Source organism: Ranitomeya variabilis, chromosome 6 (assembly GCF_051348905.1).
Source record: "Ranitomeya variabilis isolate aRanVar5 chromosome 6, aRanVar5.hap1, whole genome shotgun sequence".
Classification (NCBI taxonomy): Eukaryota; Metazoa; Chordata; class Amphibia; order Anura; family Dendrobatidae; genus Ranitomeya; species Ranitomeya variabilis.
Window position 1 is genome coordinate 228816727 of NC_135237.1, and position 72089 is coordinate 228888815.

Here is a 72089-nt window from a genome sequence, read left to right on the forward strand (position 1 = left end):
AGGGTGTAGCGTGTAGGGTGTAGAGTGTAGCGTGTAGGGTGTAGCGTGTAGCGTGCAGGGTGTAGAGTATAGCGTATAGCGTGTAGGGTGTAGAGTGTAGGGTGTAGCATGTAGGGTGTAGAGTGTAGGGTGTAGCGTGTAGGGTGTAGAGTGTAGCGTGTAGGGTGTAGGGTGTAGCGTGTAGGGTGTAGAGTGTAGTGTGTAGCGTGTAGGGTGTAGGGTGTAGGGTGTAGCGTGTAGTGTGTAGCGTGTAGCGTGTAGGGTGTAGCGTGTAGCATGTAGCGTGTAGCTTGTAGCATGTAGAGTGTAGGGTGTAGGGTGTAGGGTGTAGCATGTAGAGTGTAAGGTGTAGGGTGTAGCGTGTAGAGTGTAGGGTATAGAGTGTAGCGTCTAGGGTGTAGAGTGTAGCGTGTAGCGTGTAGGGTGTAGAGTGTAGCGTGTAGGGTGTAGAATATAGCGTGTAGAGAGTAGGGTGTAGGGTGTAGAGTGTAGGGTGTAGGGTGTAGAGTGTAGGGTGTAGCGTGTAGGGTGTAGCGTGTAGCGTGTAGCGTGTAGGGTGTAGGGTGTAGAGTGTAGGGTGTAGTGTGTAGGGTGTAGCGTGTATCATGTAGCGTGTAGAGTGTAGCGTCTAGCGTATAGGGTGTAGCGTGTAGCGTGTAGATTGTAGCGTGTAGGGTGTAGGGTGTAGGGTGTAGCGTGTAGCTAGGTATGCGGGTACACCAATCTTAGTCAAATCTACATATAAGAAGCCTATTGTTTACTGCCAACTGTGACCCCCTGAGTACTATGACAGGAAACATATACTCCAGCCTAGTATCTGGAAGAAATACATCATGGATCCTATTTTGTTCAACACAGCATGCGTGCGCACAGTTGGTAAGCAAATGAAAGCAGACCCCTATAGAAAGGTAATCGGGGAAAGAGATATGCTGCAGTACTACAAAATCCTAGTTATTTGGATAAATGTATGCATACAGACGCCTTGTGGAAATACAAAGAATCAGGATCCATTGTCCTAAGGCTTGGAAAAATGCCAGGCCATGCATGAAGTAAATAGGTGTAATTCCATAGCAGTTGTAAAGATAAGTTACCCAAGTCCTGTCCCTCGGGAAAAAAACAAAGGAAGCCCTGAATCCCACGCGTATCGACGCTACTCAAGCGTCTTCATCAGAGGAAAAAGTGACACCCTACACGCTACACGCTACAATCTACACGCTACACGCTACACACTATACGCTACTTGCTAGACGCTACACTCTACACGCTACACGATACACGCTACACCCTACACGCTACACCCTACACTCTACACCCTACACCCTACACACTACACGCTACACGCTACACACTACATCCTACACGCTACACCCTACACTCTACACCCTACACCCTACACGCTACACGCTACACGCTACACCCTACACGCTACACCCTACACTCTACACCCTACACGCTACACCCTACACGCTACACGTTACACTCTACACCCTACACTCTACACCCTACACGCTACACGCTACACGCTACACGCTACACTCTACACGCTAAACGCTACAGCTTATACCCTACACTCTACACCGTACACCCTACACGCTACACTCTAAACCCTACACGCTACACCCTACACCCTACACCCTACATGCTACACCCTACACTCTACACCCTACACCCTACACGCTACACCCTACACCCTACACCCTACATGCTACACGCTACACGCTACATGCTACACCCTACACTCTACACCCTACACGCTATACGCTACTCTCTACACCCTGCACGCTACACGCTACACGCTACACCCTACACGCTACACTCTACACCCTACACGCTACACTCTACATGCTACACGCTACACGCTACACCCTACACGCTACACTCTACACGCTACACGCTACACTCTACACCATACACGCTACACCCTACACTCTACACCCTACACCCTACACGCTATACCCGACACCCTACACCCTACATGCTTCACCCTACACGCTACACTCTACATCCTACACCCTACACGCTATACGCTACACTCTACACCCTGCACGCTACACGCTACACTCTACACCCTACACGCTACACTCTACACCCTACACGCTACACCCTACACTCTACACCCTCCACCCTACACGCTACACGCTACACTCTACACGCTACACCCTACACGCTACACGCTACACTCTACACCCTACACGCAACACCCTACACTCTACACCCTACACCCTAAACCCTACACGCTACACCCTACACGCTACACTCTACACCCTACACTCTACACCCTACACGCTACACGCTACACTCTACACCCTACACCCTACACACGCTACACGCTACACGCTACACTCTACACCCTACACGCTACACTCTACACCCTACACGCTACACTCTACACCCTACACGCTACACCCTACACTCTACACGCTACATGCTACACTCTACACCCTACACCCTACACGATACATGCTACACCCTACACGCTACAGCCTACACGCTACACGCTACACTCTACACCCTACAAGCTACACGCTACACGCTACACCCTACACTCTACACCCTACACCGTACACGCTACACGCTACACTCTACACGCTACACCCTTCACTCTACACCCTACACCCTACATGCTACACTCTACACCCTACACGGTACACCCAACAATCTACACGCTACATGCTACACTCTACACTCTACACCCTACACCCTACACGCTACATGCTACACTCTACACCCTACACGCTACACTCTACACTTTACACGCTACATGCTACACTCTACACCCTACACCCTACACGCTACATGCTACACGCTACACTCTACACCCTACACGCTACACGCTAGGGTGTAGAGTGTAATATGTAGCGTGTAGTTTGTAGCATTTAGCTTGTAGGGTGTAGCGTGTAGCGTGTGGGGTGTAGAGTGTAGCGTGTAGCGTGTAGCATGTACGGTGTAGGGTGTAGAGTGTAGAGTGTAGCGTGTAGGGTGTAGAGTGTAGGGTGTAGGATGTAGAGTGTAGGGTTTAGAGTGTAATGTGTAGCGTGTAGGGTGTAGCGTGTAGCATTTAGGGTGTAGGGTGTGGAGTGTAGGGTGTAGCGTGTAGGGTGTAGAGTGTAGCGTGTAGCGTGTAGGGTGTAGGGTGTAGAGTGTAGGGTGTAGCGTGTAGGGTGTAGAGTGTAGCGTGTAGGGTGTAGCGTGTAGCGTGCAGGGTGTAGAGTATAGCGTATAGCGTGTAGGGTGTAGAGTGTAGGGTGTAGCATGTAGGGTGTAGAGTGTAGGGTGTAGCGTGTAGGGTGTAGAGTGTAGCGTGTAGGGTGTAGGGTGTAGGGTGTAGCGTGTAGGGTGTAGAGTGTAGTGTGTAGCGTGTAGGGTGTAGGGTGTAGGGTGTAGCGTGTAGTGTGTAGCGTGTAGCGTGTAGGGTGTAGCGTGTAGCATGTAGCGTGTAGCGTGTAGCATGTAGAGTGTAGGGTGTAGGGTGTAGGGTGTAGCATGTAGAGTGTAAGGTGTAGGGTGTAGCGTGTAGAGTGTAGGGTATAGAGTGTAGCGTCTAGGGTGTAGAGTGTAGCGTGTAGCGTGTAGGGTGTAGAGTGTAGCGTGTAGGGTGTAGAATATAGCGTGTAGAGAGTAGGGTGTAGGGTGTAGAGTGTAGGGTGTAGGGTGTAGAGTGTAGGGTGTAGCGTGTAGGGTGTAGCGTGTAGCGTGTAGCGTGTAGGGTGTAGGGTGTAGAGTGTAGGGTGTAGTGTGTAGGGTGTAGCGTGTATCATGTAGCGTGTAGAGTGTAGCGTCTAGCGTATAGGGTGTAGCGTGTAGCGTGTAGATTGTAGCGTGTAGGGTGTAGGGTGTAGGGTGTAGCGTGTAGCTAGGTATGCGGGTACACCAATCTTAGTCAAATCTACATATAAGAAGCCTATTGTTTACTGCCAACTGTGACCCCCTGAGTACTATGACAGGAAACATATACTCCAGCCTAGTATCTGGAAGAAATACATCATGGATCCTATTTTGTTCAACACAGCATGCGTGCGCACAGTTGGTAAGCAAATGAAAGCAGACCCCTATAGAAAGGTAATCGGGGAAAGAGATATGCTGCAGTACTACAAAATCCTAGTTATTTGGATAAATGTATGCATACAGACGCCTTGTGGAAATACAAAGAATCAGGATCCATTGTCCTAAGGCTTGGAAAAATGCCAGGCCGGGGCGTGGTTTGCCAAGGGACAGGAGTGGAAGTGCTTTTGCAGGGCTCCTGTTAATCCCTTAATAGCTACTAATTAGCCTACATATTTCTGGACTATTCTAATCCTCAACTTATATAAACATGCCAGGATCAAGTGGGAAGAGGAAAATCGCTGGCACACCTAAGAATTCTCCCTCATTTGGGCAGAGAAGTACCCGGGAGAAAAACAATGGCGGCAGCAGGCTTCCCCCTGGTGGGGAAGAAAGAAGTCCCGTGATCCAAAGCAGAGGAGCTGCCGGCCGAAAACCAACGGTCCTGCGGACCCAAGGCACACAGAAATTCACCCAGACAGCAGCTGCTCCGAGGTCCCCTGCCCCTGCACCAACTCTGACAAAGACCGCAGGTACATCGGTGGGAGGCAGAGGGACCACGGAGATCTGTGATGCAGCGTTGCGGCGGAGGGACACCTGGGACGGCGAGGAGGTGCCTACTACAAGAATCCCGGCGCCTGTCAAGTCAGCGTCGCCGGGCAAGTCAGCGACGCTGAGCGGTGAGGAGAGGAGGGGATCCTTGTCAGCGGCGCCAGCCACCGCGCCGCTGTGGGAGCCAGGAGCGGGGACATGGACGGAGCGACAGACCGGCAGCGGAGTGATCCATCCGAAGCACCGCGGCTCACTGAGGTATGACGCGAAGGAGTTCATACCCGGAAGTGACAGGAGCAGGAGACACCAGTTGCCGGGAGCCGCAGCAGGGGACAGAGAACCTGCAGAGGAGCGGCAGGTATCGCCTGCTAATGCATTGATTTATGAAGGAGGGTGCTTGGGGAGACGATCGCCCCCCCAGAACAAGGGGGGGAGGTTGCTCCCTAATAAAAGTAAAAACAGCAGTATTGTGAATGACATTCAAAAAGGGGGCAGGTCTATAAGAGATGGGGCAGAGCCATATTGTAAACAGGAACTCAGCCACAGTTATGGCTCCTTGTCACCCCCATTGATGAGCTATGATGGGAAGGAGGCAATGGAGATGAACCAAATGGACACCAACAATAAGTGCCTATTATCATTAAGGAATCCTAATCTGCATGAGGATGAATCCACTTCATTTGCAAAAATAGCAGAAATTACTGCTTTGCTGCCCAAATCATTTATTAAATCTATCGCCACAGGGCTTGAAGAGAAACTCAAAGAACAGCTTCACTCTGATAACCCTTTCTTGACCCCTGACCTTTCTATGACATCTTTGGTAGAGAGGGGTGCACAATCAGACAATCACAGTTTCTTCAGCTTCCTCTGACCGTGATTATAATGATCTTATGGATGACTGTGACAATGAGGGGTTAACAGATTTAGAGGGGTGCTCAGAGGAGTCCAGTGATATGGAAGACTTAAGTGGTTCAGATGACATATCAATAACCTCAGATGTGAGCGTCATGGAGCAGGAGCAGCCTTGTACTGAGGTCCCTAATTACTCCCCGATTGATAAAATTGTGGCCTCTGACGAGTATCCCTCTATGAAATTCATGGTCAACCTGTGTAAGGCTCTTCTGTCATCTATGGAGCTAAAGGGAACTAGGTCATCTGAAAAAATATTCAAAAAACTATTCAGAGAAGTTTTTTCGCAAATTGATGGTGCCCCATTCTCTAACGTCAGCACGACCTCTGATGATTCCCCCAACATCCCGAATAAATCCTCTCCAAGCAAACACCAAAGGTTGGCGTTTTGTAATAATGCGGAGGGCGAGCCTGCACGTCCAGATCCCCTGGTCAATCTAAAAAACGATATAGACTCCTTCAGGGCCAAATTAACTGATTTTGAAAATTACAAAAGAAAAAACAACTTGAAAGTCCGTGGTATCCCGGAATCGGTGGGGAAACTTCAGTTAGAAAAATATATTTCATCCATGATATCTTACATGCTCCCCGAGACTAAAGGTAAAAACCTAATAGTGAAAGCATTTAGGATACGGAGACCTCCCTTTCTCCCGCCTAATACTGCCGCGGATGTCATCGTCTCATTATACCCCAATTGGCTAAGAGACTCGCTGCTAGTCGCCGCAAGGGAGCCAAGGTTTCTCTCGTCTCAGTATGGACACTTGTCCTTGTACAGGGATCTATGCAAGGACACTATGCAAAAACGTAAACTGTTTCAGTTCGCCACCAATAGACTGCAACAGGCTGGAATGCAATACAACTGGCACCAGTTCTCTAGTCTAAGATTCCTCTTCGCGGCAAAATGGCGTACTTTTACTTCTCCAGCAGAGGCGATGGACTTTCTAAACCGTGCGGGTATAGGACATCCCGGGTCTTCTTCTGACCCTACTTTCAAACCCAAACTAAACCCTTGAATGTTTCTCTTCTCTTTGTATAGTCCAGATCACAACATGTGATTGAACCGAACTTGTTGCCCAATAAGTCTGTGGACCATCAATGATGGTCCTACCTTGACAGGCTTTCATTTTTTTCCCTCAGCTACTCAAACTTTGGTTACCAAATTTTTTCAAGATTTATTAAGCGATGTTACTCTTTTTATTATGCAGTTTTAGTTACAAATTTAGCTGCTGGCCTAAACTAACTTAGTTATTTCATAGCCTACTGCACCTTTAAAGTTGATATAATCATCCGTTATTCTACGCATATTTTACTTAACCCATTCTAAAGTATTACTTTTAAGCCACATTTATCATGTGAAATTCTACTGATCTAAATGTCTGCTTGTCTCCCCTATTGTATAGGGGTCTTTCCCTATCCTCATATCCCTCCCTCCCATCCTTCCCTCCCTTGTTTACCCTTCCCGGTTAAATACAAAATTTAATAAAGTTCCTTTGAAAAGGAAAAATGCCAGGCCATGCATGAAGTAAATAGGTGTAATTCCATAGCAGTTGTAAAGATAAGTTACCCAAGTCCTGTCCCTCGGGAAAAAAACAAAGGAAGCCCTGAATCCCACGCGTATCGACGCTACTCAAGCGTCTTCATCAGAGGAAAAAGTGACACCCTACACCCTACACGCTACACGCTACAATCTACACGCTACACGCTACACACTATACGCTACACGCTAGACGCTACACTCTACACGCTACACGATACACGCTACACCCTACACGCTACACCCTACACTCTACACCCTACACCCTACACACTACACGCTACACGCTACACACTACATCCTACACGCTACACCCTACACTCTACACCCTACACCCTACACGCTACACGCTACACGCTACACCCTACACGCTACACCCTACACTCTACACCCTACACGCTACACCCTACACGCTACACGTTACACTCTACACCCTACACCCTACACTCTACACCCTGCACCCTACTCTCTACACGCTACACTCTACACCCTACACGCTACACTCTACACTCTACACCCTACACCCTACACGCTACACGCTACACTCTACACGCTACACCCTACACTCTACACCCTACACCCTACACGCTATACGCTACACTCTACACCCTGCACGCTACACGCTACACCCTACACGCTACACTCTACACCCTACACGCTACACCCTACACTCTACACCCTACACCCTACACACTACACGCTACTCGCTACACTCTACACCCTACACGCCACACTCTACACTCTACTCCCTACTCTCTACACGCTACACTCTATACCCTACACTCTACACGCTACGCGCTACACGCTACACACTACACACTACACGCTACACTTTACACTCTACAAGCTACACACTACACGCTACACTCTACACCCTACACCCTACTCTACATGCTACACGCTACACGGTACATGATACACGCTACACCCTACACGCTACACGCTACACCCTACACGCTACACGCTACACTCCACACCCTACACACTACACCCTACACCCTACTCCCTACACTCTACACGCTACACGCTACACCCTACACCCTACACTGTACACCCTACACCCTACATGCTACACTCTACACTCTGCTCCCTACTCTCTACACGCTACACTCTATACCCTACACTCTACACGCTACGCGCTACACGCTACACACTACACGCTACACCCTACATGCTACACTTTACACTCTACACGCTATACTCCACACTCTACACACTACACTCTACACCCTACACCCTACACCCTACTCTACATGCTACACGCTACACGCTACATGCTACACCCTACACCCTACACTCTACACCCTACACGCTACACGCTACACGCTACACTCTACACGCTAAACGCTACAGCTTATACCCTACACTCTACACCGTACACCCTACACGCTACACTCTACACCCTGCACGCTACACCCTACACCCTACACCCTACATGCTACACCCTACACTCTACACCCTACACCCTACATGCTACACTCTACACCCTACACCCTACTCTACATGCTACACAGTACATGATACACGCTACACCCTACACGCTACACGCTACACCCTACACGCTACACGCTACACTCTACACCCTACACGCTACACCCTACACCCTACTCCCTACACTCTACACGCTACACGCTACACCCTACACCCTACACTGTACACCCTACACCCTGCACGCTACACTCTACACTGCTCCCTACTCTATACACGCTACACTCTATACCCTACACTCTACACGCTACGCGCTACACGCTACACACTACACGCTACACCCTACACGCTACACTCTACACACTACACTCTACACCCTACACCCTACTCTACATGCTACACGCTACACGCTACATGCTACACACTACACGCTACACCCTACACCCTACACGCTACACGCTACACTCTACACCCTACACTCTACACCCTACACGCTACACGCTACACGCTACACTCTACACGCTAAACGCTACAGCTTATACCCTACACTCTACACCGTACACCCTACATGCTACACTCTACACCCTACACGCTACACCCTACACCGTACACCCTACATGCTACACCCTACACTCTACACCCTACACCCTACACGCTACACCCTACGCCCTGCACGCCACACACTACACTCTACACGCTACACCCTACACGCTACACTCTACACGCTACACGCTACACGCTACACTCTACACCCTACACGCTACACTCTACACCCTACACACTACACTCTACACGCTACACGGTACACGCTACACGCTACGCCCTACACCCTACACGCTACATGTTACACTCTACACCCTACACGCTACACTCTACACCCTACACGCTACACCCTACACCCTACACGCTACACACTACACGCTACACTCTACACCCTACACGCTGCACTCTATACGCTACACGGTACACGCTACACGCTACACCCTACACCCTACATGCTACACGCTACACCCTACACTGTACACCCTACACCCTACACGCTACACTCTACACGCTACATGCTACACCCTACACTCTACACCCTACACGCTATACGCTACACTCTACACCCTGCACGCTACACGCTACACGCTACACCCTACACGCTACACTCTACACCCTACACGCTACACTCTACATGCTACACGCTACACGCTACATGCTACACGCTACACCCTACACGCTACACTCTACACCCTACACCCTACACCCTACACGCTACACTCTACACCCTACACGCTACACCCTACACTCTACACCCTACACCCTACACGCTACTCGCTACACTCTACACCCTACCCGCTACACTCTACACGCTACACGCTACACTCTACACTCTACACGCTACAAGCTACACGCTACACCCTACACGCAACACGCTACACTCTACACCCTACACGCTACACTCTACACCAAACACGCTACACCCTACACTCTACACCCTACACCCTACACGCTATACCCGACACCCTACACCCTACATGCTTCACCCTACACGCTACACTCTACACCCTACACGCTACACCCTACACTCTACACCCTACACCCTACACACTACACGCTACTCGCTACACTCTACACCCTACACGCTACACTCTACACTCTACTCCCTACTCTCTACACGCTACACTCTACACCCTACACGCTACACTCTACACCCTACACACTACACTCTACACGCTACACGGTACACGCTACACGCTACGCCCTACACCCTACACGCTACATGTTACACTCTACACCCTACACGCTACACTCTACACCCTACACGCTACACCCTACACCCTACACGCTACACACTACACGCTACACTCTACACCCTACACGCTGCACTCTATACGCTACACGGTACACGCTACACGCTACACCCTACACCCTACATGCTACACGCTACACCCTACACTGTACACCCTACACCCTACACGCTACACTCTACACGCTACATGCTACACCCTACACTCTACACCCTACACGCTATACGCTACACTCTACACCCTGCACGCTACACGCTACACGCTACACCCTACACGCTACACTCTACACCCTACACGCTACACTCTACATGCTACACGCTACACGCTACATGCTACACGCTACACCCTACACGCTACACTCTACACCCTACACCCTACACCCTACACGCTACACTCTACACCCTACACGCTACACCCTACACTCTACACCCTACACCCTACACGCTACTCGCTACACTCTACACCCTACCCGCTACACTCTACACGCTACACGCTACACTCTACACTCTACACGCTACAAGCTACACGCTACACCCTACACGCAACACGCTACACTCTACACCCTACACGCTACACTCTACACCAAACACGCTACACCCTACACTCTACACCCTACACCCTACACGCTATACCCGACACCCTACACCCTACATGCTTCACCCTACACGCTACACTCTACACCCTACACGCTACACCCTACACTCTACACCCTACACCCTACACACTACACGCTACTCGCTACACTCTACACCCTACACGCTACACTCTACACTCTACTCCCTACTCTCTACACGCTACACTCTATACCCTACACTCTACACGCTACGCGCTACACGCTACACACTACACACTACACGCTACACTTTACAATCTACACGCTACACACTACACGCTACACGCTACACTCTACACCCTACACCCTACTCTACATGCTACACGCTACACGGTACATGATACACGCTACACCCTACACGCTACACGCTACACCCTACACGCTACACGCTACACTCCACACCCTACACGCTACACCCTACACCCTACTCCCTACACTCTACACGCTACACGCTACACCCTACACCCTACACTGTACACCCTACACCCTACATGCTACACTCTACACTCTGCTCCCTACTCTCTACACGCTACACTCTATACCCTACACTCTACACGCTACGCGCTACACGCTACACACTACACGCTACACCCTACACGCTACACTTTACACTCTACACGCTACACTCCACACTCTACACGCTACACTCTACATCCTACACCCTACACGCTATACGCTACACTCTACACCCTGCACGCTACACGCTACACTCTACACCCTACACGCTACACTCTACACCCTACACGCTACACCCTACACTCTACACTCTCCACCCTACACGCTACACGCTACACTCTACACGCTACACCCTACACGCTAGACTCTACACCCTACACGCAACACCCTACACTCTACACCCTACACCCTAAACCCTACACGCTACACCCTACACGCTACACTCTACACCCTACACCCTACACTCTACACCCTTCACGCTACACGCTACACTCTACACCCTACACCCTACACACGCTACACGCTACACCCTACACTCTACACGCTACATGCTACACTCTACACCCTACACGATACATGCTACACCCCACACGCTACAGCCTACACGCTACACGCAACACTCTACACCCTACAAGCTACATGCTACACGCTACACCCTACACTCTACACCCTACACCGTACACGCTACACGCTACACTCTACACGCTACACCCTTCACTCTACACCCTACACTCTACATGCTACACTCTACACCCTACACGGTACACCCTACAATCTACACGCTACATGCTACACTCTACACTCTACACCCTACACCCTACACGCTACATGCTACCCTCTACACCCTACACGTTACACTACACCCTACACGCTACATGCTACACTCTACACCATACACCCTACACGCTACATGCTACACGCTACACTCTACACCCTACACGCTACACGCTAGGGTGTAGAGTGTAATATGTAGCGTGTAGTTTGTAGCGTTTAGCTTGTAGGGTGTAGCGGGTAGCGTGTAGGGTGTAGAGTGTAGCGTGTAGCGTGTAGCATGTAGGGTGTAGGGTGTAGAGTGTAGAGTGTAGCGTGTAGGGTGTAGAGTGTAGGGTGTAGGATGTAGAGTGTAGGGTTTAGAGTGTAATGTGTAGCGTGTAGGGTGTAGCGTGTAGCATGTAGGGTGTAGGGTGTGGAGTGTAGGGTGTAGCGTGTAGGGTGTAGAGTGTAGCGTGTAGCGTGTAGGGTGTAGGGTGTAGAGTGTAGGGTGTAGCGTGTAGGGTGTAGAGTGTAGCGTGTAGGGTGTAGCGTGTAGCGTGCAGGGTGTAGAGTGTAGCGTATAGCGTGTAGGGTGTAGAGTGTAGGGTGTAGCGTGTAGGGTGTAGAGTGTAGGGTGTAGCGTGTAGGGTGTAGAGTGTAGCGTGTAGCGTGTAGGGTGTAGGGTGTAGGGTGTAACGTGTAGGGTGTAGAGTGTAGCGTGTAGCGTGTAGGGTGTAGGGTGTAGCATGTAGTGTGTAGCGTGTAGCGTGTAGGGTGTAGCGTGTAGCATGTAGCGTGTAGCGTGTAGCATGTAGAGTGTAGGGTGTAGGGTGTAGGGTGTAGCATGTAGAGTGTACGGTGTAGGGTGTAGCGTGTAGAGTGTAGGGTATAGAGTGTAGCGTCTAGGGTGTAGAGTGTAGCGTGTAGCGTGTAGGGTGTAGAGTGTAGCGTGTAGGGTGTAGAATATAGCGTGTAGAGAGTAGGGTGTAGGGTGTAGAGTGTAGGGTGTAGGGTGTAGAGTGTAACGTGTAGCGTGTAGGGTGTAGCGTGTAGCGTGTAGGGTGTAGGGTGTAGAGTGTAGGGTGTAGCGTGTAGGGTGTAGCGTGTAGCGTGTAGGGTGTAGGGTGTAGAGTGTAGGGTGTAGCGTGTAGGGTGTAGCGTGTATCGTGTAGCGTGTAGAGTGTAGCGTCTAGCGTATAGGGTGTAGCGTGTAGCGTGTAGATTGTAGCGTGTAGGGTGTAGGGTGTAGGGTGTAGCGTGTAGGGTGTAGAGTGTAGCGTGTAGTGTGTAGGGTGTAGGGTGTAGAGTGCAGAGTGTAGGGTGTAGAGTGTAGCGTGTAGAGTGTAGGGTGTAGAGTGTAGGGTGTAGAGTGTAATGTGTAGTGTGTAGGGTGTAGCGTGTAGCGTGTAGGGTGTAGCGTGTAGCGTGTAGGGTGCAGGGTGTAGAGTGTAACGTGTAGCGTGTAGGGTGTAGCGTGTAGCGTGTAGGGTGTAGCGTGTAGCGTGTAGTGTGTAGCGTGTAGGGTGTAGGGTGTAGAGTGTAGCGTGTAGCGTGTAGGGTGTAGGGTGTAGAGTGCAGAGTGTAGGGTGTAGAGTGTAGCGTGTAGAGTGTAGCGTGTAGCGTGTAGGGTGTAGCGTGTAGCGTGTAGTGTGTAGCGTGTAGGGTGTAGGGTGTAGAGTGTAGCGTGTAGGGTGTAGAGTGTAACGTGTAGCGTGTAGGGTGTAGTGTGTAGGGTGTAGGGTGTAGAGTGTAACGTGTAGCGTGTAGGGTGTAGCGTGTAGCGTGTAGGGTGTAGCGTGTAGCGTGTAGTGTGTAGCGTGTAGGGTGTAGGGTGTAGAGTGTAGCGTGTAGGGTGTAGCATGTAGCGTGTAGGGTGTAGGGTGTATAGTGTAGAGTGTAGCGTGTAGTGTGAAGCATGCAGGGTGTAAGGGTGTCGGGTATAGCGTGTAGGGTGTAGGGTGTAGAGTGTAGGAAGTAGCGTGTATGGTGTAGAGTGTAGCGTGTAGAGTGTATCGTGTAGGGTGTAGGGTGTAGCGTGTAGCGTGCAGAGTGTAGCGTGTAGGGTGTAGAGTGTAGCGTGTTGCGTGTAGGGTGTAGAGTGTAGCGTGTAGAGTGTAGAGTGTAGCGTGTAGCGTGTAGCGTGTAGAGTGTAGCGTGTAGGGTGTAGAGTATAGTGTGTAGCGTGTAGGGTGTATGGTGTAGAGTGTAGATTGTAGCATGTAGCGTGTAGCATGTAGAGTGTAGCGTGTAGGGTGTAGAGTGTAGCGTGTTGCATGTAGGGTGTACAGTGTAGCGTGTAGCGTGTAGAGTGTAGGGTGTAGAGTGTAGCGTGTAGCGTGTAGAGTGTAGGGTGTAGAGTGTAGCGTGTAGCGTGTAGAGTGTAGCGTGTAGCGTGTAGGTTGTAGAGTGTAGCGTGTAGCGTGTAGGGTGTAGGGTGTAGCGTGTAGCGTGTAGAGTGTAGAGTGTAGCGTGTAGCATGTAGAGTGTTAGAGTGTAGCGTGTAGGGTGTAGAGTGTAGCGAGTAGCGTGTAGGGTGTAGGGTGTAGAGTGTAGCGTGTAGCGTGTAGAGTGTACGGTGTAGAGTGTAGGGTGTAGCGTGTAGGGTGTAGAGTGTAGCGTGTAGCGTGTAGCGTGTAGGGTTAAGCTACACGCTACACACTAAACACAAAAAGAAAAGGATATGCAAACCAATGGGATCCACCTTAAATAGTCAATTTTATTGCACAAAAATAGTAATCCACAAACAGAACCAGGCAAAACATACATTTAAAAACATTTAAAACACTAGTATGGCTGAATAGGCCATAAGTAATTTTACCCGAGGGAATGAAGGAAGCTAATACATTACAGCATATGTGAGACAGGAGAAATAACCAGAGAGAAAAAATTGCTAGGTATGCGGGTACACCAATCTACATATAAGAAGCCTATTGTTTACTGCCAACTGTGACCCCCTGAGTACTATGACAAGAAACATATACTCCAGCCTAGTATCTGGAAGAAATACATCATGGATCCTATTTTGTTCAACACAGCATGCGTGCGCACAGTTGGTAAGCAAATGAAAGCAGACCCCTATAGAAAGGTAATCAGGGAAATAGATATGCTGCAGTACTACAAAATCCTAGTTATTTGGATGAATGTATGCATACAGACGCCTTGTGGAAATACAAAGAATCAGGATCCATTGTCCTAAGGCTTGGAAAAATGCCAGGCCATGCATGAAGTAAATAGCTGTAATTCCATAGCAGTTGTAAAGATAAGTTACCCAAGTCCTGTCCCTCGGGAAAAAAACAAAGGAAGCCCTTTACCCCACGCGTATCGACGCTACTCAAGCGTCTTCATCAGAGGAAAAAGTGACACCCTACACGCTACACGCTAAACTCTACACCCTACACGCTACACTCTACACCCTACACGCTACACCCTACACTCTACACGCTACATGCTACACTCTACACCCTACACAATACACGCTACTTGCTACACCCTACATGCTACACTCTACACGCTACACGCTACACGCTACACCCTACACGGTACACCCTACACACAAAACCCTACACGCTACAATCTACACGCTACACGCTACACACTATACGCTACACGCTAGACGCTACACTCTACACGCTACACGATACACGCTACACCCTACACGCTACACCCTACACTCTACACCCTACAACCTACTCGCTACACGCTACACGCTACACGCTACACCCTACACGCTACACCCTACACTCTACACCCTACACCCTACACGCTACACGCTACACGCTACACCCTACACGCTACACCCTACACTCTACACCCTACACGCTACACCCTACACGCTACACGTTACACTCTACACCCTACACCCTACACTCTACACCCTACACCCTACTCTCTACACTCTACACTCTACACCCTACACGCTACACTCTACACCCTACACCCTACACGCTACACGCTACACTCTACACGCTAAACGCTACAGCTTATACCCTACACTCTACACCGTACACCCTACATGCTACACTCTACACCCTACACGCTACACCCTACACCCTACACCCTACATGCTACACCCTACACTCTACACCCTACACCCTACACGCTACACCCTACGCCCTGCACGCCACACACTACACTCTACACGCTACACCCTACACCCTACACTGTACACCCTACACCGTACACGCTACACGCTACACTCTACACGCTACACCCTACACTCTACACCCTACACCCTACACGCTATACGCTACACTCTACACCTGCACGCTACACGCTACACCCTACACGCTACACTCTACACCCTACACGCTACACCCTACACTCTACACCCTACACCCAACACACTACACGCTACTCGCTACACTCTACACCCTACACGCTACACTCTACACTCTACTCCCTACTCTCTACACGCTACACTCTATACCCTACACTCTACACGCTACGCGCTACACGCTACACACTACACACTACACGCTACACTTTACACTCTACACGCTACACACTACACGCTACACGCTACACTCTACACCCTACACCCTACTCTACATGCTACACGCTACACGGTACATGATACACGCTACACCCTACACGCTACACGCTACACCCTACACGCTACACGCTACACTCCACACCCTACACACTACACCCTACACCCTACTCCCTACACTCTACACGCTACACGCTACACCCTACACCCTACACTGTACACCCTACACCCTACATGCTACACTCTACACTCTGCTCCCTACTCTCTACACGCTACACTCTATACCCTACACTCTACACGCTACGCGCTACACGCTACACACTACACGCTACACCCTACACTTTACACTCTACACGCTATACTCCACACTCTACACACTACACTCTACACCCTACACCCTACACCCTACTCAACATGCTACACGCTACACGCTACATGCTACACCCTACACCCTACACTCTACACCCTACACGCTACACGCTACACGCTACACTCTACACGCTAAACGCTACAGCTTATACCCTACACTCTACACCGTACACCCTACACGCTACACTCTACACCCTGCACGCTACACCCTGCACCCTACACCCTACATGCTACACCCTACACTCTACACCCTACACCCTACATGCTACACTCTACACCCTACACCCTACTCTACATGCTACACAGTACATGATACACGCTACACCCTACACGCTACACGCTACACCCTACACGCTACACGCTACACTCTACACCCTACACGCTACACCCTACACCCTACTCCCTACACTCTACACGCTACACGCTACACCCTACACCCTACACTGTACACCCTACACCCTGCACGCTACACTCTACACTCTGCTCCCTACTCTATACACGCTACACTCTATACCCTACACTCTACACGCTACGCGCTACACGCTACACACTACACGCTACACCCTACACGCTACACTCTACACACTACACTCTACACCCTACACCCTACTCTACATGCTACACGCTACACGCTACATGCTACACCCTACACGCTACACCCTACACCCTACACGCTACACGCTACACGCTACACTCTACACCCTACACTCTACACCCTACACGCTACACGCTACACGCTACACTCTACACGCTAAACGCTACAGCTTATACCCTACACTCTACACCGTACACCCTACACGCTACACCCTACACCGTACACCCTACATGCTACACCCTACACTCTACACCCTACACCCTACACGCTACACCCTACGCCCTGCACGCCACACACTACACTCTACACGCTACACCCTACACGCTACACTCTACACGCTACACGCTACACGCTACACTCTACACCCTACACGCTACACTCTACACCCTACACACTACACTCTACACGCTACACGGTACACGCTACACGCTACGCCCTACACCCTACACGCTACATGTTACACTCTACACCCTACACGCTACACTCTACACCCTACACGCTACACCCTACACCCTACACGCTACACACTACACGCTACACTCTACACCCTACACGCTGCACTCTATACGCTACACGGTACACGCTACACGCTACACCCTACACCCTACATGCTACACGCTACACCCTACACTGTACACCCTACACCCTACACGCTACACTCTACACGCTACATGCTACACCCTACACTCTACACCCTACACGCTATACGCTACACTCTACACCCTGCACGCTACACGCTACACGCTACACCCTACACGCTACACTCTACACCCTACACGCTACACTCTACATGCTACACGCTACAAGCTACATGCTACACGCTACACCCTACACGCTACACTCTACACCCTACACCCTACACCCTACACCCTACACGCTACACTCTACACCCTACACGCTACACCCTACACTCTACACCCTACACCCTACACGCTACTCGCTACACTCTACACCCTACCCGCTACACTCTACACGCTACACGCTACACTCTACACTCTACACGCTACAAGCTACACTCTACACCCTACACGCAACACGCTACACTCTACACCCTACACGCTACACTCTACACCAAACACGCTACACCCTACACTCTACACCCTACACCCTACACGCTATACCCGACACCCTACACCCTACATGCTTCACCCTACACGCTACACTCTACACCCTACACGCTACACCCTACACTCTACACCCTACACCCTACACACTACACGCTACTCGCTACACTCTACACCCTACACGCTACACTCTACACTCTACTCCCTACTCTCTACACGCTACACTCTATACCCTACACTCTACACGCTACGCGCTACACGCTACACACTACACACTACACGCTACACTTTACACTCTACACGCTACACACTACACGCTACACGCTACACTCTACACCCTACACCCTACTCTACATGCTACACGCTACACGGTACATGATACACGCTACACCCTACACGCTACACGCTACACCCTACACGCTACACGCTACACTCCACACCCTACACGCTACACCCTACACCCTACTCCCTACACTCTACACGCTACACGCTACACCCTACACCCTACACTGTACACCCTACACCCTACATGCTACACTCTACACTCTGCTCCCTACTCTCTACACGCTACACTCTATACCCTACACTCTACACGCTACGCGCTACACGCTACACACTACACGCTACACCCTACACGCTACACTTTACACTCTACACGCTACACTCCACACTCTACACACTACACTCTACACACTGCACCCTACACCCTACTCTACATGCTACACGCTACACGCTACATGCTACACCCTACACGCTTCACCCTACACCCTACACGCTACACGCTACACGCTACACTCTACACCCTACACTCTACACCCTACACGCTACACGCTACACGCTACACTCTACACGCTAAACGCTACAGCTTATACCCTACACTCTACACCGTACACCCTACACGCTACACCCTACACCCTACACCCTACATGCTACACCCTACACTCTACACCCTACACCCTACATGCTACACTCTACACCCTACAACCTACTCTACATGCTACACGCTACACGGTACATGATACACGCTACACCCTACACGCTACACGCTACACCCTACACGCTACACGCTACACTCTACACCCTACACGCTACACCCTACACCCTACTCCCTACACTCTACACGCTACACGCTACACCCTACACCCTACACTGTACACCCTACACCCTGCACCCTACACTCTACACTCTGCTCCCTACTCTCTACACGCTACACTCTATACCCTACACTCTACACGCTACGCGCTACACGCTACACACTACACGCTACACCCTACACGCTACACTTTACACTCTACACGCTACACTCTACACTCTACACACTACACTCTACACCCTACACCCTACTCTACATGCTACACGCTACACGCTACATGCTACACCCTACACGCTACACCCTACACCCTACAAGCTACACGCTACACGCTACACTCTACACCCTACACTCTACACCCTACACGCTACACGCTACACGCTACACTCTACACGCTAAACGCTACAGCTTATACCCTACACTCTACACCGTACACCTTACACGCTACACTCTACACCCTACACGCTACACCCTACACCCTACACCCTACATGCTACACCCTACACTCTACACCCTACACCCTACACGCTACACCCTACGCCCTGCACGCCACACACTACACTCTACACGCTACACCCTACACGCTACACTCTACATGCTACACGCTACACGCTACACTCTACACCCTACACGCTACACTCTACACCCTACACACTACACTCTACACGCTACACGGTACACGCTACACGCTACGCCCTACACCCTACACGCTACATGTTACACTCTACACCCTACACGCTACACTCTACACCCTACACGCTACACCCTACACGCTACACACTACACGCTACACTCTACACCCTACACGCTGCACTCTATACGCTACACGGTACACGCTACACGCTACACCCTACACTGTACACCCTACACCCTACACGCTACACTCTACACGCTACATGCTACACCCTACACTCTACACCCTACACGCTATACGCTACACTCTACACCCTACACGCTACACCCTACACCCTACTCCCTACACTCTACACGCTACACGCTACACCCTACACCCTACACTGTACACCCTACACCCTGCACCCTACACTCTACACTCTGCTCCCTACTCTCTACACGCTACACTCTATACCCTACACTCTACACGCTACGAGCTACACGCTACACACTACACGCTACACCCTACACGCTACACTTTACACTCTACACGCTACACTCTACACTCTACACACTACACTCTACACCCTACACCCTACTCTACATGCTACACGCTACACGCTACATGCTACACCCTACACGCTACACCCTACACCCTACAAGCTACACGCTACACGCTACACTCTACACCCTACACTCTACACCCTACACGCTACACGCTACACGCTACACTCTACACGCTAAACGCTACAGCTTATACCCTACACTCTACACCGTACACCTTACACGCTACACTCTACACCCTACACGCTACAACCTACACCCTACACCCTACATGCTACACCCTACACTCTACACCCTACACCCTACACGCTACACCCTACGCCCTGCACGCCACACACTACACTCTACACGCTACACCCTACACGCTACACTCTACATGCTACACGCTACACGCTACACTCTACACCCTACACGCTACACTCTACACCCTACACACTACACTCTACACGCTACTCGGTACACGCTACACGCTACGCCCTACACCCTACACGCTACATGTTACACTCTACACCCTACACGCTACACTCTACACCCTACACGCTACACCCTACACGCTACACACTACACGCTACACTCTACACCCTACACGCTGCACTCTATACGCTACACGGTACACGCTACACGCTACACCCTACACTGTACACCCTACACCCTACACGCTACACTCTACACGCTACATGCTACACCCTACACTCTACACCCTACACGCTATACGCTACACTCTACACCCTGCACGCTACACGCTACACGCTACACCCTACACGCTACACTCTACACCCTACACGCTACACTCTACATGCTACACGCTACATGCTACACGCTACACCCTACACGCTACACTCTACACCCTACACCCTACACCCTACACGCTACACTCTACACCCTACACGCTACACCCTACACTCTACACCCTACACCCTACACGCTACTCGCTACACTCTACACCCTACCCGCTACACTCTACACGCTACACGCTACACTCTACACTCTACACGCTACACGCTACACTCTACACCCTACACGCAACACGCTACACTCTACACCCTACACGCTACACTCTGCACGCTGCACGCTACACCCTACACCCTACACGCTACACTCTACATGCTACATGCTACACTCTACACCATGCACGCTACACCCTACACTCTACACCCTACACCCTACACTCTATACCCGACACCCTACACCCTACATGCTTCACCCTACACGCTACACTCTACACTCTACACCCTACACGCTACATGCTACACTCTACACGCTACACTCTACACCCTACACGCTACACTCTACATCCTACACCCTACACGCTATACGCTACACTCTACACCCTGCACGCTACACGCTACACTCTACACCCTACACGCTACACTCTACACCCTACACGCTACACCCTACACTCTACACTCTCCACCCTACACGCTACACGCTACACTCTACACGCTACACCCTACACGCTAGACTCTACACCCTACACGCAACACCCTACACTCTACACCCTACACCCTAAACCCTACACGCTACACCCTACACGCTACACTCTACACCCTACACCCTACACTCTACACCCTTCACGCTACACGCTACACTCTACACCCTACACCCTACACACGCTACACGCTACACCCTACACTCTACACGCTACATGCTACACTCTACACCCTACACGATACATGCTACACCCCACACGCTACAGCCTACACGCTACACGCAACACTCTACACCCTACAAGCTACATGCTACACGCTACACCCTACACTCTACACCCTACACCGTACACGCTACACGCTACACTCTACACGCTACACCCTTCACTCTACACCCTACACTCTACATGCTACACTCTACACCCTACACGGTACACCCTACAATCTACACGCTACATGCTACACTCTACACTCTACACCCTACACCCTACACGCTACATGCTACCCTCTACACCCTACACGTTACACTACACCCTACACGCTACATGCTACACTCTACACCATACACCCTACACGCTACATGCTACACGCTACACTCTACACCCTACACGCTACACGCTAGGCTGTAGAGTGTAATATGTAGCGTGTAGTTTGTAGCGTTTAGCTTGTAGGGTGTAGCGGGTAGCGTGTAGGGTGTAGAGTGTAGCGTGTAGCGTGTAGCATGTAGGGTGTAGGGTGTAGAGTGTAGAGTGTAGCGTGTAGGGTGTAGAGTGTAGGGTGTAGGATGTAGAGTGTAGGGTTTAGAGTGTAATGTGTAGCGTGTAGGGTGTAGCGTGTAGCATGTAGGGTGTAGGGTGTGGAGTGTAGGGTGTAGCGTGTAGGGTGTAGAGTGTAGCGTGTAGCGTGTAGGGTGTAGGGTGTAGAGTGTAGGGTGTAGCGTGTAGGGTGTAGAGTGTAGCGTGTAGGGTGTAGCGTGTAGCGTGCAGGGTGTAGAGTGTAGCGTATAGCGTGTAGGGTGTAGAGTGTAGGGTGTAGCGTGTAGGGTGTAGAGTGTAGGGTGTAGCGTGTAGGGTGTAGAGTGTAGCGTGTAGCGTGTAGGGTGTAGGGTGTAGGGTGTAACGTGTAGGGTGTAGAGTGTAGCGTGTAGCGTGTAGGGTGTAGGGTGTAGCATGTAGTGTGTAGCGTGTAGCGTGTAGGGTGTAGCGTGTAGCATGTAGCGTGTAGCGTGTAGCATGTAGAGTGTAGGGTGTAGGGTGTAGGGTGTAGCATGTAGAGTGTACGGTGTAGGGTGTAGCGTGTAGAGTGTAGGGTATAGAGTGTAGCGTCTAGGGTGTAGAGTGTAGCGTGTAGCGTGTAGGGTGTAGAGTGTAGCGTGTAGGGTGTAGAATATAGCGTGTAGAGAGTAGGGTGTAGGGTGTAGAGTGTAGGGTGTAGGGTGTAGAGTGTAACGTGTAGCGTGTAGGGTGTAGCGTGTAGCGTGTAGGGTGTAGGGTGTAGAGTGTAGGGTGTAGCGTGTAGGGTGTAGCGTGTAGCGTGTAGGGTGTAGGGTGTAGAGTGTAGGGTGTAGCGTGTAGGGTGTAGCGTGTATCGTGTAGCGTGTAGCGTGTAGGGTGTAGGGTGTAGAGTGTAGCGTGTAGCGTGTAGGGTGTAGGGTGTAGAGTGCAGAGTGTAGGGTGTAGAGTGTAGCGTGTAGAGTGTAGCGTGTAGCGTGTAGGGTGTAGCGTGTAGCGTGTAGTGTGTAGCGTGTAGGGTGTAGGGTGTAGAGTGTAGCGTGTAGGGTGTAGAGTGTAACGTGTAGCGTGTAGGGTGTAGTGTGTAGGGTGTAGGGTGTAGAGTGTAACGTGTAGCGTGTAGGGTGTAGCGTGTAGCGTGTAGGGTGTAGCGTGTAGCGTGTAGTGTGTAGCGTGTAGGGTGTAGGGTGTAGAGTGTAGCGTGTAGGGTGTAGCATGTAGCGTGTAGGGTGTAGGGTGTATAGTGTAGAGTGTAGCGTGTAGTGTGAAGCATGCAGGGTGTAGGGTGTCGGGTATAGCGTGTAGGGTGTAGGGTGTAGAGTGTAGGAAGTAGCGTGTATGGTGTAGAGTGTAGCGTGTAGAGTGTATCGTGTAGGGTGTAGGGTGTAGCGTGTAGCGTGCAGAGTGTAGCGTGTAGGGTGTAGAGTGTAGCGTGTTGCGTGTAGGGTGTAGAGTGTAGCGTGTAGAGTGTAGAGTGTAGCGTGTAGCGTGTAGCGTGTAGAGTGTAGAGTGTAGCGTGTAGGGTGTAGAGTATAGTGTGTAGCGTGTAGGGTGTATGGTGTAGAGTGTAGATTGTAGCATGTAGCGTGTAGCATGTAGAGTGTAGCGTGTAGGGTGTAGAGTGTAGCGTGTTGCATGTAGGGTGTACAGTGTAGCGTGTAGCGTGTAGAGTGTAGGGTGTAGAGTGTAGCGTGTAGCGTGTAGAGTGTAGGGTGTAGAGTGTAGCGTGTAGCGTGTAGAGTGTAGCGTGTAGCGTGTAGGTTGTAGAGTGTAGCGTGTAGCGTGTAGGGTGTAGGGTGTAGCGTGTAGCGTGTAGAGTGTAGAGTGTAGCGTGTAGCATGTAGAGTGTTAGAGTGTAGCGTGTAGGGTGTAGAGTAGCGCGTAGCGTGTAGGGTGTAGGGTGTAGAGTGTAGCGTGTAGCGTGTAGAGTGTACGGTGTAGAGTGTAGGGTGTAGCGTGTAGGGTGTAGAGTGTAGCGTGTAGCGTGTAGCGTGTAGGGTTAAGCTACACGCTACACACTAAACACAAAAAGAAAAGGATATGCAAACCAATGGGATCCACCTTAAATAGTCAATTTTATTGCACAAAAATAGTAATCCACAAACAGAACCAGGCAAAACATACATTTAAAAACATTGCAGCACCTGGCACACGGTGGTGCGCCTGCGCTGCGCGGTTCGCCCGGCCCGCTGTCCCGGCGCGTCCTCCATGCCTGGCGCGTGCGCCCTGGGTCCTCCCCTGGCGCGCGCGCCCGGCGTGACGCGGTCCGTGACGTCGGGCCCGGCCTATCGCGCGCGCATGCGCCGGCTAATCCGGTACCAGCTGCTGACACCATGTCGGCGTTTAACCATTTACCTTACTACTGGTGCTATATAAGGGTTGCCGCGGCTCTCAGCGTTACCTTCCCTTGATAAAGCCCTGTGTGTTGCGGGCGAAACGCGCGTCGGGGGTCGCGTTCTGTGGACCCCTACCGGTGTATCCAGCCTGGTGCCTTTCACGGGTAAGCACTGCAGCTCTGAATTATACGCCACATGGCATATGTCCTATCACTTTTCTAATATGGGTTTATGCAGCAGCTGCCTGTGTGTAGCATATTTTATGCACGAATAGGTTCTTTGGCATGCAATACACCGGAGGGTTATCCACTTCTCTTTTAAAAACATCCTTGCATCCACTATGTATTTATACGTGCTTTGTGTATCCTTTTTTGTATTTTGCTATTAAGCATGTTCACCATATACCTATTAATAAAGCTTTGTTTTAATGAAAAACATCCGCATGCTCCCTCTTTTCTCCTGATATCATTGATTGGTATGGAGTTGGTTTCTTCTCTCGGTGGGGGGGTCTTTTGACACTACTTAGTGTTTGCAGTTTCTGCTTCCCCCCCCCCCCCCGTGTGTATCTAATATGCTGCCTGATTTTGTTGTCATAATTGTTTCTGTGTTTTTCACAGTCTTCTACAGGCCCACTATGGACTTTAGGGCACGAGACTCCACATGGCGTGCCCAAATAAATGATACTTTCAAGGATGGTTTTAATGGGGGTTTAGAGGGATCAGATAGTAATGTACGGGAGAATATTGGACACTTTAAGGATCTCTTAAAAAAGAGAACAAGGATATGGTGGAATCACGCCTATCTTGAGAAGTACCTGGAGGGGAGACTTATCCCCCGCGGATTACGCATCCAGGTCTTCCCATCTTTTCCTACCTTAGACGAAGAATTCAAAAATAAATGGGAGGATCTCTCAAATACTTGTTCATTTGGATTTATGACATTACTAAAGAGTTTGGATTTGTTTAAACTGGGTGAGATTGAGGCTGAGATCGACACTGTTCAAATTAAGCTTAAAAAGGATATGTCAGGGGAAGCTATCAAGAAATTAAATGACGATGTGGATATAGAACTACAGAAATGGGTCAATGAGATCCAGGGCTCCAAAGCCAAGAAATTTAAGCGGGATGTGCAGGACAAACAAACATCTAATGTCTACAGATGGCGTAATTCGGGGGACCGATCACGCCCCCGCTTTAGAAATTTCTCAAGCTCCAGATCACGATCCCGATCAACTAAGTCCAATGCCCCTCAGGAAGAAAACTCCACATATCCTGACTTAAGGGGGGAACAGCTTGGATCCAACGTGCATTCTAAAAAGATCATTACACGACAGGCCTCAAAAACAATGGCCGCAGCTGGAAAACAACCAGGGACGAAAGAGAATGGTGGTCTTCAGGTATTAAATTTATCTACCCGGTCCTTCTCCGATGCCCAGATGGAGGTTTTAAGTAAGGGGTTAAGTTTTTCACCCACTAACTCTTTTGATTATTTTGTAGCCCTGAAGGATCTTCATTTATTTTCCCGGAAACTTATCTTTAAAAAGCTTTATTATAAGAGTCACCACACCCGGGGGCCTGTGTCCGAGACGGAAAGGGGCGCTCTACAGGATTTGGAGGACCTCCTGGATGAGCAAGTGAGTAATCCTCAAGGTATGGTTCCACCCGTTTGTATGCCCAGATCATCGAGGTTCCCCTCCCTGTCGCTATGTCCCGCTGTGGAAATCTTTACCCAGATGGTGACGGAAGATTTTAAACAACTGTCCTCAAGGCGCAAATTTGATAACCTTACATCAAGACAGAGAATGGCCATTAAAGAGCTGCAGTCTTTTAAAGACATTGTTATCAAACCGGCAGACAAGGGGGGGAACATCGTGATCTGGCCATGCGTTAAATACGAAAAAGAGGCGTTTCGCCAGTTACGAGACAGTACTACGTATACTAAATTAACATATAATCCTTTGCCCTCCTTTTCGTCTCGGCTGCAGGCCATCCTGGGGGTGGCCTTTGAGAGAGGGATTATAGATAAGAAGGCCCTGGAAGGCCTGACTGTCAAAACCCCAAAAATACCAACTTTCTACTTGCTTCCTAAGATCCACAAGGACCCCGTCAACCCACCTGGACGTCCGATCGTGTCTGGCATTGAGAGCCTTTGTGAACCAATCTGTAAATTTATTGATTTCTATCTAAAACCTTTGGTTGAAGTCTTACCATCATATGTTAAAGACACGACGGACGTCCTCACCCGGGTTGACGGTGTCATTGTGGATCCTGGTGTCCTCTTGGTCAACGCCGATGTGCAAACACTATATACGTGCATTGACCACGAGGATGGTCTTGCCGCAGTCCGCCTCTTCTTGGGGACCTCCGACCTGGGCACCCCCTTATGTGAGTTAATCCTCGAGCTGCTGCGCTTTGCCCTTACCCATAACTTCTTCACATTTAAGGACCGGTTCTTTTTACAAACACGCGGCACAGCCATGGGCGCGGCCTGTGCCCCCTCGTACGCCAATCTCTTCCTTGGCGCATGGGAGAGACAGATTTTTGGCGACGGGGGGATACGGGGCGTGAGCCATGTGCTGTGTTGGCTAAGATATATTGATGATGTCCTGTTTCTGTGGGAGGGGACGGCGCAGCAGCTCGGGGATTTTATGGGCCAACTTAATCATAACCAGCTTAACATCGGGTTGACATATAACTTTGATTCAGCGCATATTGACTTTCTGGATGTCAGACTGGAGGTTGACAGCATGCGCCGCGTCCAGACTGACGTCTTTAGAAAGTCTACGTCTGTCAATGCTTTACTGCATGCCAAATCTGCCCATAACCCCTCCACTATTGGGGCTGTCCCGGTCGGACAGTTCCTAAGGATGAGGCGGATCTGCTCTACTAATGAAAAATTTTTTGCACAGGCGGCTGACCTTGAGGGGCGCTTCAGAGATCGTGGATACAGCAGGAGAAGTATCAGGCGGGGTTTTGACCGAGCTAGGAGAACACCCCGTAGAGAGCTACTACATTCCGGTAATAGGGATCAAAGGAGGAGGGCTGACGGGGAGAAGGTTAGGTTTATTACGACCTATAACCACGAATGGTCCCATATGAGGGATATACTGAAAAAACATTGGCCAGTACTGATGACAGAGCCCTCATTAGCTCAAGCCCTGGGAGAATTTCCATCTATGACAGCCAAACGATCCCCTAATTTGAATAGCCTCCTTGTCCATAGCCATTACGTACCATCTATTATTAATCCCTTCAGTACCAGGGGCCCTATTTTAGGTTCGTTCCAATGTGGCCATTGTTTGGCCTGTGACAATATGATACGGGCTACTACCTTCAAGTCTTCTGATGGCACCAAGGAATTCTCTATCAGACAGCGCATCACGTGTGGCACATCTAATGTCGTTTATTACGCCACATGTGGATGCTCCCTAATTTATATCGGGCTGACATCCAGAGAATTGCGTGTACGTGTTCGTGAACATGTCAGGGACATAGGTGCCGCTAAAACCATAGAAGATGCCTCTGACCTGAAGACTATCCCGCGTCACTTTAAAATGTTTCACAACTGTGACGCGGGGACTCTTCAGGTCAGGGGCATCGAGAGTATCCATCTTGGGACACGAGGTGGCAATTACAAGAAGGCACTTGCCCAGCGTGAAGCTGGCTGGATCGTCCGTGTGGACTCTATGGCGCCCAAGGGACTTAACGAATATTTGAGCTTTTCCCCTTTCCTCTAAAAATGATCTGGTGTTTTCTTGTTCTGATACATTATTGGAGCACTTTTTGCACCTGTTAATGTTAGATGTCTTTTACTGGGTGGGCCATTCATTTTTTTTTTTTTTTTTTTTTTTCATGAACAATTGCATCGTGTTTATGCTTTTAAGAGCCCTCTTGTATTTTGCCAGTATGTATTGGTCCTTTGTCTTTTCCTCTGTTCTCTCTAATATTAACATCTCCCCCTTGCAGTGGATACCCATCTGGGGTCCTTTTTCCTCTTTTCTTTTAATTTGTTTTTAATCTGTAGTATTTGTCTTATATACCCTCCAGCTACATCATGATGTCTGAGGCCTCGTCATCCTTATTTGGCACCACTTCTTTTCTGCTTAAGCTGTATCCATCGCCTCCAATGATCATATGTCGGTCACAATCAAAACATCACTGGACCTGTTTATCTTTTGTATTTTATGCCTTTGTATTTAGATTGAATTGACAGTTGATACATTGTATTTTCGGCTGCCCCAGTTATTATTTATGTTTATTATATATTTGCATGGCATGCCGTAGTTCCTGTTAAGTGAATTGGGCCTTTTGTCTATATTTTTTCTCTTGTAGGAGGTATTTCCAGTTATGCCGTACTGACCATGAGCCCAACAGCGTTGGGTTCATTGTAACACCTCTTTCAGTGACTCGCAGCTTTGCAGCATGGTATGGCAGATCAGCTGCGGTGGGGCGCGTGCGCTGCACACTTTGCCCGGCCGTCCGTCCCAGCGGTGTCTTACCTCGCTTCGCGCGTGCGCCCTGGACTCACCTCCTGGGCGCCCCCGCGATGCGTGACGCCGGCTGTGACGTTCTGCCCGGCTGGTGGCGCACGCATGCGCCCTGGTCCCCAGCAGCTACTGACTGATACTCACCTGGCACACGGTGGTGCGCCTGCGCTGCGCGGTTCGCCCGGCCCGCTGTCCCGGCGCGTCCTCCATGCCTGGCGCGTGCGCCCTGGGTCCTCCCCTGGCGCGCGCGCCCGGCGTGACGCGGTCCGTGACGTCGGGCCCGGCCTATCGCGCGCGCATGCGCCGGCTAATCCGGTACCAGCTGCTGACACCATGTCGGCGTTTAACCATTTACCTTACTACTGGTGCTATATAAGGGTTGCCGCGGCTCTCAGCGTTACCTTCCCTTGATAAAGCCCTGTGTGTTGCGGGCGAAACGCGCGTCGGGGGTCGCGTTCTGTGGACCCCTACCGGTGTATCCAGCCTGGTGCCTTTCACGGGTAAGCACTGCAGCTCTGAATTATACGCCACATGGCATATGTCCTATCACTTTTCTAATATGGGTTTATGCAGCAGCTGCCTGTGTGTAGCATATTTTATGCACGAATAGGTTCTTTGGCATGCAATACACCGGAGGGTTATCCACTTCTCTTTTAAAAACATCCTTGCATCCACTATGTATTTATACGTGCTTTGTGTATCCTTTTTTGTATTTTGCTATTAAGCATGTTCACCATATACCTATTAATAAAGCTTTGTTTTAATGAAAAACATCCGCATGCTCCCTCTTTTCTCCTGATATCATTCACATTTAAAACACTAGTATGGCTGAATAGGCCATAAGTAATTTTACCCGAGGGAATGAAGGAAGCTAATACATTACAGCATATGTGAGACAGGAGAAATAACCAGAGAGAAAAAATTGCTAGGTATGCGGGTACACCAATCTTAGTCAAATCTACATATAAGAAGCCTATTGTTTACTGCCAACTGTGACCCCCTGAGTACTATGACAAGAAACATATACTCCAGCCTAGTATCTGGAAGAAATACATCATGGATCCTATTTTGTTCAACACAGCATGCGTGCGCACAGTTGGTAAGCAAATGAAAGCAGACCCCTATAGAAAGGTAATCAGGGAAATAGATATGCTGCAGTACTACAAAATCCTAGTTATTTGGATGAATGTATGCATACAGACGCCTTGTGGAAATACAAAGAATCAGGATCCATTGTCCTAAGGCTTGGAAAAATGCCAGGCCATGCATGAAGTAAATAGCTGTAATTCCATAGCAGTTGTAAAGATAAGTTACCCAAGTCCTGTCCCTCGGGAAAAAAACAAAGGAAGCCCTTTACCCCACGCGTATCGACGCTACTCAAGCGTCTTCATCAGAGGAAAAAGTGACACCCTACACGCTACACGCTAAACTCTACACCCTACACGCTACACTCTACACCCTACACGCTACACCCTACACTCTACACGCTACATGCTACACTCTACACCCTACACAATACACGCTACTTGCTACACCCTACATGCTACACTCTACACGCTACACGCTACACGCTACACCCTACACGGTACACCCTACACACAAAACCCTACACGCTACAATCTACACGCTACACGCTACACACTATACGCTACACGCTAGACGCTACACTCTACACGCTACACGATACACGCTACACCCTACACGCTACACCCTACACTCTACACCCTACAACCTACTCGCTACACGCTACACGCTACACGCTACACCCTACACGCTACACCCTACACTCTACACCCTACACCCTACACGCTACACGCTACACGCTACACCCTACACGCTACACCCTACACTCTACACCCTACACGCTACACCCTACACGCTACACGTTACACTCTACACCCTACACCCTACACTCTACACCCTACACCCTACTCTCTACACTCTACACTCTACACCCTACACGCTACACTCTACACCCTACACCCTACACGCTACACGCTACACTCTACACGCTAAACGCTACAGCTTATACCCTACACTCTACACCGTACACCCTACATGCTACACTCTACACCCTACACGCTACACCCTACACCCTACACCCTACATGCTACACCCTACACTCTACACCCTACACCCTACACGCTACACCCTACGCCCTGCACGCCACACACTACACTCTACACGCTACACCCTACACCCTACACTGTACACCCTACACCGTACACGCTACACGCTACACTCTACACGCTACACCCTACACTCTACACCCTACACCCTACACGCTATACGCTACACTCTACACCTGCACGCTACACGCTACACCCTACACGCTACACTCTACACCCTACACGCTACACCCTACACTCTACACCCTACACCCAACACACTACACGCTACTCGCTACACTCTACACCCTACACGCTACACTCTACACTCTACTCCCTACTCTCTACACGCTACACTCTATACCCTACACTCTACACGCTACGCGCTACACGCTACACACTACACACTACACGCTACACTTTACACTCTACACGCTACACACTACACGCTACACGCTACACTCTACACCCTACACCCTACTCTACATGCTACACGCTACACGGTACATGATACACGCTACACCCTACACGCTACACGCTACACCCTACACGCTACACGCTACACTCCACACCCTACACGCTACACCCTACTCCCTACACTCTACACGCTACACGCTACACCCTACACCCTACACTGTACACCCTACACCCTACACGCTACACTCTACACTCTGCTCCCTACTCTCTACACGCTACACTCTATACCCTACACTCTACACGCTACGCGCTACACGCTACACACTACACGCTACACCCTACACGCTACACTTTACACTCTACACGCTACACTCCACACTCTACACACTACACTCTACACCCTACACCCTACACCCTACTCTACATGCTACACGCTACACGCTACATGCTACACCCTACACGCTTCACCCTACACCCTACACGCTACACGCTACACGCTACACTCTACACCCTACACTCTACACCCTACACGCTACACGCTACACGCTACACTCTACACGCTAAACGCTACAGCTTATACCCTACACTCTACACCCTACACCCTACACGCTACACTCTACACCCTACACCCTACTCTACATGCTACACGCTACACGGTACATGATACACGCTACACCCTACACGCTACACCCTACACGCTACACGCTACACTCTACACCCTACACGCTACACCCTACTCCCTACACTCTACACGCTACGCGCTACACGCTACACACTACACGCTACACCCTACACGCTACACTTTACACTCTACACGCTACACTCTACACTCTACACACTACACTCTACACCCTACACCCTACACCCTACTCTACATGCTACACGCTACACGCTACATGCTACACCCTACACGCTACACCCTACACCCTACACGCTACACTCCACACCCTACACTCTACACCCTACACGCTACACGCTACACGCTACACGCTACACTCTACACGCTAAACGCTACAGCTTATACCATACTCTCTACACCGTACACCCTACACGCTACACTCTACATGCTACACGCTACACCCTACACCCTACACCCTACATGCTGCACCCTACACTCTACACCCTACACCCTACACGCTACACGCTACACCCCATGCCCTGCACGCCACACACTACACTCTACACGCTACACCCTACACGCTACACTCTACACGCTACACGCTACACGCTACACTCTACACCCTACACGCTACACTCTACACCCTACACACTACACTCTACACGCTACACGGTACACGCTACAAGCTACGCCCTACACCCTACACGCTACATGTTACACTCTACACCCTACACGCTACACTCTACACCCTACACGCTACACCCTACACCCTACACGCTACACACTACACGCTACACTCTACACCCTACACGCTGCACTCTATACGCTACACGCTACACCCTACACCCTACACGCTACACTCTACACGCTACATGCTACACCCTACACTCTACACCCTACACGCTATACGCTACACTCTACACCCTGCACGCTACACGCTACACGCTACACCCTACACGCTACACTCTACACCCCACACGCTACACTCTACATGCTACACGCTACACGCTACACCCTACACGCTACACTCTACACCCTACACGCTACACTCTACACGCTACACGCTACACCCTACACGCTACACTCTACACCCTACACGCTACACCCTACACCCTACACGCTACACTCTATACCCTACACGCTACACCCGACACTCTACACCCTACACCCTACACGCTACTCGCTACACTCTACACCCTACCCGCTACACTCTACACGCTACACGCTACACTCTACACTCTACACGCTACACGCTACACGCTACACTCTACACCCTACACGCAACACGCTACACTCTACACCCTACACGCTACACTCTGCACGCTACACGCTACACCCTACACCCTACACGCTACACTCTACACGCTACACGCTACACTCTACACCATACACGCTACACCCTACACTCTACACCCTACACCCTACACGCTATACCCGACACCCTACACCCTACATGCTTCACCCTACACGCTACACTCTACACTCTACACTCTACACCCTACACGCTACACCCTACACTCTACACCCTCCACCCTACACGCTACACGCTACACTCTACACGCTACACCCTACACGCTACACGCTACACTCTACACCCTACACGCAACACCCTACACTCTACACCCTACACCCTAAACCCTACACGCTACACCCTACACGCTACACTCTACACCCTACACCCTACACTCTACACCCTATACGCTACATGCTACACTCTACACCCTACACCCTACACACGCTACACGCTACACGCTACACTCTACACCCTACACGCTACACTCTACACCCTACACGCTACACCCTACACTCTACACGCTACATGCTACACTCTACACCCTACACAATACACGCTACTTGCTACACCCTACATGCTACACTCTACACGCTACACGCTACACGCTACACCCTACACGGTACACCCTACACCCTACACCTTACACCCTACACGCTACACGCTACACCCTACACCCTACACCCTACACGCTACAATCTACACGCTACACGCTACACCCTACACCCTACACCCTACACGCTACAATCTACACGCTACACGCTACACACTATACGCTACACGCTAGACGCTACACTCTACACCCTACACGCTACACCCTACACTCTACACCCTACACCCTACACGCTACACGCTACACGCTACACCCTACACGCTACACCCTACACTCTACACCCTACACCCTACACGCTACACGCTACACCCTACACGCTACACCCTACACTCTACACCCTACACGCTACACCCTACACGCTACACGTTACACTCTACACCCTACACACTACACTCTACACCCTACACCCTACTCTCTACACGCTACACTCTACACCCTACACGCTACACTCTACACTCTACACCCTACACCCTACACACTACATGCTACACGCTACACTCTACACGCTAAACGCTACAGCTTATACCCTACACTCTACACCGTACACCCTACATGCTACACTCTACACCCTACACCCTACATGCTACACCCTACACTCTACACCCTACACCCTACACGCTACACCCTATGCCCTGCACGCCACACACTACACTCTACACGCTACACCCTACACTGTACACCCTACACCCTACACGCTACACGCTACACTCCACACGCTACACCCTACACTCTACACCCTACACGCTACACTCTACACCCTACACTCTACACCCTACACGCTATACCCTACACTCTACACGCTACACGCTACACGCTACACTCTACACGCTACACGCTACACTCTACACTCTACACCCTACACCCTACACGCTACACGCTATACTCTACACCCTACACGCTACACTCTACACGCTACACGCTACACGCTGCACTCTACACACTACATGCTACACTCTACACCCTACACGCAACACGCTACACTCTACACCCTACACCCTACATGCTTCACCCTACACGCTACACTCTACACTCTACACTCTACACCCTACACGCTACACCCTACACCCTACACCCTACACGCTACACGCTATACTCTACACCCTACACGCTACACTCTACACGCTACACGCTACACGCTGCACTCTACACGCTACATGCTACACTCTACACCCTACACGCAACACGCTACACTCTACACCCTACACCCTACATGCTTCACCCTACACGCTACACTCTACACTCTACACTCTACACCCTACACGCTACACCCTACACTCTACACCCTCCACCCTACACGCTACACTCTACACCCTACACCCTAAACCCTACACGCTACACCCTACACGCTACACTCTACACCCTACACCCTACACTCTACACCCTATACGCTACATGCTACACTCTACACCCTACACCCTACACACGCTACACGCTACACTCTACACCCTACACGCTACACTCTACACCCTACACGCTACACCCTACACTCTACACGCTAAATGCTACACTCTACACCCTACACAATACACGATACTTGCTACACCCTACATGCTACACTCTACACGCTACACGCTACACGCTACACCCTACACGGTACACCCTACACCCTACACCTTACACCCTACACGCTACACGCTACACCCTACACCCTACACGCTACAATCTACACGCTACACGCTACACCCTACACCCTACACCCTACACGCTACAATCTACACGCTACACGCTACACACTATACGCTACACGCTAGACGCTACACTCTACACCCTACACGCTACACCCTACACTCTACACCCTACACCCTACACGCTACACGCTACACGCTACACCCTACACGCTACACCCTACACTCTACACCCTACACCCTACACGCTACACGCTACACCCTACACCCTACACCCTACACTCTACACCCTACACGCTACACCCTACACGCTACACGTTACACTCTACACCCTACACACTACACTCTACACCCTACACCCTACTCTCTACACGCTACACTCTACACCCTACACGCTACACTCTACACTCTACACCCTACACCCTACACGCTACATGCTACACGCTACACTCTACACGCTAAACGCTACAGCTTATACCCTACACTCTACACCGTACACCCTACATGCTACACTCTACACCCTACATGCTACACCCTACACTCTACACCCTACACCCTACACGCTACACCCTATGCCCTGCACGCCACACACTACACTCTACACGCTACACCCTACACTGTACACCCTACACCCTACACGCTACACGCTACACTCCACACGCTACACCCTACACTCTACACCCTACACGCTACACTCTACACCCTACACGCTACACCCTACACGCTACACCCTACACGCTACACTCTACACTCTACACCCTACACCCTACACGCTACACGCTACACCCTACACGCTACACGCTACACCCTACACGCTACACGTTACACTCTACACCCTACACCCTACACGGTACACGCTACACCCTACACGCTACATGTTACACTCTACACCCTACACGCTACACTCTACACCCTGCACCCTACACGCTACACGCTACACCCTACATGCTACACGCTACACCCTACACGCTACACGTTACACTCTACACCCTACAGCCTACACCCTACACGCTACACGCTACACTCTACACCCTATACGCTACACCCTACACCCTACACCCTACACGCTACACGCTACACGCTACACTCTACACCCTACACGCTACACCCTACACTCTACACCCTACACGCTATACCCTACACTCTACACGCTACACGCTACACGCTACACTCTACACGCTACACGCTACACTCTACACTCTACACCCTACACCCTACACGCTACACGCTATACTCTACACCCTACACGCTACACTCTACACGCTACACGCTACACGCTGCACTCTACACGCTACATGCTACACTCTACACCCTACACGCAACACGCTACACTCTACACCCTACACGCTACACTCTGCACGCTACACGCTACACCCTACACCCTGCACGCTACACTCTGCACGCTACACGCTACACCATACACGCTACACACTACACTCTACACCCTACACCCTACACGCTATACCCGACACCCTACACCCTACATGCTTCACCCTACACGCTACACTCTACACTCTACACCCTACACCCTACACGCTACATGCTACAACCTACACGCTACACTCTACACTCTACACCCTACACACTACACGCTACACGCTACAACCTACACGCTACACGCTACACCCTACACCCTACACGCTACACACTATACTCTACACCCTACACGCTACACGCTACACTCTACAGTCTACACCCTACACCCTACACGCTACACGCTACACGCTACACCCTACACGCTACACCCTACACTCTACACCCTACACCCTACACGCTACACCCTACACTCTACACCCTACACGCTACACGCTACACCCTACACGCTACACGTTACACTCTACACCCTACACCCTACACTCTACACCCTACACCCTACTCTCTACACGCTACACTCTACACCCTACACGCTACACTCTACACTCTACACCCTACACCCTACACGCTACACGCTACACGCTACACGCTACACTCTACACGCTAAACGCTACAGCTTATACCCTACACTCTACACCGTACACCCTACATGCTACACTCTACACCCTACACGCTACACCCTACACCCTACACCCTACATGCTACACTCTACACCCTACACCCTACACGCTACACCCTACGCCCTGCACGCCACACACTACACTCTGCACGCTACACCCTACACCCTACACTGTACACCCTACACGCTACACGCTACACTCTACACCCTGCACGCTACACGCTACACCCTACACGCTACACTCTACACCCTACACGCTACACCCTACACTCTACACCCTACACCTACACACTACACGCTACTCGCTACACTCTACACCCTACACGCTACACTCTACACTCTACTCCCTACTCTCTACACGCTACACTCTATACCCTACACTCTACACGCTACGCGCTACACGCTACACACTACACACTACACGCTACACTTTACACTCTACACGCTACACACTACACACTACACGCTACACTCTACACCCTAAACCCTACTCTACATGCTACACGCTACACGGTACATGATACACGCTACACCCTACACGCTACACGCTACACGCTACACTCCACACCCTACACGCTACACCCTACACCCTACTCCCTACACTCTACACGCTACACTCTACACCCTACACTGTACACCCTACACCCTACACGCTACACTCTACACTCTGCTCCCTACTCTCTACACGCTACACTCTATACCCTACACTCTACACGCTACGCGCTACACGCTACACACTACATGCTACACCCTACACGCTACACTTTACACTCTACACGCTACACTCCACACTCTACACACTACACTCTACACCCTACACCCTACACCCTACTCTACATGCTACACGCTACACGCTACATGCTACACCCTACACACTTCACCCTACACCCTACACGCTACACGCTACACTCTACACCCTACACTCTACACCCTACACGCTACACGCTACACTCTACACGCTAAACGCTACAGCTTATACCCTACACTCTACACCGTACACCCTACACGCTACACCCTACACCCTACATGCTACACCCTACACTCTACACCCTACACCCTACACGCTACACTCTACACCCTATACCCTACTCTACATGCTACACGCTACACGGTACATGATACACGCTACACCCTACACGCTACACGCTACACCCTACACGCTACACTCTACACCCTACACGCTACACCCTACACCCTACTCCCTACACTCTACACGCTACACGCTACACCCTACACCCTACACTGTACATCCTACACCCTGCACGCTACACTCTACACTCTGCTCCCTACTCTCTACACGCTACACTCTATACCCTACACTCTACACGCTACGCTTTACACGCTACACACTACACGCTACACCCTACACGCTATACTTTACACTCTACACGCTACACTCTACACTCTACACACTATACTCTACACCCTACACCCTACACCCTAATCTACATGCTACACGCTACACGCTACATGCTACACCCTACACGCTACACCCTACACCCTACACGCTACACGCTACACGCTACACTCTACACCCTACACTCTACACCCTACACGCTACACACTACACGCTGCACTCTACACGCTAAACGCTACAGCTTATACCCTACACTCTACACTGTACACCCTACACGATACACTCTACACCCTACACGCTACACCCTACACCCTACATGATACACCCTACACTCTACACCCTACACCCTACATGCTACACGCTACACCCTACGCCCTGCACGCCACACACTACACTCTACACGCTACACCCTACACCCTACACGCTACACTCTACACGCTACACGCTACACGCTACACTCTACACCCTACACGCTACACTCTACACCCTACACACTACACTCTACACGCTACACGGTACACGATACACGCTACGCCCTACACCCTACACGCTACATGTTACACTCTACACCCTACACGCTACACTCTACACCCTACACGCTACACCCTACACCCTACACGCTACACACTACACGCTACACTCTACACCCTACACGCTGCACTCTATACGCTACACGGTACACGCTACACGCTACACCCTACAACCTACACGCTACACCCTACACTGTACACCCTACACCCTACACACTACACTCTACACGCTACATGCTACACCCTACACTCTACACCCTACACGCTATACGCTACACTCTACACCCTGCACGCTACACGCTACACCCTACACGCTACACTCTACACCCTACACGCTACACTCTACATGCTACACGCTACACGCTACATGCTACATGCTACACCCTGCACGCTACACTCTACACCCTACACGCTACACCCTACACCCTACACGCTACACTCTACACCCTACACGCTACACCCTACACTCTACACCCTACACCCTACACGCTACACGCTACTCGCTACACTCTACACCCTACCCGCTACACTCTACACGCTACACGCTACACGCTACACTCTACACTCTACACGCTACACGCTACACTCTACACCCTACACGCAACACGCTACACTCTACACCCTACACGCTACACTCTGCACGCTACACGCTACACCCTACACCCTACACGCTACACTCTAATACGCTACACGCTACACTCTACACCATACACGCTACACCCTACACTCTACACCCTACACCCTACACGCTATACCCGACACCCTACACCCTACATGCTTCACCCTACACGCTACACTCTACACTCTACACCCTACACCCTACATGCTACATGCTACACCCTACACGCTACACTCTACACCCTACACGCTACACTCTACATCCTACACCCTACACGCTATACGCTACACTCTACACCCTGCACGCTACACGCTACACTCTACACCCTACACGCTACACTCTACACCCTACACGCTACACCCTACACTCTACACCCTCCACCCTACACGCTACACGCTACACTCTACACGCTACACCCTACACGCTACACGCTACACTCTACACCCTACACGCAACACCCTACACTCTACACCCTACACCCTAAACCCTACACGCTACACCCTACACGCTACACTCTACACTCTACACCCTACACCCTACACGCTACACGCTACATGCTACACCCTACACTCTACACCCTACACGCTACACGCTACACTCTACACCCTACACCCTACACACGCTACACGCTACACGCTACACTCTACACCCTACACGCTACACTCTACACCCTACACGCTACACCCTACACTCTACACGCTACATGCTACACTCTACACCCTACACCCTACACGATACATGCTACACCCTACACGCTACACGCTACACTCTACACCCTACAAGCTACACGCTACACGCTACACCCTACACTCTACACCCTACACCGTACACGCTACACGCTACACTCTACACGCTACACCCTTCACTCTACACCCTACACCCTACATGCTACACTCTACACCCTACACGGTACACCCTACAATCTACACGCTACATGCTACACTCTACACTCTACACCCTACACCCTACACGCTACACGCTACATGCTACACTCTACACCCTACACGCTACACTCTACACCCTACACGCTACACGCTACACACTACATGCTACACCCTACAATCTACACCCTACACCCTACACGCTACATGCTACACTCTACACCCTACACCCTACACGCTACATGCTACACGCTACACTCTACACCCTACACGCTACACGCTAGGGTGTAGAGTGTAATATGTAGCGTGTAGGGTGTAGCGTGTAGCGTGTAGGGTGTAGCGTGTAGCGTGTAGGGTGTAGAGTGTAGCGTGTAGCGTGTAGCATGTAGGGTGTAGGGTGTAGAGTGTAGAGTGTAGCGTGTAGGGTGTAGAGTGTAGGGTGTAGGATGTAGAGTGTAGGGTGTAGAGTGTAATGTGTAGCGTGTAGGGTGTAGCGTGCAGGATGTAGGGTGTAGGGTGTGGAGTGTAGGGTGTAGCGTGTAGGGTGTAGAGTGTAGCGTGTAGCGTGTAGGGTGTAGGGTGTAGAGTGTAGGGTGTAGCGTGTAGGGTGTAGAGTGTAGCGTGTAGGGTGTAGCGTGTAGCGTGCAGGGTGTAGAGTGTAGCGTATAGCGTGTAGGGTGTAGAGTGTAGGGTGTAGCGTGTAGGGTGTAGAGTGTAACGTGTAGCGTGTAGGGTGTAGGGTGTAGGGTGTAGCGTGTAGGGTGTAGAGTGTAGCGTGTAGCGTGTAGGGTGTAGGGTGTAGGGTGTAGCGTGTAGTGTGTAGCGTGTAGCGTGTAGGGTGTAGCGTGTAGCATGTAGCGTGTAGCGTGTAGCATGTAGAGTGTAGGGTGTAGGGTGTAGGGTGTAGCATGTAGAGTGTAGGGTGTAGGGTGTAGCGTGTAGAGTGTAGGGTATAGAGTGTAGTGTCTAGGGTGTAGAGTGTAGCGTGTAGCGTGTAGGGTGTAGAGTGTAGCGTGTAGGGTGTAGAATATAGCGTGTAGAGAGTAGGGTGTAGGGTGTAGAGTGTAGGGTGTAGGGTGTAGAGTGTAACGTGTAGCATGTAGGGTGTAGCGTGTAGCGTGTAGGGTGTAGGGTGTAGAGTGTAGGGTGTAGCGTGTAGGGTGTAGCGTGTAGCGTGTAGCGTGTAGGGTGTAGGGTGTAGAGTGTAGGGTGTAGCGTGTAGGGTGTAGCGTGTATCGTGTAGCGTGTAGAGTGTAGCGTCTAGCTTATAGGGTGTAGCTTGTAGCGTGTAGATTGTAGCGTGTAGGGTGTAGGGTGTAGGGTGTAGCGTGTAGCGTGTAGGGTGTAGAGTGTAGCGTGTAGCGTGTAGGGTGTAGGGTGTAGAGTGCAGAGTGTAGGGTGTAGAGTGTAGCGTGTAGAGTGTAGGGTGTAGAGTGTAGGGTGTAGAGTGTAACGTGTAGCGTGTATGGTGTAGCGTGTAGCGTGTAGGGTGCAGGGTGTAGAGTGTAGCGTGTAGGGTGTAGAGTGTAACGTGTAGCGTGTAGGGTGTAGCGTGTAAGGTGTAGGGTGTAGAGTGTAACGTGTAGCGTGTAGGGTGTAGCGTGTAGCGTGTAGGGTGTAGCGTGTAGCGTGTAGTGTGTAGCGTGTAGGGTGTAGGGTGTAGAGTGTAGCGTGTAGGATGTAGCATGTAGCGTGTAGGGTGTAGGGTGTATAGTGTAGAGTGTAGCGTGTAGTGTGAAGCATGCAGGGTGTAGGGTGTCGGGTATAGCGTGCAGAGTGTAGCGTGTAGGGTGTAGAGTGTAGCGTGTTGCGTGTAGGGTGTAGAGTGTAGCGTGTAGAGTGTAGAGTGTAGTGTGTAGCGTGTAGCGTGTAGAGTGTAGCGTGTAGGGTGTAGAGTATAGTGTGTAGCGTGTAGGGTGTAGGGTGTAGAGTGTAGAGTGTAGCATGTAGCGTGTAGCGTGTAGAGTGTAGCGTGTAGGGTGTAGAGTGTAGCGTGTTGCATGTAGGGTGTACAGTGTAGCGTGTAGCGTGTAGAGTGTAGGGTGTAGCGTGTAGCGTGTAGCGTGTAGCGTGTAGAGTGTAGAGTGTAGCGTGTAGCGTGTAGAGTGTAGAGTGTAGCGTGTAGCGTGTAGGTTGTAGAGTGTAGCGTGTAGCGCGTAGGGTGTAGGGTGTAGCGTGTAGCGTGTAGAGTGTAGAGTGTAGCGTGTAGCGTGTAGAGTGTAGAGTGTAGCGTGTAGCGTGTAGGGTGTAGAGTGTAGCGTGTAGCGTGTAGGGTGTAGGGTGTAGAGTGTAGCGTGTAGAGTGTACGATGTAGAGTGTAGGGTGTAGCGTGTAGGGTGTAGAGTGTAGCGTGTAGCGTGTAGCGTGTAGGGTTAAGCTACACGCTACACACTAAACACAAAAAGAAAAGGATATGCAAACCAATGGGATCCACGTTAAATAGTCAATTTTATTGTACAAAAATAGTAATCCACAAACAGAACCAGGCAAAACATACATGTAAAAACATTTAAAACACTAGTATGGCTGTATAGGGTGTAGCGTGTAGCGTGTAGAGTGTAGGGTGTAGAGTGTAGCGTGTAGCGTGTAGAGTGTAGAGTGTAGCGTGTAGCGTGTAGGGTGTAGAGTGTAGCGTGTAGCGTGTAGGGTGTAGGGTGTAGAGTGTAGCGTGTAGCGTGTAGAGTGTACGGTGTAGAGTGTAGGGTGTAGCGTGTAGGGTGTAGAGTGTAGCGTGTAGCGTGTAGCGTGTAGGGTTAAGCTACACACTACACACTAAACACAAAAAGAAAAGGATATGCAAACCAATGGGATCCACGTTAAATAGTCAATTTTATTGTACAAAAATAGTAATCCACAAACAGAACCAGGCAAAAAAAAAATAAAAAAACATTTAAAACACTAGTATGGCTGAATAGGCCATAAGTAATTTTACCCGAGGGAATGAAGGAAGCTAATACTTTACAGCATATGTGAGACAGGAGAAATAACCAGAGAGAAAAAATTGCTAGGTATGCGGGTACACCAATCTTCGTCAAATCTACATATAAGAAGCCTATTGTTTACTGCCAACTGTGACCCCCTGAGTACTATGACAGGAAACATATACTCCAGCCTAGTATCTGGAAGAAATACATCATGGATCCTATTTTGTTCAACACAGCATGCGTGCGCACAGTTGGTAAGCAAATGAAAGCAGACCCCTATAGAAAGGTAATCAGGGAAATAGATATGCTGCAGTACTACAAAATCCTAGTTATTTGGATAAATGTATGCATACAGACGCCTTGTGGAAATACAAAGAATCAGGATCCATTGTCCTAAGGCTTGGAAAAATGCCAGGCCATGCATGAAGTAAATAGGTGTAATTCCATAGCAGTTGTAAAGATAAGTTACCCAAGTCCTGTCCCTCGGGAAAAAAACAGAGGAAGCCCTGAACCCCACGCGTATCGACGCTACTCAAGCGTCTTCATCAGAGGAAAAAGTGACACCCTACACGCTACACGCTACACTCTACACCATACACACTACACTCTACACCCTACACGCTACACCCTACACTCTACACGCTACATGCTACACTCTACACCCTACACAATACACGCTACTTGCTACACCCTACATGCTACACTCTACACGCTACACGCTACACGCTACATGCTACACCCTACACGGTACACCCTACACCCTACACCCTACACGCTACACGCTACACCCTACACCCTACACCCTACACGCTACAATCTACAAGCTACACGCTACACTCTACACTCTACACCCTACACCCTACACGCTACACGCTACACTCTACACGCTAAACGCTACAGCTTATACCCTACACTCTACACCGTACACCCTACATGCTACACTCTACACCCTACACGCTACACCCTACACCCTACACCCTACATGCTACACCCTACACTCTACACCCTACACCCTACACGCTACACCCTACGCCCTGCACGCCACACACTACACGCTACACCCTACACCCTACACTGTACACCCTACACCCTACACGCTACACGCTACACTCTACACGCTACACCCTACACTCTACACCCTACACGCTACACTCTACACCCTACACGCTACACCCTACACACTACACACTACACGCTACACTTTACACTCTACACGCTACACACTACACGCTACACGCTACACTCTAAACCCTACACCCTACTCTACACGCAACACGCTACACTCTACACCCTACACGCTACACTCTGCACGCTACACCCTACACCCTACACGCTACACTCTACACGCTACACGCTACACTCTACACCATACACGCTACACCCTACACTCTACACCCTACACCCTACACGCTATACCCGACACCCTACACCCTACATGCTACATGCTACACCCTACACGCTACACTCTACACCCTACACGCTACACTCTACATCCTACACCCTACACGCTATACGCTACACTCTACACCCTGCACGCTACACGCTACACTCTACACCCTACACGCTACACTCTACACCCTACACGCTACACCCTACACTCTACACCCTCCACCCTACACGCTACACGCTACACTCTACACGCTACACCCTACACGCTACACGCTACACTCTACACCCTACACGCAACACTCTACACTCTACACCCTACACCCTAAACCCTACACGCTACACCTTACAAGCTACACTCTACACCCTACACCCTACACGCTACACGCTACACGCTACATGCTACACCCTACACTCTACACCCTACACGCTACACGCTACACTCTACACCCTACACGCAACACCCTACACTCTACACCCTACACCCTAAACCCTACACGCTACACCCTACACGCTACACTCTACACCCTACACCCTACACACTACACGCTACACGCTACATGCTACACCCTACACTCTACACCCTACACGCTACACCCTACACTCTACACGCTACATGCTACACTCTACACCCTACACCCTACACGATACATGCTACACCCTACACGCTACAGCCTACACGCTACACGCTACACTCTACACCCTACAAGCTACACGCTACACGCTACACCCTACACTCTACACCCTACACCGTACACGCTACACGCTACACTCTACACGCTACACCCTTCACTCTACACCCTACATGCTACACTCTACACCCTACACGGTACACCCTATAATCTACACGCTACATGCTACACTCTACACTCTACACCCTACACGCTACACGCTACATGCTACACTCTACACCCTACACGCTACACGCTACACGCTACATGCTACACCCTACACTCTACACCCTACACCCTACACGCTACATGCTACACTCTACACCCTACACCCTACACGCTACATGCTACACGCTACACTCTACATGCTACACGCTAGGGTGTAGAGTGTAATATGTAGCGTGTAGTTTGTAGCGTTTAGCTTGTAGGGTGTAGCGTGTAGCATGTACGGTGTAGAGTGTAGCGTGTAGCGTGTAGCATGTAGGGTGTAGAGTGTAGAGTGTAGCGTGTAGGGTGTAGAGTGTAGGGTGTAGGATGTAGAGTGTAGGGTGTAGAGTGTAATGTGTAGCGTGTAGGGTGTAGCGTGTAGCATGTAGGGTGTAGGGTGTGGAGTGTAGGGTGTAGCGTGTAGGGTGTAGAGTGTAGCGTGTAGCGTGTAGGGTGTAGCATGTAGAGTGTAGGGTGTAGGGTGTAGCGTGTAGAGTGTAGGGTATAGAGTGTAGCGTCTAGGGTGTAGAGTGTAGCGTGTAGCGTGTAGGGTGTAGAGTGTAGCGTGTAGGGTGTAGAATATAGCGTGTAGAGAGTAGGGTGTAGGGTGTAGAGTTTAGGGTGTAGGGTGTAGAGTGTAACGTGTAGCGTGTAGGGTGTAGCGTATAGCGTGTAGGGTGTAGGGTGTAGAGTGTAGGGTGTAGCGTGTAGGGTGTAGCGTGTAGCGTGTAGCGTGTAGGGTGTAGGGTGTAAAGTGTAGGGTGTAGCGTGTATCGTGTAGCGTGTAGAGTGTAGCGTCTAGCGTATAGGGTGTAGCGTGTAGCATGTAGATTGTAGCGTGTAGGGTGTAGGGTGTAGGGTGTAGAGTGCAGAGTGTAGGGTGTAGAGTGTAGCGTGTAGAGTGTAGGGTGTAGAGTGTAGGGTGTAGAGTGTAAACGTGTAGTGTGTAGGGTGTAGCGTGTAGGGTGTAGCGTGTAGTGTGTAGGGAGCAGGGTGTAGAGTGTAGCGTGTAGGGTGTAGAGTGTAACGTGTAGCGTGTAGAATGTAGTGTGTAGGGTGTAGGGTGTAGAGTGTAACGTGTGGCGTGTAGGGTGTAGCGTGTAGCGTGTAGGGTGTAGCGTGTATCGTGTAGTGTGTAGCGTGTAGGGTGTAGGGTGTAGAGTGTAGCGTGTAGGGTGTAGCATGTAGCGTGTAGGGTGTATAGTGTAGAGTGTAGCGTGTAGTGTGAAGCATGCAGGGTGTAGGGTGTCGAGTATAGCGTGTAGGGTGTAGCATGTAGCGTGTAGGGTGTATAGTGTAGAGTGTAGCGTGTAGTGTGAAGCATGCAGGGTGTAGCGTGTAGAGTGTAGCGTGTAGGGTGTAGGGTGTAGCGTGTAGCGTGCAGAGTGTAGCGTGTAGGGTGTAGAGTGTAGCGTGTTGCATGTAGGGTGTAGAGTGTAGCGTGTAGAGTGTAGAGTGTAGCGTGTAGCGTGTAGAGTGTAGCGTGTAGGGTGTAGAGTATAGTGTGTAGCGTGTAGGGTGTATGATGTAGAGTGTACAGTGTAGCATGTAGCGTGTAGCGTGTAGAGTGTAGCGTGTAGGGTGTAGAGTGTAGCGTGTTGCATGTAGGGTGTACAGTGTAGCGTGTAGCGTGTAGAGTGTAGGGTGTAGAGTGTAGCGTGTAGAGTGTAGGGTGTAGAGTGTAGCGTGTAGCGTGTAGAGTGTAGCGTGTAGCGTGTAGCGTGTAGGTTTTAGAGTGTAGCGTGTAGCGTGTAGGGTGTAGGGTGTAGCGTGTAGAGTGTAGAGTGTAGCGTGTAGGGTGTAGATTGTAGCGTGTAGCGTGTAGCGTGTAGGGTGTAGGGTGTAGAGTGTAGCGTGTAGTGTACGGTGTAGAGTGTAGGGTGTAGCGTGTAGGGTGTAGAGTGTAGCGTGTAGCGTGTAGCGTGTAGGGTTAAGCTACACGCTACACACTAAACACAAAAAGAAAAGGATATGCAAACCAATGGGATCCTCGTTAAATAGTCAATTTTATTGTACAAAAATAGTAATCCACAAACAGAACCAGGCAAAACACATTTAAAAACATTTAAAACACTAGTATGGCTGAATAGGCCATAAGTAATTTTACCCGAGGGAATGAAGGAAGCTAATACTTTACAGCATATGTGAGACAGGAGAAATAACCAGAGAGAAAAAATTGCTAGGTATGCGGGTACACCAATCTTAGTCAAATCTACATATAAGAAGCCTATTGTTTACTGCCAACTGTGACCCCCTGAGTACTATGACAGGAAACATATACTCCAGCCTAGTATCTGGAAGAAATACATCATGGATCCTATTTTGTTCAACACAGCATGCGTGCGCACAGTTGGTAAGCAAATGAAAGCAGACCCGTATAGAAAGGTAATCAGGGAAATAGATATGCTGCAGTACTACAAAATCCTAGTTATTTGGATAAATGTATGCATAGAGACGCCTTGTGGAAATACAAAGAATCAGGATCCATTGTCCTAAGGCTTGGAAAAATGCCAGGCCATGCATGAAGTAAATAGGTGTAATTCCATAGCAGTTGTAAAGATAAGTTACCCAAGTCCTGTCCCTCGGGAAAAAAACAAAGGAAGCCCTTTACCCCACGCGTATCGACACTACTCAAGCGTCTTCATCAGAGGAAAAAGTGACACCCTACACGCTACACGCTACACTCTACACCCTACACGCTACACTCTACACCCTACACAATACACGCTACTTGCTACACCCTACATGCTACACTCTACACGCTACACGCTACACCCTACACGGTACACCCTACACCCTACACGCTACAATCTACACGCTACACGCTACACACTATACGCTACACGCTAGACGCTACACTCTACACGCTACACGATACACGCTACACCCTACACGCTACACCCTACACTCTACACCCTACAACCTACACGCTACACGCTACACGCTACACCCTACACGCTACACCCTACACTCTACACCCTACACCCTACACGCTACACCCTACACGCTACACCCTACACTCTACACCCTACACGCTACACCCTACACGCTACACGTTACACTCTACACCCTACACCCTACACTCTACACCCTACACCCTACTCTCTACACGCTACACTCTACACCCTACACGCTACACTCTACACCCTACACCCTACATGCTACACTCTACACCCTACACGGTACACCTTACAATCTACACGCTACATGCTACACTCTACACTCTACACCCTACACCCTACACGCTACACGCTACATGCTACACTCTACACCCTACACGCTACAGCCTACACGCTACACGCTACACTCTACACCCTACAAGCTACACGCTACACGCTACACGCTACACCCTACACCCTACACTGTACACGCTACACGCTACACTCTACACGCTACACCCTTCACTCTACACCCTACACCCTACATGCTACACTCTACACCCTACACGGTACACCCTACAATCTACACGCTACATGCTACACTCTACACTCTACACCCTACACCCTACACGCTACACGCTACACGCTACACTCTACACGCTAAACGCTACAGCTTATACCCTACACTCTACACCGTACACCCTACATGCTACACTCTACACCCTACACGCTACACCCTACACCCTACACCCTACATGCTACACCCTACACTCTACACCCTACACCCTACACGCTACACCCTACGCCCTGCACGCCACACACTACACTCTACACGCTACACCCTACACCCTACACTGTACACCCTTCACCCTACACGCTACACGCTACACTACACGCTACACGCTACACGCTACATGCTACACCCTACACTCTACACCCTACACACGCTACACGCTACACGCTACACTCTACACCCTACACGCTACACTCTACACCCTACACGCTACACCCTACACTCTACACGCTACATGCTACACTCTACACCCTACACCCTACACGATACATGCTACACCCTACACGCTACAGCCTACACGCTACACGCTACACTCTAAACTCTACAAGCTACAGGCTACACGCTACACCCTACACTCTACACCCTACACCGTACACGCTACACGCTACACTCTACGCGCTACACCCTTCACTCTACACCCTACACCCTACATGCTACACTCTACACCCTACACGGTACACCCTACAATCTACACGCTACATGCTACACTCTACACTCTACACCCTACACCCTACACGCTACACGCTACATGCTACACCCTACACGCTACACTCTACACCCTACACGCTACACGCTACACGCTACATGCTACACCCTACACTCTACACCCTACACCCTACACGCTACATGCTACACTCTACACCCTACACCCTGCACGCCACACACTACACTCTACACGCTACACCCTACACCCTACACTGTACACCCTACACCCTACACGCTACACGCTACACTCTACACGCTACACCCTACACTCTACACCCTACACCCTACACGCTATACGCTACACTCTACACCCTGCACGCTACACGCTACACCCTACACGCTACACTCTACACCCTACACGCTACACCCTACTATCTACACCCTACACCCTACACACTACACGCTACTCGCTACACTCTACACCCTACACGCTACACTCTACACTCTACTCCCTACTCTCTACACCATACACGCTACACCCTACACTCTACACCCTACACCCTACACGCTATACCCGACACCCTACACCCTACATGCTACATGCTACACCCTACACGCTACACTCTACACCCTACACGCTACACTCTACATCCTACACCCTACACGCTATACGCTACACTCTACACCCTGCACGCTACACGCTACACTCTACACCCTACACGCTACACTCTACACCCTACACGCTACACCCTACACTCTACACCCTCCACCCTACATGCTACACGCTACACTCTACACGCTACACCCTACACGCTACACAATACACTCTACACCCTACACGCAACACCCTACACTCTACACCCTACACGCTACACTCTACACCCTACACCCTACACGCTACACGCTACACGCTACATGCTACACCCTACACTCTACACCCTACACGCTACACGCTACACTCTACACCCTACACCCTACACACGCTACACGCTACACGCTACACTCTACACCCTGCACGCTACACTCTACACCCTACACGCTACACCCTACACTCTACACGCAACATGCTACACTCTACACCTTACACCCTACACGATACATGCTACACCCTACACGCTACAGCCTACACGCTACACGCTACACTCTACACCCTACAAGCTACACGCTACACGCTACACCCTACACTCTACACCCTACACTGTACATGCTACACGCTACACTCTACACGCTACACCCTTCACTCTACACGCTACACCCTACATGCTACACTCTACACCCTACACGGTACACCCTACAATCTACACGCTACATGCTACACTCTACACTCTACACCCTACACCCTACACGCTACACGCTACATGCTACACTCTACACCCTACACGCTACACTCTACACCCTACACGCTACACGCTACACGCTACATGCTACACCCTACACTCTACACCCTACACCCTACACGCTACATGCTACACTCTACACCCTACACCCTACACGCTACATGCTACACGCTACACTCTACACCCTACATGCTACACGCTAGGGTGTAGAGTGTAATATGTAGCGTGTAGTTTGTAGCGTTTAGCTTGTAGGGTGTAGCGTGTAGCGTGTACGGTGTAGAGTGTAGCGTGTAGCATGTAGGGTGTAGGGTGTAGAGTGTAGAGTGTAGCGTGTAGGGTGTAGAGTGTAGGGTGTAGGATGTAGAGTGTAGGGTGTAGAGTGTAATGTGTAGCGTGTAGGGTGTAGCGTGTAGCATGTAGGGTGTAGGGTGTGGAGTGTAGGGTGTAGCTTGTAGGGTGTAGAGTGTAGCGTGTAGCGTGTAGGGTGTAGCATGTAGAGTGTAGGGTGTAGGGTGTAGCGTGTAGAGTGTAGGGTATAGAGTGTAGCGTCTAGGGTGTAGAGTGTAGCGTGTAGCGTGTAGGGTGTAGAGTGTAGCGTGTAGGGTGTAGAATATAGCGTGTAGAGAGTACGGTGTAGGGTGTAGAGTTTAGGGTGTAGGGTGTAGAGTGTAACGTGTAGCGTGTAGGGTGTAGCGTGTAGCGTGTAGGGTGTAGAGTGTAGGGTGTAGCGTGTAGAGTGTAGCGTGTAGCGTGTAGCGTGTAGGGTGTAGCGTGTAAAGTGTAGGGTGTAGCGTGTATCGTGTAGCGTGTAGTGTAGTGTGAAGCATGCAGGGTGTAGGGTTTCGAGTATAGCGTGTAGGGTGTAGGGTGTAGAGTGTAGGGTGTAGCGTGTATGGTGTAGAGTGTAGCGTGTAGAGTGTAGCGTGTAGGGTGTAGGGTGTAGCGTGTAGCGTGCAGAGTGTAGCGTGTAGGGTGTAGAGTGTAGCGTGTTGCGTGTAGGGTGTAGAGTGTAGCGTGTAGAGTGTAGGGTGTAGAGTGTAGGGTGTAGAGTGTAACGTGTAGTGTGTAGGGTGTAGCGTGTAGCGTGTAGGGTGTAGCGTGTAGCGTGTAGGGAGCAGGGTGTAGAGTGTAGCGTGTAGGGTGTAGAGTGTAACATGTAGCGTGTAGGGTGTAGTGTGTAGGGTGTAGGGTGTAGAGTGTAACGTGTAGCGTGTAGGGTGTAGGGTGTAGCGTGTAGTGTGTAGCGTGTAGGGTGTAGGGTGTAGAGTGTAGCGTGTAGGGTGTAGCATGTAGCGTGTAGGGTGTAGGGTGTATAGTGTAGAGTGTAGCATGTAGTGTGAAGCATGCAGGGTGTAGGGTGTCGGGTATAGTGTGTAGGGTGTAGGGTGTAGAGTGTAGGAAGTAGCGTGTATGGTGTAGAGTGTAGCGTGTAGAGTGTAGCGTGTAGGGTGTAGGGTGTAGCGTGTAGCCTGCAGAGTGTAGCGTGTAGGGTGTAGAGTGTAGCGTGTTGCGTGTAGGGTGTAGAGTGTAGCGTGTAGAGTGTAGAGTGTAGCGTGTAGCGTGTAGCGTGTAGAGTGTAGCGTGTAGGTTGTAGAGTATAGTGTGTAGCGTGTAGGGTGTATGGTGTAGAGTGTAGAGTGTAGCATGTAGCGTGTAGCGTGTAGAGTGTAGCGTGTAGGGTGTAGAGTGTAGCGTGTTGCATGTAGGGTGTACAGTGTAGCGTGTAGCGTGTAGAGTGTAGGGTGTAGAGTGTAGCGTGTAGCGTGTAGAGTGTAGGGTGTAGAGTGTAGCGTGTAGCGTGTAGAGTGTAGCGTGTAGCGTGTAGGTTGTAGAGTGTAGCGTGTAGCGTGTAGGGTGTAGGGTGTAGCGTGTAGCGTGTAGAGTGTAGCGTGTAGCATGTAGAGTGTAGAGTGTAGCGTGTAGGGTGTAGAGTGTAGCGCGTAGCGTGTAGGGTGTAGGGTGTAGAGTGTAGCGTGTAGCGTGTAGAGTGTACGGTGTAGAGTGTAGGGTGTAGCGTGTAGGGTGTAGAGTGTAGCGTGTAGCGTGTAGCGTGTAGGGTTAAGCTACACGCTACACACTAAACACAAAAAGAAAAGGATATGCAAACCAATGGGATCCACCTTAAATAGTCAATTTTATTGCACAAAAATAGTAATCCACAAACAGAACCAGGCAAAACATACATTTAAAAACATTTAAAACACTAGTATGGCTGAATAGGCCATAAGTAAGTTTACCCGAGGGAATGAAGGAAGCTAATACTTTACAGCATATGTGAGACAGGAGAAATAACCAGAGAGAAAAAATTGCTAGGTATGCGGGTACACCAATCTTAGTCAAATCTACATATAAGAAGCCTATTGTTTACTGCCAACTGTGACCCCCTGAGTACTATGACAGGAAACATATACTCCAGCCTAGTATCTGGAAGAAATACATCATGGATCCTATTTTGTTCAACACAGCATGCGTGCGCACAGTTGGTAAGCAAATGAAAGCAGACCCCTATAGAAAGGTAATCAGGGAAATAGATATGCTGCAGTACTACAAAATCCTAGTTATTTGGATAAATGTATGCATACAGACGCCTTGTGGAAATACAAAGAATCAGGATCCATTGTCCTAAGGCTTGGAAAAATGCCAGGCCATGTATGAAGTAAATAGGTGTAATTCCATAGCAGTTGTAAAGATAAGTTACCCAAGTCCTGTCCCTCGGGAAAAAAACAAAGGAAGCCCTTTACCCCACGCGTATCGACGCTACTCAAGCGTCTTCATCAGAGGAAAAAGTGACACCCTACACGCTACACGCTACACTCTACACCCTACACGCTACACTCTACACCCTACACGCTACACCCTACACTCTACACGCTACATGCTACACTCTACACCCTACACAATACACGCTACTTGCTACACCCTACATGCTACACTCTACACGCTACTTGCTACACCCTACATGCTACACTCTACACGCTACACGCTACACGCTACACCCTCCACGGTACACCCTACACCCTACACCCTACACGCTACAATCTACACGCTACACGCTACACACTATACGCTACACGCTAGACGCTACACTCTACACGCTACACGATACACGCTACACCCTACACGCTACACCCTACACTCTACACCCTACAACCTACACGCTACACGCTACACGCTACACCCTACACGCTACACCCTACACTCTACACCCTACACCCTACACGCTACACGCTACACGCTACACCCTACACGCTACACCCTACACTCTACACCCTACACGCTACACCCTACACGCTACACGTTACACTCTACACCCTACACTCTACACCCTACACCCTACTCTCTACACGCTACACGCTACACTCTACACGCTAAATGCTACAGCTTATACCCTACACTCTACACCGTACACCCTACATGCTACACTCTACACCCTACACGCTACACCCTACACCCTACACCCTACATGCTACACCCTACACTCTACACCCTACACCCTACACGCTACACCCTACGCCCTGCACGCCACACACTACACTCTACACGCTACACCCTACACCCTACACTGTACACCCTACACCCTACACGCTACACGCTACACTCTACACGCTACACCCTACACTCTACACCCTACACCCTACACGCTATACGCTACACTCTACACCTGCACGCTACACGCTACACCCTACACGCTACACGCTACACCCTACACGCTACACCCTACACTCTACACCCTACACCCTACACACTACACGCTACTCGCTACACTCTACACCCTACACGCTACACTCTACACTCTACTCCCTAATCTACACGCTACACTCTATACCCTACACTCTACACGCTACGCGCTACACGCTACACACTACACACTACACGCTACACTTTACACTCTACACGCTACACACTACACGCTACACGCTACACTCTACACAATACACCCTACTCTACATGCTACACGCTACACGGTACATGATACACGCTACACCCTACTCGCTACACGCTACACCCTACACGCTACACGCTACACTCCACACCCTACACGCTACACCCTACACCCTACTCCCTACACTCTACACGCTACACGCTACACCCTACACCCTACACTGTACACCCTACACCCTACACGCTACACTCTACACTCTGCTCCCTACTCTCTACACGCTACACTCTATACCCTACACTCTACACGCTACGCGCTACACGCTACACCCTACACGCTACACTTTACACTCTACACGCTACACTCCACACTCTACACACTACACTCTACACCCTACACCCTACACCCTACTCTACATGCTACACGCTACACGCTACATGCTACACCCTACACGCTTCACCCTACACCCTACACGCTACACGCTACACTCTACACCCTACACTCTACACCCTACACGCTACACGCTACACGCTACACTCTACACGCTAAACGCTACAGCTTATACCCTACACTCTGCACCGTACACCCTACACGCTACACTCTACACCCTACACGCTACACCCTACACCCTACATGCTACACCCTACACTCTACACCCTACACCCTACACGCTACACTCTACACACTACACCCTACTCTACATGCTACACGCTACACGGTACATGATACACGCTACACCCTACACGCTACACGCTACACCCTACACGCTACACGCTACACGCTACACTCTACACCCTACACGCTACACCCTACACCCTACTCCCTACACTCTACACGCTACACGCTACACCCTACACCCTACACTGTACACCCTACACCCTACACGCTACACTCTATACCCTACACTCTACACGCTACGCGCTACACGCTACACACTACACGCTACACCCTACACGCTACACTTTACACTCTACACGCTACACTCTACACTCTACACACTACACTCTACACGCTACACCCTACTCTCTACTCTACATGCTACACGCTACACGCTACATGCTACACCCTAAACGCTACACCCTACACCCTACACGCTACACTCCACACCCTACACTCTACACTCTACACCCTGCACGCTACACGCTACACGCTACACCCTACACGCTACACTCTACACCCTACACGCTACACTCTACATGCTACACGCTACACGCTACACCCTACACGCTACACTCTACACCCTACACGCTACACTCTACACTCTACACGCTACACCCTACATGCTACACTCTACACCCTACACGCTACACCCTACACCCTACACGCTACACTCTACACCCTACACGCTACACCCTACACTCTACACCCTACACCCTACACGCTACTCGCTACACTCTACACCCTACCCGCTACACTCTACACGCTACACGCTACACTCTACACTCTACACGCTACACGCTACACTCTACACCCTACACGCAACACGCTACACTCTACACCCTACACGCTACACTCTGCACGCTACACGCTACACCCTACACCCTACACGCTACACTCTACACGCTACACGCTACACTCTACACCATACACGCTACACCCTACACTCTACACCCTACACCCTACACGCTATACCCGACACCCTACACCCTACATGCTTCACCCTACACGCTACACTCTACACTCTACACCCTACACGCTACATGCTACACCCTACACGCTACACTCCACACCCTGCACGCTACACGCTACACTCTACACCCTACACGCTACACTCTACACCCTACACGCTACACCCTACACTCTACACCCTCCACCCTACACGCTACACTCTACACGCTACACCCTACACGCTACACGCTACACTCTACAACCTACACGCAACACCCTACACTCTACACCCTACACCCTAAACCCTACACGCTACACCCTACACGCTACACTCTACACCCTACACTCTACACCCTACACGCTACACGCTACACTCTACACCCTACACCCTACACACGCTACACGCTACACTCTACACCCTACACGCTACACTCTACACCCTACACGCTACACCCTACACTCTACACGCTACATGCTACACTATACACCCTACACCCTACACGATACATGCTACACCCTACACGCTACAGCCTACACGCTACACGCTACACTCTACATCCTACAAGCTACACGCTACACGCTACACCCTACACTCTACACCCTACACCGTACACGCTACACGCTACACTCTACACACTACACCCTTCACTCTACACCCTACACCCTACATGCTACACTCTACACCCTACACGGTACACCCTACAATCTACACGCTACATGCTACACTCTACACTCTACACCCTACACCCTACACGCTACATGCTACACTCTACACCCTACACGCTACACTCTACACCCTACACGCTACATGCTACACTCTACACCCTACACCCTACACGCTACATGCTACACGCTACACTCTACACCCTACACGCTACACGCTAGGGTGTAGAGTGTAATATGTAGCGTGTAGTTTGTAGCGTTTAGCTTGTAGGGTGTAGCGTGTAGCGTGTGGGGTGTAGAGTGTAGCGTGTAGCGTGTAGCATGTAGGGTGTAGGGTGTAGAGTGTAGAGTGTAGCGTGTAGGGTGTAGAGTGTAGGGTGTAGGATGTAGAGTGTAGGGTTTAGAGTGTAATGTGTAGCGTGTAGGGTGTAGCGTGTAGCATGTAGGGTGTAGGGTGTGGAGTGTAGGGTGTAGCGTGTAGGGTGTAGAGTGTAGCGTGTAGCGTGTAGGGTGTAGGGTGTAGAGTGTAGGGTGTAGCGTGTAGGGTGTAGAGTGTAGCGTGTAGGGTGTAGCGTGTAGCGTGCAGGGTGTAGAGTGTAGCGTATAGCGTTTAGGGTGTAGAGTGTAGGGTGTAGCGTGCAGGGTGTAGAGTGTAGGGTGTAGCGTGTAGGGTGTAGAGTGTAGCGTGTAGCGTGTAGGGTGTAGGGTGTAGGGTGTAGCGTGTAGGGTGTAGAGTGTAGTGTGTAGCGTGTAGGGTGTAGGGTGTAGCGTGTAGTGTGTAGCGTGTAGCGTGTAGGGTGTAGCGTGTAGCATGTAGCGTGTAGCGTGTAGCATGTAGAGTGTAGGGTGTAGGGTGTAGGGTGTAGCATGTAGAGTGTAGGGTGTAGGGTGTAGCGTGTAGAGTGTAGGGTATAGAGTGTAGCGTCTAGGGTGTAGAGTGTAGCGTGTAGCGTGTAGGGTGTGGAGTGTAGCGTGTAGGGTGTAGAATATAGCGTGTAGAGAGTAGGGTGTAGGGTGTAGAGTGTAGGGTGTAGGGTGTAGAGTGTAACGTGTAGCGTGTAGGGTGTAGCGTGTAGCGTGTAGGGTGTAGGGTGTAGAGTGTAGGGTGTAGCGTGTAGCGTGTAGCGTGTAGGGTGTAGGGTGTAGAGTGTAGGGTGTAGTGTGTAGGGAGTAGCGTGTATCGTGTAGCGTGTAGAGTGTAGCGTCTAGCGTATAGGGTGTAGCGTGTAGCGTGTAGATTGTAGCGTGTAGGGTGTAGGGTGTAGGGTGTAGCGTGTAGCGTGTAGGGTGTAGATTGTAGCGTGTAGCGTGTAGGGTGTAGGGTGTAGAGTGCAGAGTGTAGGGTGTAGAGTGTAACGTGTAGCGTGTAGGGTGTAGAGTGTAGCGTGTTGCGTGTAGGGTGTAGCGTGTAGGGTGTAGAGTATAGTGTGTAGCGTGTAGGGTGTAGGGTGTAGAGTGTAGGGTGTAGCGTGTAGCGTGTAGGGTGTAGGGTGTAGATTGTAGCATGTAGAGTGTAGGGTGTAGCGTGTAGCATGTAGGGTGTAGGGTGTAGAGTGTAGCGTGTAGCAAGTAGGGTGCAGGGTGTAGAGTGTAGAGTGTAGGGTGTAGAGTGTAGCGTGTAGAGTGTAGGGTGTAGAGTGTAGGGTGTAGAGTGTAACGTGTAGCGTGTATTGTGTAGCGTGTAGCATGTAGGGTGTAGTGTGTAGCGTGTAGGGTGCAGGGTGTAGAGTGTAGCGTGTAGGGTGTAGAGTGTAACGTGTAGCGTGTAGGGTGTAGCGTGTAGCGTGTAGGGTGTAGGGTGTAGAGTGTAACGTGTAGCGTGTAGGGTGTAGCGTGTAGCGTGTAGGGTGTAGCGTGTAGTGTGTAGCGTGTAGAGTGTAGGGTGTAGAGTGTAGCGTGTAGGTTGTAGCATGTAGCGTGTAGGGTGTAGGGTGTAGAGTGTAGAGTGTAGCGTGTAGGGTGAAGCATGTAGGGTGTAGGGTGTCGGGTATAGCGTGTAGGGTGTAGGGTGTAGAGTGTAGGGTGTAGCATGTATGGTGTAGAGTGTAGCGTGTAGCGTGCAGAGTGTAGCGTGCAGGGTGTAGGGTGTAGCGTGTAGAATGCAGAGTGTAGCGTGTAGGGTGTAGAGTTTAGCGTGTTGCGTGTAGGGTGTAGAGTAGCGTGTAGAGTGTAGCGTGTAGCGTGTAGCGTGTAGAGTGTAGCGTGTAGGGTGTAGGGTGTACAGTGTAGAGTGTAGCGTGTAGCGTGTAGAGTGTAGCGTGTAGGGTGTAGCGTGTCGGGTGTAGGGTGTAGGGTGTAGCGTGTAGTTCGTAGGGTGTAGGGTGTAGGGTGTTGCGTGTAGGGTGTAGAGTGTAGCGTGTAGCGTGTAGAGTGTAGCGTGTAGTGTGTAGGGTGTAGGGTGTAGAGTGTAGGGTGTAGCATGTAGGGTGTAGGGTGTAGGGTGTAGCATGTAGGATGTAGAGTGTAGCGTGTAGGGTGTACGGTGTAGAGTGTAGGGTATAAGCTGTAGCGTTTAGCGTGTAGGGTGTAGCGTGTAGCGTGTAGGGTGTAGAGTGTAGCGTGTAGGGTGTAGAGTATAGCATGTAGAGAGTAGGGTGTAGGGTGTAGGTTGTAGAGTGTAACGTGTAGCGTGTAGGGTGTACCGTGTAGCGTGTAGGGTGTAGGGTGTAGAGTGTAGGGTGAAGGGTGTAGCGTGTAGCGTGTAGCGTGTAGGGTGTAGGGTGTAGATTGTAGCGTGTAGGGTGCAGGGTGTAGAGTGTAGCGTGTAGGGTGTAGAGTGTAACGTGTAGCGTGTAGGGTGTAGCGTGTAGCGTGTAGGGTGTAGGGTGTAGAGTGTAACGTGTAGTATGTAGGGTGTAGCGTGTAGCGTGTAGGGTGTAGCGTGTAGCGTGTAGTGTGTAACGTGTAGAGTGTAGGGTGTAGAGTGTAGCGTGTAGGGTGTAGCATGTAGCGTGTAGGGTGTAGAGTGTAGAGTGTAGCGTGTAGGGTGTAGAGTGTAGGGTGTAGGATGTAGAGTGTAGGGTTTAGAGTGTAGGGTGTAGAGTGTAGCGTGTAGCGTGTAGAGTGTAGCGTGTTGCATGTAGGGTGTACAGTGTAGCGTGTAGCCTGTAGAGTGTAGGGTGTAGAGTGTAGCGTGTAGAGTGTAGGGTGTAGAGTGTAGCGTGTAGCGTGTAGAGTGTAGCGTGTAGCGTGTAGCGTGTAGGTTGTAGAGTGTAGCGTGTAGCGTGTAGGGTGTAGGGTGTAGCGTGTAGCGTGTAGAGTGTAGCGTGTAGCGTGTAGCGTGTAGGGTGTAGAGTGTAGCGTGTAGCGTGTAGCGTGTAGGGTGTAGGGTGTAGAGTGTAGCGTGTAGAGTGTACGGTGTAGAGTGTAGGGTGTAGCGTGTAGGGTGTAGAGTGTAGCGTGTAGCGTGTAGCGTGTAGGGTTAAGCTACACGCTACACACTAAACACAAAAAGAAAAGGATATGCAAACCAATGGGATCCACCTTAAATAGTCAATTTTATTGCACAAAAATAGTAATCCACAAACAGAACCAGGCAAAACATACATTTAGAAACATTTAAAACACTAGTATGGCTGAATAGGCCATAAGTAAGTTTACCCGAGGGAATGAAGGAAGCTAATACTTTACAGCATATGTGAGACAGGAGAAATAACCAGAGAGAAAAAATTGCTAGGTATGCGGGTACACCAATCTTAGTCAAATCTACATATAAGAAGCCTATTGTTTACTGCCAACTGTGACCCCCTGAGTACTATGACAGGAAACATATACTCCAGCCTAGTATCTGGAAGAAATACATCATGGATCCTATTTTGTTCAACACAGCATGCGTGTGCACAGTTGGTAAGCAAATGAAAGCAGACCCCTATAGAAAGGTAATCAGGGAAATAGATATGCTGCAGTACTACAAAATCCTAGTTATTTGGATAAATGTATGCATACAGACGCCTTGTGGAAATACAAAGAATCAGGATCCATTGTCCTAAGGCTTGGAAAAATGCCAGGCCATGTATGAAGTAAATAGGTGTAATTCCATAGCAGTTGTAAAGATAAGTTACCCAAGTCCTGTCCCTCGGGAAAAAAACAAAGGAAGCCCTTTACCCCACGCGTATCGACGCTACTCAAGCGTCTTCATCAGAGGAAAAAGTGACACCCTACACGCTACACGCTACACTCTACACCCTACACGCTACACTCTACACCCTACACGCTACACCCTACACTCTACACGCTACATGCTACACTCTACACCCTACACAATACACGCTACTTGCTACACCCTACATGCTACACTCTACACGCTACACGCTACACGCTACACCCTCCACGGTACACCCTACACCCTACACCCTACACGCTACAATCTACACGCTACACGCTACACACTATACGCTACACGCTAGACGCTACACTCTACACGCTACACGATACACGCTACTCTACACGCTACACTCTACACCCTACACGCTACACTCTACACTCTACACGCTACACCCTACACGCTACACTCTACACCCTACACGCTACACCCTACACCCTACACGCTACACTCTACACCCTACACGCTACACCCTACACTCTACACCCTACACCCTACACGCTACTCGCTACACTCTACACCCTACCCGCTACACTCTACACGCTACACGCTACACTCTACACTCTACACGCTACACGCTACACTCTACACCCTACACGCAACACGCTACACTCTACACCCTACACGCTACACTCTGCACGCTACACGCTACACCCTACACCCTACACGCTTACACTCTACACGCTACACGCTACACTCTACACCATACACGCTACACCCTACACTCTACACCCTACACCCTACACGCTATACCCGACACCCTACACCCTACATGCTTCACCCTACACGCTACACTCTACACTCTACACCCTACACGCTACATGCTACACCCTACACGCTACACTCCACACCCTGCACGCTACACGCTACACTCTACACCCTACACGCTACACTCTACACCCTACACGCTACACCCTACACTCTACACCCTCCACCCTACACGCTACACTCTACACGCTACACCCTACACGCTACACGCTACACTCTACACCCTACACGCAACACCCTACACTCTACACCCTACACCCTAAACCCTACACGCTACACCCTACACGCTACACTCTACACCCTACACTCTACACCCTACACGCTACACGCTACACTCTACACCCTACACCCTACACACGCTACACTCTACACCCTACACGCTACACTCTACACCCAACACGCTACACCCTACACTCTACACGCTACATGCTACACTATACACCCTACACCCTACACGATACATGCTACACCCTACACGCTACAGCCTACACGCTACACGCTACACTCTACACACTACAAGCTACACGCTACACGCTACACCCTACACTCTACACCCTACACCGTACACGCTACACGCTACACTCTACACGCTACACCCTTCACTCTACACCCTACACCCTACATGCTACACTCTACACCCTACACGGTACACCCTACAATCTACACGCTACATGCTACACTCTACACTCTACACCCTACACCCTACACGCTACATGCTACACTCTACACCCTACACGCTACACTCTACACCCTACACGCTACATGCTACACTCTACACCCTACACCCTACACGCTACATGCTACACGCTACACTCTACACCCTACACGCTACACGCTAGGGTGTAGAGTGTAATATGTAGCGTGTAGTTTGTAGCGTTTAGCTTGTAGGGTGTAGCGTGTAGCGTGTGGGGTGTAGAGTGTAGCGTGTAGCGTGTAGCATGTAGGGTGTAGGGTGTAGAGTGTAGAGTGTAGCGTGTAGGGTGTAGAGTGTAGGGTGTAGGATGTAGAGTGTAGGGTTTAGAGTGTAATGTGTAGCGTGTAGGGTGTAGCGTGTAGCATGTAGGGTGTAGGGTGTGGAGTGTAGGGTGTAGCGTGTAGGGTGTAGAGTGTAGCGTGTAGCATGTAGGGTGTAGGGTGTAGAGTGTAGGGTGTAGCGTGTAGGGTGTAGAGTGTAGCGTGTAGGGTGTAGCGTGTAGCGTGCAGGGTGTAGAGTGTAGCGTATAGCGTTTAGGGTGTAGAGTGTAGGGTGTAGCGTGTAGGGTGTAGAGTGTAGGGTGTAGCGTGTAGGGTGTAGAGTGTAGCGTGTAGCGTGTAGGGTGTAGGGTGTAGGGTGTAGGGTGTAGCGTGTAGGGTGTAGAGTGTAGTGTGTAGCGTGTAGGGTGTAGGGTGTAGCGTGTAGTGTGTAGCGTGTAGCGTGTAGGGTGTAGCGTGTAGCATGTAGCATGTAGCGTGTAGCATGTAGAGTGTAGGGTGTAGGGTGTAGGGTGTAGCATGTAGAGTGTAGGGTGTAGGGTGTAGCGTGTAGAGTGTAGGGTATAGAGTGTAGCGTCTAGGGTGTAGAGTGTAGCGTGTAGCGTGTAGGGTGTGGAGTGTAGCGTGTAGGGTGTAGAATATAGCGTGTAGAGAGTAGGGTGTAGGGTGTAGAGTGTAGGGTGTAGGGTGTAGAGTGTAACGTGTAGCGTGTAGGGTGTAGCGTGTAGCGTGTAGGGTGTAGGGTGTAGAGTGTAGGGTGTAGCGTGTAGGGTGTAGCGTGTAGCGTGTAGCGTGTAGGGTGTAGGGTGTAGAGTGTAGGGTGTAGTGTGTAGGGAGTAGCGTGTATCGTGTAGCGTGTAGAGTGTAGCGTCTAGCGTATAGGGTGTAGCGTGTAGCGTGTAGATTGTAGCGTGTAGGGTGTAGGGTGTAGGGTGTAGCGTGTAGCGTGTAGGGTGTAGATTGTAGCGTGTAGCGTGTAGGGTGTAGGGTGTAGAGTGCAGAGTGTAGGGTGTAGAGTGTAACGTGTAGCGTGTAGGGTGTAGAGTGTAGCGTGTTGCGTGTAGGGTGTAGCGTGTAGGGTGTAGAGTATAGTGTGTAGCGTGTAGGGTGTAGGGTGTAGAGTGTAGGGTGTAGCGTGTAGCGTGTAGGGTGTAGGGTGTAGATTGTAGCGTGTAGAGTGTAGGGTGTAGCGTGTAGCGTGTAGGGTGTAGGGTGTAGAGTGTAGCGTGTAGCGTGTAGGGTGTAGGGTGTAGAGTGTAGAGTGTAGGGTGTAGAGTGTAGCGTGTAGAGTGTAGGGTGTAGAGTGTAGGGTGTAGAGTGTAACGTGTAGCGTGTATTGTGTAGCGTGTAGCATGTAGGGTGTAGTGTGTAGCGTGTAGGGTGCAGGGTGTAGAGTGTAGCGTGTAGGGTGTAGAGTGTAACGTGTAGCGTGTAGGGTGTAGCGTGTAGCGTGTAGGGTGTAGGGTGTAGAGTGTAACGTGTAGCGTGTAGGGTGTAGCGTGTAGCGTGTAGGGTGTAGCGTGTAGTGTGTAGCGTGTAGAGTGTAGGGTGTAGAGTGTAGCGTGTAGGTTGTAGCATGTAGCGTGTAGGGTGTAGGGTGTAGAGTGTAGAGTGTAGCGTGTAGGGTGAAGCATGTAGGGTGTAGGGTGTCGGGTATAGCGTGTAGGGTGTAGGGTGTAGAGTGTAGGGTGTAGCATGTATGGTGTAGAGTGTAGCGTGTAGCGTGCAGAGTGTAGCGTGCAGGGTGTAGGGTGTAGCGTGTAGAATGCAGAGTGTAGCGTGTAGGGTGTAGAGTGTAGCGTGTTGCGTGTAGGGTGTAGAGTAGCGTGTAGAGTGTAGCGTGTAGCGTGTAGCGTGTAGAGTGTAGCGTGTAGGGTGTATAGCGTGTAGCGTGTAGGGTGTAGGGTGTAGAGTGTAGAGTGTAGCGTGTAGCGTGTAGAGTGTAGCGTGTAGCGTGTAGAGTGTAGGGTGTAGCGTGTAGGGTGTAGAGTGTAGGGTGTAGCGTGTAGGGTGTAGAGTGTAGAGTGTAGCGTGTAGCGTGTAGGGTGTAGGGTGTAGGGTGTAGCGTGTAGGGTGTAGAGTGTAGCGTGTAGCGTGTAGGGTGTAGGCTGTAGGGTGTAGCGTGTAGTGTGTAGAGTGTAGCGTGTAGCGTGTAGGGTGTAGCGTGTAGCATGTATCGTGTAGCGTGTAGCATGTAGAGTGTAGGGTGTAGGGTGTAGGGTGTAGCATGTAGAGTGTAGGGTGTAGGGTGTAGCGTGTAGAGTGTAGGGTATAGAGTGTAGCGTGTAGCGTGTAGAGAGTAGGGTGTAGAGTGTAGAGTGTAGCGTGTAGGGTGTAGAGTGTAGCGTGTAGAGTGTATTGTGTAGAATGTAGAGTGTAGCATGTAGCGTGTAGAGTGTAGGGTGTAGGGTGTAGGGTGTAGCATGTAGAGTGTAGGGTGTAGGGTGTAGCGTGTCGGGTGTAGGGTGTAGGGTGTAGCGTGTAGTTCGTAGGGTGTAGGGTGTAGGGTGTTGCGTGTAGGGTGTAGAGTGTAGCGTGTAGCGTGTAGAGTGTAGCGTGTAGGGTGTAGGGTGTAGCGTGTAGTGTGTAGGGTGTAGGGTGTAGAGTGTAGGGTGTAGCATGTAGGGTGTAGGGTGTAGGGTGTAGCATGTAGGATGTAGAGTGTAGCGTGTAGGGTGTACGGTGTAGAGTGTAGGGTATAAGCTGTAGCGTTTAGCGTGTAGGGTGTAGCGTGTAGCGTGTAGGGTGTAGAGTGTAGCGTGTAGGGTGTAGAGTATAGCATGTAGAGAGTAGGGTGTAGGGTGTAGGTTGTAGAGTGTACCGTGTAGCGTGTAGGGTGTACCGTGTAGCGTGTAGGGTGTAGGGTGTAGAGTGTAGGGTGAAGGGTGTAGCGTGTAGCGTGTAGCGTGTAGGGTGTAGGGTGTAGATTGTAGCGTGTAGGGTGCAGGGTGTAGAGTGTAGCGTGTAGGGTGTAGAGTGTAACGTGTAGCGTGTAGGGTGTAGCGTGTAGCGTGTAGGGTGTAGGGTGTAGAGTGTAACGTGTAGTATGTAGGGTGTAGCGTGTAGCGTGTAGGGTGTAGCGTGTAGCGTGTAGTGTGTAACGTGTAGAGTGTAGGGTGTAGAGTGTAGCGTGTAGGGTGTAGCATGTAGCGTGTAGGGTGTAGAGTGTAGAGTGTAGCGTGTAGGGTGTAGAGTGTAGGGTGTAGGATGTAGAGTGTAGGGTTTAGAGTGTAGGGTGTAGAGTGTAGCGTGTAGCGTGTAGAGTGTAGCGTGTTGCATGTAGGGTGTACAGTGTAGCGTGTAGCCTGTAGAGTGTAGGGTGTAGAGTGTAGCGTGTAGAGTGTAGGGTGTAGAGTGTAGCGTGTAGCGTGTAGAGTGTAGCGTGTAGCGTGTAGCGTGTAGGTTGTAGAGTGTAGCGTGTAGCGTGTAGGGTGTAGCGTGTAGCGTGTAAAGTGTAGCGTGTAGCGTGTAGCGTGTAGGGTGTAGAGTGTAGCGTGTAGCGTGTAGGGTGTAGGGTGTAGAGTGTAGCGTGTAGAGTGTACGGTGTAGAGTGTAGGGTGTAGCGTGTAGGGTGTAGAGTGTAGCGTGTAGCGTGTAGCGTGTAGGGTTAAGCTACACGCTACACACTAAACACAAAAAGAAAAGGATATGCAAACCAATGGGATCCACGTTAAATAGTCAATTTTATTGTACAAAAATAGTAATCCACAAACAGAACCAGGCAAAACATACATTTAAAAACATTTAAAACACTAGTATGGCTGAATAGGCCATAAGTAATTTTACCCGAGGGAATGAAGGAAGCTAATACTTTACAGCATATGTGAGACAGGAGAAATAACCAGAGAGAAAAAATTGCTAGGTATGCGGGTACACCAATCTTAGTCAAATCTACATATAAGAAGCCTATTGTTTACTGCCAACTGTGACCCCCTGAGTACTATGACAGGAAACATATACTCCAGCCTAGTATCTGGAAGAAATACATCATGGATCCTATTTTGTTCAACACAGCATGCGTGCGCACAGTTGGTAAGCAAATGAAAGCAGACCCCTATAGAAAGGTAATCAGGGAAATAGATATGCTGCAGTACTACAAAATCCTAGTTATTTGGATAAATGTATGCATACAGACGCCTTGTGGAAATACAAAGAATCAGGATCCATTGTCCTAAGGCTTGGAAAAATGCCAGGCCATGCATGAAGTAAATAGGTGTAATTCCATAGCAGTTGTAAAGATAAGTTACCCAAGTCCTGTCCCTCGGGAAAAAAACAAAGGAAGCCCTTTACCCCACGCGTATCGACACTACTCAAGCGTCTTCATCAGAGGAAAAAGTGACACCCTACACGCTACACGCTACACACTACACCCTACACGCTACACTCTACACCCTACACTCTACACGCTACATGCTACACTCTACACCCTACACAATACACGCTACTTGCTACACCCTACATGCTACACTCTACACGCTACACGCTACACCCTACACGGTACACCCTACACGCTACAATCTACACGCTACACGCTACACACTATACGCTACACGCTAGACGCAACACTCTACACGCTACACCCTACACGTTACACCCTACACTCTACACCCTACAACCTACACGCTACACGCTACATGCTACACGCTACACCCTACACTCTACACCCTACACGCTACACCCTACACGCTACACGTTACACTCTACACCCTACACCCTACACTCTACACCCTACACCCTACTCTCTAAACGCTACACTCTACACCCTACACGCTACACTCTACACCCTACACCCTACATGCTACACGCTACACTCTACACGCTAAACGCTACAGCTTATACCCTACACTCTACACCGTACACCCTACATGCTACACTCTACACCCTACACGCTACACGCTACACCCTACACCCTACACCCTACATGCTACACCCTACACTCTACACCCTACACCCTACACGCTACACCCTACGCCCTGCACGCCACACACTACACTCTACACGCTACACCCTACACCCTACACTGTACACCCTACACCCTACACCCTACACGCTACACGCTACACTCTACACGCTACACGCTACACGCTACATGCTACACCCTACACTCTACACACTACACGCTACACGCTACACTCTACACCCTACACCCTACACACGCTACACGCTACACGCTACACTCTACACCCTACACGCTACACTCTACACCCTACACGCTACACCCTACACTCTACACGCTACATGCTACACTCTACACCCTACACCCTACACGATACATGCTACACCCTACACGCTACAGCCTACACGCTACACGCTACACTCTAAACCCTACAAGCTACACGCTACACGCTACACCCTACACTCTACACCCTACACCGTACACGCTACACGCTACACTCTACACGCTACACCCTTCACTCTACACCCTACACCCTACATGCTACACTCTACACCCTACACGGTACACCCTACAATCTACACGCTACATGCTACACTCTACACTCTACACCCTACACCCTACACGCTACACGCTACATGCTACACTCTACACCCTACACGCTACACTCTACACCCTACACGCTACACGCTACACGCTACATGCTACACCCTACACTCTACACCCTACACCCTACACGCTACATGCTACACTCTACACCCTACACCCTGCACGCCACACACTACACTCTACACGCTACACCCTACACCCTACACTGTACACCCTACACCCTACACGCTACACGCTACACTCTACACGCTACACCCTACACTCTACACCCTACACCCTACACGCTATACGCTACACTCTACACCCTGCACGCTACACGCTACACCCTACACGCTACACTCTACACCCTACACGCTACACCTTACATTCTACACCCTACACCCTACACACTACACGCTACTCGCTACACTCTACACCCTACACGCTACACTCTACACTCTACTCCCTACTCTCTACACTCTACACCCTACACCCCACACCCTACACGCTACACTCTACACGCTACACGCTACACTCTACACCATACACGCTACACCCCACACTCTACACCCTACACCCTACACGCTATACCCGACACCCTACACCCTACATGCTACATGCTACACCCTACACGCTACACTCTACACCCTACACGCTACACTCTACATCCTACACCCTACACGCTATACGCTACACTCTACACCCTGCACGCTACACGCTACACACTACACCCTACACGCTATACGCTACACTCTACACTCTACACCCTACACGCAACACGCTACACTCTACACCCTACACGCTACACTCTGCACGCTACACGCTACACCCTACACCCTACACGCTACACTCTACACGCTACACTCTACACCATACACGCTACACCCTACACTCTACACCCTACACCCTACACGCTATACCCGACACCCTACACCCTGCATGCTTCACGCTACACGCTACACCCTACACGCTACACGTTACACTCTACACCCTACACGCTACACGTTACACTCTACACCCTACACGCTACACTCTACACCCTGCACCCTACACGCTACAATCTACACTCTACACCCTACACGCTACACGCTACACCCTACACGCTACACTTTACACTCTACACCCTACACCCTACACCCTACACCCTACTCTCTACATGCTATACTCTACACCCTACACGCTACACTCTACACTTTACACCCTACACGCTACACCCTACACGCTAAACGCTACAGCTTATACCCTACACTCTACACCGTACACCCTACACGGTACACTCTACACCCTACATGCTACACCCTACACCCTACACCCTACATTCTACACCCTACACTCTACACCCTACACCCTACACACTACACGCTACACCCTACACCCTACACGCTACACTCTACACGCTACACGCTACACTCTACACCCTACACGCAACACCCTACACCCTACAAACTACACGCTACACCCTACACCCTACACCCGACACGCTACACCCTACAAGCTACACTCTACACGCTACACTCTACACCCTACACGCTACACTCTACACCCTACACTCTACACGCTACATGCTACACTCTACATTCTACACAATACACTCTACACTCTACACCCTACACGCTACACTCTATACCCTACACTCTACACGCTACACCCTACACCCTACACTCTACATGCTACACCCTACACCCTACACCCTACACTCCACATGCTACACGCTACACGATACATGCTACACGCTACACCCTACACGCTACACGCTACACTCTACACACTACACGCTACACCCTACAGCCTACACCCTACACGCTACACGCTACACTCTACACCCTACACGCTACACCCTACACCCTACACGCTACACGCTACACGCTACACTCTACACCCTACACGCTACACCCTACACTCTACACCCTACACGCTATACCCTACACTCTACACGCTACACGCTACACGCTACACTCTACACGCTACACGCTACACTCTACACTCTACACCCTACACCCTACACGCTACACGCTATACTCTACACCCTACACGCTACACTCTACACGCTACACGCTACACGCTACACTCTACACGCTACACGCTACACCCTACAC